The 72,089-nt window shown below is 40.1% G+C and overlaps 2 protein-coding genes and 1 long non-coding RNA gene across 4 annotated transcripts; all 3 read left to right on the forward strand.

The window, feature by feature from the left end:
• Window positions 1–20,784: 20,784 nt before the first annotated feature.
• Window positions 20,785–22,289, forward strand: LOC113168411. The gene is made up of 3 exons (XR_003299411.2): window positions 20,785–20,944; window positions 21,791–21,826; window positions 22,088–22,289. It is a non-coding gene; the product is annotated as an uncharacterized LOC113168411 (long non-coding RNA).
• Window positions 22,290–33,878: 11,589 nt separating this feature from the next.
• On the forward strand, window positions 33,879–39,036 carry LOC113168371 (coxsackievirus and adenovirus receptor homolog). Of its 2 annotated transcripts, none has more exons than XM_026369387.2 (3): window positions 33,879–35,725; window positions 37,666–37,998; window positions 38,387–39,036. In XM_026369387.2, exons 1-3 carry the CDS (start codon window positions 35,524–35,526, stop codon window positions 38,560–38,562), a joined length of 711 nt encoding a protein of 236 aa, XP_026225172.1. In that variant the 5' UTR covers window positions 33,879–35,523; the 3' UTR covers window positions 38,563–39,036. The 2 variants fall into 2 exon arrangements, with proteins under 2 accessions (XP_026225172.1, XP_026225174.1); XM_026369389.1 differs by lacking the exon at window positions 33,879–35,725 and adding an exon at window positions 36,928–37,591.
• A 4,753-nt stretch (window positions 39,037–43,789) lies between these two features.
• LOC113168671 (coxsackievirus and adenovirus receptor-like) lies at window positions 43,790–51,690 on the forward strand. Its single transcript, XM_026369708.2, has 5 exons — window positions 43,790–44,000; window positions 44,575–44,904; window positions 45,186–45,266; window positions 51,227–51,359; window positions 51,597–51,690. Exons 1-5 carry the CDS (start codon window positions 43,928–43,930, stop codon window positions 51,688–51,690), a joined length of 711 nt encoding a protein of 236 aa, XP_026225493.1. The 5' UTR covers window positions 43,790–43,927.
• Window positions 51,691–72,089: the final 20,399 nt, after the last annotated feature.

A 72,089-nucleotide genomic window follows, 5' to 3' on the forward strand; every position in this document is an offset into this window, starting at 1 on the left:
CTCCAACAGAACCAAGAACTGTCTCAAGATCAGGACATGGATACTCACTAGCTTGATCAGTATGAGGATGCTATGTAATGATGCATGCATTGAAAATAGGAGACTAAGTGATGTATTGTTGATGCTTCATAGTGAATCCTTATAATGACAAACAGGGGGAAATGTTAGAGTAAAAATGATTTACTCACTGATTTATAATTTTCTTATTACAATGTTACTTCACTCATAAGGATAATTTCTTGTTTTTTACTTATTGTCATTATGAAGGATACATGTGTGTCTGATATTTAATCCTGTAAGCAACAAGAGCATGTTGTACTGTGCTGAAGCTGCACTTTGCACACAGACGGGAAACAGGAAAGGTCAGGAAAGGTCAGCGGCCTTGAAGTTGAAGAGTTCTTGTTGCTATACTCCTATAAGCAGTGTTTTATCCTTGTATGGAGTTGTTTTTCTTACAAGTGTGTTATCTTTCTATGGGGTTCTTTTTCTTGTAATATGATCACCATTTAACCACACCATACACCCACATCTGTAACTTCAGGGTGTGTCTCATCTTTAATAAAAAGCTTGTACAAAGGGGAGACGGACGGAGTCGGAGGTAGAAATTCCTGGGTGAAGCATTTATGATGCTAAGATCTCTGGCCGGCTCCCCTTGCAAGTAAAAAGGCCGAGCAGTGTCCTTGTTGTGCTTTATTGTCTTTGTCTCTCAGCGTATGAAAAGTGTTGTGGTTATTTTAAATCCGACAGGTGAGAAGGTGACAACAGTTGGTGCAATTATTCGCAAATGGAAGAAACATAAATTAACTGCCAATCTCCCTTGGTCTGGAGCTCCATGCAAGATCTCACCTCGTGGAGTTTCAATGATAATGAGAACGGTGAGGAATCAGCCAAGAACCACTCGGGAGGAACTTGTCAATGATCTCAAGGCAGCTGGGACCATAGTCACCAAAAAAACAGTTGGTAACACACTACGCCGGTCCCCCTGCTCAAGAAAGCCCATCTACAGGCCCGTTTGAAGTTTGCCACTGAACATCTGACTGATTCAGAGGAAGACTGGGTGAAAGTGTTGTGGTCAGATGAGACCAAAATCGAGCTCTTTGGCATCAACTCAACTCGCTGTGTTTGGAGGAGGAGGAAGGCTGCCTATGACTCCAAAAACACCATCCCCACTGTCAAATATGGAGGTGGAAACATTATGCTTTGGGGGTGTTTTTCTGCCAAGGGGACAGGACAATTGCACTGCATCAAAGGGAGGATGGATGGGGCCATGTACCGTCAAATGTTGGGTGAGAACCTCCTTCCCTCAGTCAGGGCATTGAAAAGGGTCGTGGTTGGGTACTCCAGCATGACAATGATCCAAAACACACGGCTAAGGCAACAAATCACTGGCTCAAGAAGAAGCATATTAAGGTCATGGAGTGGCCTAGTCAGTCTCCAGACCTTAATCCCATAGAAAATCTGTGGAGGGAGCTGAAGGTTCGAGTTGCCAAACATTGGAGAGGATCTGCAAAGAGGAGTGGGCCAAAATCCCCCCTGAGATGTGTGCAAACCTTGTGGCCAACTACAAGAAACGGCTGACCTCTGTGATTGCCAACAAAGGTTTTGCCACCAAGTACTAAAGCACGTTTTTCGAAGGGATCAAATACTTATTTCCTTCGTGGAAATGCAAATTAATTTATAACTCTTTTTGAAACGCATTTTTCTGGATTTTTTTTGTCATTGTTGTGTCTCACTGTTCAAATACACCTACCATTGAAATTATAGCCTGATCATTTCTTTGTTAGTGGGCAAACTTACAAAATCAGCTGGGGTTCAAATAATTTTTTCCCTCACTGTATATGTTCATCACTGCATGTCCAACTTACTCTTCTAAGTTTTTACTCTCATAAAGTGTCCAGATACTTTGAACATGACGTTTACTGAGCTTGTGCACAGTTTAGTTTAACTCAGCAGAAACATGTGAGTCACATTTTCAGAAGAGCAGCTAAATTATTTCCAGGCGTCAGCCTCACTTCAGGATTTGGAAATCGTTCTGTTTCTACTGGTTCTTTTACTGCTGAGGTTTAAACATTACAGGTGGACGTACCCACAGTTCAGTCTCATGTTGCATTAAGTTCAGTCACGTCTTCATTCATCGACGTCTCTGCGTCTCTCTCACACGAGGATGCTTGTTGTTGCTACTTGTTGTTGCTCGTTGTCTGAGTAAGTTAGCGACCTGCTTCATGTTGTGAGTTCTCTGTGAACATGATGCTGTTGGTCCCAGATGGATGGTCTGACACTGAGAAAACACTGTTGCTGTGAATCTGACCTAGTCTCTGCTTTTCCTTAACCACAGAGGTTCCACAAACATTTGAATCTCATGTTTACATCAGACAACAATCCTCTTAATGACTGAAACAAACTGATGTTGTTATTTTTCTGTTCTCGTTCTGTGATCATATTGTTCACACTTCATCCAGTACGATCACCACTTCCTCTCAATATAACATGTATGTTTCGCCATTTCAACCAAACTGGACTAATGCACGTTCTGTTTTACTGATATTTAACTTCTGTTTCGATCTGGATTTTAGGATTTTGTTCAGAACCACTGTGGATCAGAATGAAAACTGGAGAAAATGTGACTCTTCGGTGTTGGAGTACCACAGCTGATGATATCACACTGATCGAGTGGAGCAGACCGGACCTGAACAAAGACAACAAACACATTAAAACAGAGATCTTTGTTTGGAGAAAAGGGGAATTGATTATTGCCGAGTGTCATCAATCTTATCGTGGTCGAGTGGAGCTGAAAGATCCAAAGATGAAGAACGGAAACGCATCAGTGATTCTGAAGAACGTCAACATCAATGATACTGGAACATATGAGTCTCGTGTTGGGTATACAGGTCCACCTCAGCTCATCAACACCACCAACCTGACAGTTGTTGAACCAGGTGAGTTAGTGTGTGTGTGTGTGTGTGTGTGTGTGTGTGTGTGTGTGTGTGTATGTGTGTGTGGATCAGAGTTGAAGCTGCTTCCTGGTTGTTGATGTGACAGTGAAACATCACAGATCAGATGTTGGTGTTGATGAGACTTTGTAGAAAACAGCTGGTATGAGTGATGGGATCAAAGTGCAGTAGATAATGTCTGACAGGAGTTTGAAGAGGAAATTGATTCTGTTGTGTTCTTCACTCATCACCTACCTGACACCTGCTTACTCACTGCTGACTCTCATCTACAGGTGATACAGCTGGAAGTACTGGAGACGAGGTTGGAGGAGTACATCTTGGACTGCTGGTGTCTCTCATGCTTGTTATCGTGCTTCTTGTTATTAGTTTTGCTTTTTGGACCTTCAGGAAATGTACATTTCACAACGTTACAAACCATCCTCCTGATAAAACAGTCGTTCAGCAGCAGGTGTGAAACGTCTCTGATCTCTTAAAGCTGTTCTTTGTTATGTTCTGCTCTATGAGACCAGCATTAAACTAAAGCTTCTTCTAACCCATTAACTGCTCACTGTGATAAACAGCAGCTGTTGATGATCATCAGACGTTCATTAGTCTTTAATGAGGTGATGAAACCTGCTTGTTCTTCTCTGTGTGTTAAATCAGAATCTGTCTGTTTTTGATTTGTCTTCAAATGTTTGTTATAAACCTGTAAAACAAAGTTCAAATAAACCTGACTAAAGCAACGTGTTTCCTTATTTTAAATCCGTTGAACATTTGAACTGGATGGAGACTCGTGCTGCCCCTGACTTAGGAAATGACATCAGCTCTCACGAACCTGCTGACCAAGACATGAAGGTCTCTTCTCTGCTTAGAGACAGTGCCGGTCTTTAGGTCTCACAGTTCTTCCCTAGGTGTTGATACCTGCTGTTCTCATCTCTCTCTCTCTCTCTCTCTCTCTCTCTCTCTCTCTCTCTCTCTCTCTCTGTCTCTCTCTCTCTCTCTGTCTCTCTCTCTCTCTCTCTCCATCATGTTCCACGTCTCTCACCAAAATATTGTAAATAAATAAAAGTCAGAAACTCCCATAATTCCCGGAAAGTGTTAGCTGTCAGCCAGAAATAACAAAGACTAAAATGATAGCGATAATTTGCTGTTTGATCACAGCCTCCGTACTCTGAGTCAGTCCCAGATCTCCACTTTGCCCTTAAGGGAGGAACGTCTTTTATTCCCACTGTACTTTGATGACTTGGTGGTAAATCAGTCACGTCACTGCTCAGACGCCTCAGTTCACTGAAAGAGAGCTTTGTCTGGAGTCAAGCCCCAAATCATCAGCGCTGTCAACCCTCCAGTCCATCCACTTGTGCTGTTAAGAGTCACTGGAGTGCTGGAGTCTATCCCAGCTGTCATTGAGCAACATGCAGGCCTGCACAGACCGGGCTGACAAACCACCTAGAGGCCTGTGGGAAATTTAGAGCGACTAATTAACCCCTACCCCTAACATCCACGTCTTTACACTGTGAGGTGACAGTGTGAACCACTTCACCAGCATGCAGCCCTTCACCCATGTTAAAAAATCTAAAGTTTGGTAAAACTGACTGTAAAACAACATCTGAGAGTGGAGCATTGAGTTTCAGTAGAGGTTAATATGCAGTGGACAGACAGACAGACAGATAGTGACAGCAATGATTGTGGGTGGTGCGTATCTAAGAGCACAGACGATGGGTAAAAGCAAACAGTTCCAAAGTGGAGCGATGACTTTAAAATACCACAAAGTCTCAGTTCAGCCCTGAAATGTGTTTGTTGTTAGTTTTGTACTGTAATGTTGTCTGGTTTCAATATTTCCTGTCTCTGCGTCTGCAGGTAATTAGATAAGTGAATGCACATGTGAAGTGAATATTTAAGAGACTTTCAGTCACTTTACCAGAATCTTACCAACAGTTTCCTGGATCGACCCTGATCAAGCTGCTTCATCTACCTGTGATTCTGATTGTCTGCCTGGATCTGACCTTTGACTCATAATGACCACAGAGCTTCCTCATCCCTCAGCTCTGTCAGTCCCTTGGCATTGTTCCTCTCTGTGCCTTCTGATGGTGAGTCTGATCTGGATTGTGGATCTGTTTGATGACTGTTTCAGACATTTTGAGTTCCTTTAAGACAAATTTCAGTTCCCTTTCAGAGAAGTTGTGTTTTGGACGTTTAGTTCAAGAAGAGACGATTGTTGAGTCAAAGCCTATTAATAACCCAACCCGCAGAACTAACCCTCTGTTTCCTGTGTGTGTATTTATCAGTTTGTCGTTCATGTGGTACATCCCAGCCGACCTGGTCACTGCCAAGTCGTTTTCTTTCTAGGCTTAGACTTCGAGATGCCAGATTAAAATGAATCTTTTGTGCAAAATGTGCATCAGATAAATGTGATGTTTGTAATGTGCACGTTGAACATGAAACAACGAGTTGTAATTAATATAATTCAGAGAGAATCACATTACTGGACAAGATATATGAGGATGAGAAGGGTATTAATTCAGTGAGGCTGGGTGCCGTGCAGCATTTCCAAGTTACGACAATACATACAACTAAAAGAGATCATTTCGTTTCTTTCTACATAAAACCCTCATGTTTCTCATACTGGTGCATTAGGAGACTAAATATGTAAGAAGAAGAAAAGGAGAAAAAGAGGAAGCTGAAACACAAAACACTGAATCAGAACTGATGGTAAAACTATTCCACTTCAGTCCCTTTTCTCAGAAATCTGTGTCTGATCTGTCAGTTACTGATATGTTAACAATAGTCTTACTCAGTGCCGCCTAGTTGCTACTGCAGTGACGGGACAAACGGTGACCAAAGAGCTCTGATGTCATGAGAAAAAGAAGGTAATGTGCTGCGAACTGTGTGGCCTCATTTCAATAACTGTAAGAAGTCGGTGCCTCGGCGAGTGGAGTTGGTCTGAGGTGGTAAAAGGGAAGCAGTTCTGTATCCAGGATGAGAGACAACACAAACATCTTTGGTGCTGTTGCCACATAAATGATGCTTGTGAGCGGAGAGAGATGTGTGTGTGTCCTCATCAGGGCTGGATTGGTCCTGAACATGTCAGAGGTCGGTCTTCTGCGTTGAAAGTTGCTGTTGCTGTGGAGAAGAAGCGTGAGGCGCCAATCATGGGTGTGAAAAATCAGCAACAAATTGAAAATGCTTTGTTGTTAAAAGCTGCAAATGATATCTATAGTTTTCCAATTCATCCACGAGTGATTCAGCAACTATCAAATAATATGTTCTGCAAAATAAAAAAAAAAGAAAAGAGGTAAGAGTCCCTGTAGTTTCAGACATGTGTGAAACCTTTTCTTTTTTATTTCTGTCCACATTTTGTGTTTCATTGCTGATTTGCTTTGTCTTGATCATTGATCCACAGAGAGAGAAAACAGCAGTGCCAAGATTGAAAGAGAGGTGTTGGGTCCACCTGTTATCATAGAGGTGAGATACATTTTGCAGACCTGGAACCTTGAAGAAGGTCTTGGAGTACGACCTTAAGTGACCTTAAGCAAAGATAATTGCTCATGTACACGTGTGACAACAAATACAGTATGTTATGGATAATAGACTGTTTTATTTATGTCATAAAGTTAAATCTGAACTGTACGCATACCTGAAAAGGGACAAACGTCTGAACACTATGGTCAATATACAGATTTACACAGTATCCAGTTTACTGCATGTCTACCAACCCCAGTTCTTCTGTGACTCTAAAAGGATAAAGTGCAAACAGTTTACATAGAACCTGTCACTGTACAATCTTTGTTTCAGAGACCTTCTGCAAAACAAAGGTAAGAGAACTGTCATAATGAATGTTCTACTGCAGAACATATGTAGTATGTCTATACAGTAAATATTAAGGTTCATTATATCAAGGGTCTTATTTCATTGTTACTTCATATTTATATGTATTTTCTGTGCCAGTATGTTAAAAGCTGACATTACATTAATTCTCTGGACAGTTGTTGATTAAAGTCAGATAACATAACAGATAACATCACTAAGACCAGTGTTCATGTCTGTCTCATATTAAATCACAACCTTTTTCACCATCCAAGCGTGAGTCATGGCCAAAAATGGTTTATAGAGGATGTTGTTTAAACACATTTGACATGTTTAGGACATAAAGGAAATACTGTTAGAACAGCCGTATTGTGTTTGGGTGTTACTTAACATTTTGTAATTTGTCATTCTAGCCAAACGTTGTGTCTCAGTGTTTTTACTTCCATCGGCATTGCAGGTAGAAACTCGTCTCTCACCAGCCACAGCCAAATTTCAATCCTTGTCTTCAGACTTTGCTGTTGTCTTTCTGTGTGAATGTGGTTGTAAAAGAATATTCAGTGTATAAAATATATAAACCATTTATATATGTATATAAATATATGTATAAATATATATTATGATGTCGGTCCCGGCCTCGGCGGACGTCGGAAGCTGTTTCTTGGAGGTCTCGACTCAACGCTCGATAGTCCAGGAATGGAACTAGTCTGCCTGCAATAACTAACTGGACTCCACATTAACTTAAAGACATTAACTGTTATAGTGGACTGCTGCCTACACAGCATGTAATCACCCATATGAGGATGGGTTCCCTGTTGAGTCTGGTTCCTCTCAAGGTTTCTTCCTGTTGCCTTCTCAGGGAGTTTTTCTTGCCACTGTCGCCCTCGGCTTGCTCATCAGGGACAATCACATTATTATGACTCATACACATTCACTGTTCATGTACTGTTCTTTGGTTGTGTAAAGCTGCTTTGTGACAATGTCAATTGTAGAAAGAACTATACAAATAAAATTGAATTGAATTGAATTGAATTGAATTGAATTGAATTGAATTGAATTGAATTGAATATATATATATACACACACATATATACATATATATATATATAGTTTTTTAAGGCAGCTGTTATTATTCAGATATGCTTGTTGGTTGATGATTGATAATTGAGAGTTAAGGGTTGCCTCATCTAGCATTAACAATGATATCAAGTCAGGATTCTGCCAATGTACCCAAACATTACATGAGTCTAGTTCTTTAGTCTCTACAATTGTAGAACTAACAAAAAGCAACCTTTAACAAATACTGCTACTAAGCTGGTGTTTCTCTTGTATGTGGGTTATAAATTGTTGCTTTGGATGAATCTGCTAATAATGAGGTAATAATGTGTTGCTATGTTACTTCAGAAGGGGCGATGTAGGGTTAAATACTGGGATCTGGATCTTATCCTTGGATTTCTGTGGAAATTGTTAATTGGACCAAAATAACTGAGCAGCCTGTTTTTGCCTGCCATTGTTCATGAAACCTCTCCCTTGTGTGCTCCAGTACAGATGGCAGTGTCATAAGAGGAGATGGCCTTCTCCCAGACATCCTGTCATGGAATTTGTTCAGTATTACTGAGTAATGACTCTTCTGCTGGAGGATCCATCCCTTGCCTTCCAGAGTCCGTGTTCCTCTATTGCTGTGATAATCCACAGCTACTTGTCAGATTGGGTTGCCAGTGTACTGAGGAGCCTGGTGAAATGTCCAGTAGTGTGGCAGAGGGTCTTTTGCGTGATAGTTTCCACTAACCTTTTTTTTACATGCTTAAACCCGTCTGACCCAAACATCTGCAGTGTCTGCCACACACACTTTGAAGGCAAATGAAGGAATGCTTTAAAAAAAACGGCACCAGCGGCGTCAGAGCAGTGTCATCTCAGACATGATCACATTTGGCTCTGATTTTAAAAAGAATTTGTGTGTTCGTTACCAGAACAGAAAGACAGTTCAGTCTAAAAGTTAGCGTTCCCTTACTCTGACATGTTAAAAAGAAAAGAGTTAAACAGGTTACATATGTCTAAATGCTTTAATTCCCTTTAATAAATCTAGGTATTGACAGAACCAGAATATTTGTACTAGTTGTGCATTAAAAATATAACTTTGATTGGAAAAAAAACAATTTTTACTTTAGCCTCTTAAGACCCAAGCTCTAATTTGATGTGCATTTTTTATTTCTCTTTGCTATTTGGGCTTATTGGAAACCTGATAAGTATAAAAACTAAGCATCATCTTTCCACAAACAGTCTCAGTAAGACATCATATGCCTACAACAACAAATTATAACACATTCAGAACATTTAGCATAAAAAACTAGCAATGCCCTTTTCTTTACACACCTATTTGTGAAAGGCTGTGTAACAGTTGCGATCAGTTTGCACGCGCAAGATCCCAAAATGTGATGTACACGCATGTGTACGCCAGGTCCTAAGAGGTTAACATGTTGAAGTAACGGGATGCAAACGTTTGGACTGGGAAAGTCCCTCAACCCCTGCTGGTAACATCCTACACTATATAAACAGTTTTTGATGTAAATGTGTTTTGTTCTTAGTTGCAAATTCTACATCCAGCCCCACTTTTAAATGATGTGTTCACTGAACACTAACAAATAAAACTGTCACAGACATTCAGCATCTTTAAGACCTGTTTAGAGAAGATTTAACTACGACCAAACTGCTGTGTTTGTTTGTGTCTGTTTAGAGACCTTTGAGGGGGTTGGGACAAACAACCTTAAAGGTGGAGGACTTGTTGGCTAATTAACTTTTGAACCACACATATTTCGGATGGTGAAACGTTGGGATTTGACAAATACTGCAGATCATTCAATAAGACTTTTCATCCAGACACGTTTTTTCTGTTCATGTGTTCACATTTGTTTAGTTTTAACTTTAAAACATGTTCAATGTGTTTTATTGTTTAACAAATGAAATTGTTCTAAATGTACTAGATTATTTAAAATGAATTCAATACAGCAGCTCTGTCAGTTTTGAAATTGTTAATAGGCTCATAGATCTGTGTGTAACCCGAGTACAATATATTAAAACATGCTTCTTATGTTTCAGAACAACTCTTAAATTGAAGCTCTCCATCACCCACTGTGACCTCAATAATAAACATATAGTAGAATTATCAATTTCAATTTAAATACTGAAAAACGTAAAGATTTTCTGTACTGCACGATTACTTTAGGATTTAGTGTCCACTCTTAGTTAATGAGGAGATTACTACATACTGAATTCAGAGGATATGGTCATTTACATGACTTCTGTAGAACTGGATAGAATATGATCCCATTTTGTGTCCGCAAAGAGAGATGATGCTAATTTTTAGTTGTGAATGTTGAAAATGTGTATTGTCGTTTAAGTTTGTTGGCGTGTGGTGGTTGAGGTTTGGTGGTGGTCGGGAGTTTTTGTGAACTGCTGCTAACTGTTCATGGTAGCATGCTTAGTTGGAAACCACAGCCTATGTGTAATTTGTCGAACGGTATTTAAAAGATTTATAGAGCACAAGAACAGAGATTCTGTGGTCTGATGACTGAAAATTGACTCTGATCTCCAAACGCTGTGGTGGGGTGAGTACCAGACACTGCTCAACGTGCCGTTAGCGAAGCAGTCCTGACACCAGAGGAAAATATGTGGTTGGACACTTTTTATGGACATGAAACAGAATCATGGTTCAAATTTAAAAAGGAAATATACAGAGGGGGGTGTTGATTTGCACATGCAAGGCTTCCCTCAGCCCTCTGTCAAACCACTTGTCCTCTTTGTCCAATATTTTAACGTCACAGTCCTTTAATGAGTGTCCTTTGTCCTTAAGATGAAGGTACACAGCTGATCCAGGTCCTGAGGTGTTACTCCTCCTGTGTAGCGGCTGTTTGGTTTCTCCAGTGTACAGTTCAGAGCGTTCTTCGCTCCACTGGACCACAGACACTATATTGCTCATCTTGTGTTTTGGAGTCCGGTCTTTGGGATGGACGAGTCTCTGTCTGTTAGTGGGTTTGAAGTAGACAGGTATGTTGTGTTTTCTGAAAATCCTCTTCAGCTTCTCTGAAACCCCAGCCATGTAAGCTATGACCAGGTTTTTGTGTTGGACCTGGGACTCCGACTGTTCCTTTGTTCTTTTTCAAGGAACAGGATCCTGCATTGTTGAAGACCCACTTGGGGTGTCCACATGTCCTGAGAGGTGTCTTCATATGTCTGTCTTCCTTCTTTTGGTTCAAAGTCCTGATGACCCCTTGTTTGTGTTGTAAAGGGGGATGGGAGTCAAACTAAAGGTACTGGTCTGTGTGTGTGGGGGGATCTGTAAATCTCTTTTTCCATGATGGCCGCCGTGTCTCTGTTTGTCAAAGTTACCACCTGTTGCCCTCACTACTCAGTTCAGTAAGTAACTACAGATGAATCAGCGAAAGAGAAACAGGTAGAAGATGAATGGCTAGAAAAATCAAAATCAGAGTAAATCTATTAGGACAGAAGGACCTTTAATATCACCCCCCCCCACAGGGTCATTCATACTTGAACAGCACAGTGATACATATGATGACATGATATTTTCAAAGGAGGCAAGATTTTCCCAAATATTAAGTCAGACTTAGTCACAGCATTTTACCTTCATGTCTCTGGGTAAGCAGTGCACCAGGTGTAGGAGGAAAGAACAACTTCAGTGTGAAAGAAGATAGGAGACGATAAACAGGACAAGGGTTCACAGATAGGACATGGGTAGGAGATGGGGTTCAGACCTGTAGTGGACATTTATGGTATAAACATTCAGCCCATGTGTAGAAGAAAGTCCTTCCTTCAAGTCTACTGAGATTTAACAATATAGAGAGGAAGAGGAACATTTTCTACTACACATGTTAATCTCAGTACGATCTACACACGTAGCTAGAGAATCAAAGGTGAACACTTCATGTTTAACTATAAATAAAAATAGACTTAACATACAATGATTCGTAACGTCTCGATACCAATTACTTTCATTAAAAGTCCAAATCTTTTTACAGATTCAGCTCAAATCTCACTTTAATTATGTTTTACACACTTAACAATTAAAAAATTAATCAACAGAACAAAGTTCTGTTTAATCCTTAAACAACTGCTATTAATGATGATTATCAGTAGCTGTTCAGCTATCATCATCGTCTTCTTAGGTGTAAATTGAAACAGTAAGGGAGATGCCTAAAACATCCAACTGCTGGGGATTTTTTTAGGCTTAGTAACTTAATGTTATGAGTCGTTAACTTTTTTGCTCCAGCGACAGAACCATTCAGTTGTTTTGGTGTGATTAACATGTCCAGAAGAGTTTCTTCGTCCTCAGACATAGGACCAAAAAACTACTCTAGTTCTGTGATCGCGTCGTTTACAGTTCATCTTGTTGAGAATCACTTTCAGCATCAATACAAACAGATTTTCCGGCACATTTCCTTTGTATTATATCAAGTTTTTACTCACAGTTCAGATGACGTGACATTTAATGAACAACACTTCATAACATGAGGAAAACTCAGGATTCAAGGAGCTGCTTGCCAGAAGGCTGGATGTCAGGTGTCAGGTGGTGCTTTGGGAAATTGTTGGATGAACAACAGCATGAATTATTTTATGGTTAAATGGAACAGAAAGATCCAGAGATGAAGGTCGGAGACGGATCAGTGATTCTGAAGAAAGTCAACATCAATGAACATGTGATTGTTATTTTAGAAGGAACAATGAAAACAGACCTCAGCTCATCCCCAAGTTCAACCTGACAGTCGTTGAACCAGGTGAGTTAATGTGTGTGTGGATCAGAGTTGAAGCTGCTTCCTGGTTGTTGATGTGAGAATAAGATGTTTGTTTTAGTCTAGTTTTATGTCTGCGACATTTTAGTGTCGTTTCTTCCCTGTATGTCTAATATTATAATCTAGTCTGTTTGTTGTGTGCAGTTGCCAGGAGAAAGTAATTTTATTTGGTTCACGTGTCCCTGTGCTCTGCAGAGAAATTACAGTTTGGTGGTAAATTCACTCACATCGTGTCTAAGTTATTGTTCACTGAGTCTTTTTTCATTAGTTACATCTTAGTTATCCTCAACCAAGACGTCGTTAACGTTGTGTCAGTCTGTCAGTGTGTCAGTTACATGTTTTTAAAAGTCTTTTATTGTTAATAAATCTGCACCAAAACACTTTTATTTTGCAAAGTGTAGCTGAAACTAAAAAGGTTGTACACTGTTATTAGTCTGCGATTATTATAATTACATTATTTTGTATGTTGCCTTAGTAAATAAACCTTTTTAACATTTTCCTTCAACTTGTTCTTTAAATCATTCAGGTTAATATGGAGGTAGATTAAAACCTTTCCTATATTTTTTCTCTCAGTTCAATAACATCTCTTAAAGCCCCCACAACTATCATGTCAAGGCAGCATAGTAAACTCAGGACCTAAGAAGTATGGAGAAAAACCTTTAAAAGTTCCTTTAATGGAACCAGACTCAGCGTCGGAGTAAACCTGCCTCGACTGGTTGGAGAGAGCCGTGTTCCAGTCAAGCATCCAGTTCTCTTCAAACATCAACAGCTGCATGATGTGAGGTTTTTAAAATAACAAATACCCGTACTTTCTGTAAAGAGGCCTCTGTACATGTTTGTGCATAAGAGTGCAGATTCTTACTGTATTATTTAACTGCACTTCAGATTAGACAGGTTTAGACATTCACAGCATTTCACATTCTTTACCAACATTACCAACTACCGCCTGCAAACTTTCCACCAAACACAAGTCTGGTACTTTTCCAGACTCTAAAAATAGCTCCCTCATCTCACTGAGTGCAAACACAGCAAACCAACAGAGAGACACATTATGTAGCTGTTACTAAATCATGAACATCTTCTCTAATTAATTATTTCATCAATCGAAAGATCACTCACTGTGTTACAATGCACCATTAATAAGGGAGAAGCAGCAGTAAAAACTTGAACGACTGAGGAACTCTGTTGGACGCATCCTCCACAGATCGGACTGAGTTAACAACTGTGTTACACCTTTTTCCTTCATTCCACAACTGGGTGAAATGAAATCCTAAGCTGGCTGACAGCCAGTGAAAGAGGCCTCTGGTCTGAGTCTCTGTTCCTGTTCTTTACAGCAGCTTCAAGAAACTCTGGAGATAAAATGCATCGAATGTATAAAAACCATGTGGCTTGATTCAGCTTTTGGCAACAGCACTAATGCACAATACTGCTCTATATTTATACTTCCTGCTGTGTCTGTTTCCACAGAAGAAGCCGTCTCTTATAGTTTTTCCATTATGATTCCAGCTTATTTACTTCTCTATTCTCACACGCTCTCCTTCACGCTGGGATCCTGCATGTCATGACTTCCAGTTCCAGCTGTGGTCGACAGCCGCAGTAAGGATTTCTCCACATTTTCATCATTTACACTTACAATTAGTTTGACACCTTTATCCAGTGAGGTACAAGACATAATATCTCCACCAAGGAGAACAACTTTAAAGTAAAGTGCTATTGGAACAAACTTCTTCTGTCTGATGAGGTGTCACTGCAAGATTTCTATGTTAAGATTCGAGAGCACACATGTCAGCTGTTTTACATCACGTACCATCGAATTACTTTCTGTCTAAAGCAGGTGTTGTTGATTTTTTATAATTATACAGTCCTGTGGGGCTCTGCGCCCACAGTTCTGATTAACAGCTGCAGCTCGTAACCCACTGGTCTCCAGATGCAGTGTGGGTTAGAAGTGGAGTTCATATCAGTACACAGGCTAATGGTTCTGCCTTCTTCCCCATTGTCATTATAAACATCTGATCCCTGTTTATCCTTTCAGTATTTGTCCTTACTCTTTGCTCTCACTAGATCCATCCCTCCTGAGCGGTGAAGGAAGAGGGGCCCGAGCAGCTGACAGTGTAACTAGTCGGCTCCTGTTCCTGAACACTCATCCGCCTCGGGAACTGCTGACTGTGTGTCTTGGACTTGAACAGAAATATTTTTACTCTTCAAACACTCATTTTGCACAGTCCTCACCCACTTTGACTCACTGGAACCTTGTTCCCTGATTTTTGTCTTACTCACTTATTCACTCAATAATAAAACAGCAGTAATCCCGTATTTGTCCTGTCTTCAGTGTTTGTCTTTCATTTCTTTTGGATCGTGCAATCATAAACCAGTAACAGCTGAGGTCGTTGGAGTCAGATTGCATCCTACAAACATCTCTTTGTTCAAATGAATGTGCTGCTGAGGCACAACAAGGCCAGACATGGAGGCTGAATGTCTCATGTTGAGTCCTCTCTGCCAAAAACAAAACCACAGCACGTCAGTAAAAGAGGCCGCACTAGCAATACGCAGCATGTTTACATGTTGCTGTTAGTATTTAGCTTCAGCACTCGTGGCTGCAGACTCCTGCTCTAATATCGGGTGTTAACTGAGACAAAGGAGAGTTCCTGCTCCTCCTGTCTTCAGATCTGATGTTCTTGATACATCATAGTTCTCTCTGCTCCGTTGTTTGTGTTGTTGTTGTTTTCTCCTGGTTGTTTGTCCAACGTGGACATTTGCATTCTCATCCTCTCTGGGAATATTTGGGTTTTATCTATGAATTCCTGAGGCTCTGACCTCCGTTCGTGAACTGCCTTGAGCTGATTTTTAAATGATGAGTCGTTTATTTTTTCTGGATCAGGAGTTTTCCTCGTCAGTTACTGTGTCGTGTTCAGACTGTTTTCTCAAGTTCAGCTTTTGTTTCTTTTGGCTTTTGTTTCATCAACTTCCTGAACGCTCCCATCTCCACGTCCTGGTGAAAATCATGATGCTTTTTAAAACACGTCTAACAAAAGTCTGCATTAAGCAGCTTATGGCAGAGAAGTTCCTGAAACAGTGGACTGTTGTCATGATTCAGTCTGTGACGTGTGATTTGTGGCTGGTCGGTCTCTGGATTGTGTCTTTTTGTGGACTTCATGTAGACTGTGCGTGACTAGACGACGTTTGTCTTCACTGAACCACAGACTGTGACCGTCAGGGTCCACGATGCAGCCTCCAGCTCCAGTCAATCAAATGTTAGTTTATTGGTGTGATGAGTAAACTTCAGTTGGACGAACAGTTAAGATTTATGCTGATGAACAGACCTGTTATATATCATCACTAACAAGTAATATTTTAGTTTCACGGAATGGTTTGTGTTGTATTATCGTACTTTCATCTCTTTTCCACACTGTCGTTTCCAGCTGGTCTCTTTTCTCCAGCTTGGACCTGGTCCACATTATCGCACAGGAGGAACATATGTTCTTTATCAGACAGACAAAACAAAACATGATCACAATACGATGATGGACAAGAAGTCTAGTCAGAGAACAGAAGAACACGCTATGAAGTAACTCAACTGATGACTGAACCCAAGTCTGAGTGCTGATCTCAGTGTAACAAGAACGAGACAGAACCGTTAACAGAGGCAAGAGGTCGGAGACGTCTCATCAACACCAACATCTGATCTGTGATGTTTCACTCTCACATCAACAACCAGGAAGCAGCTTCAACTCTGATCCACACACACACACACACACACACACACACACACACACACACACACACACACCTGGTTCGCCTCCATATCCAACATAACAGTGATGTGTTCCACTTTCACTGATGTTGACGTTCTTCTTACCTCGTCTTTCATCTTTAGATCTTTCAGCTGCACTCGACCAGCATGACATTGATGCCGATCATCTCACTTTATCTCGTTCCTCTAAACAAAGACGCATTTGTTCTGATGAAGTGTGCTCCACTCTAACATCTTCTGCACGCTTCTTTGTAACATCAACGCCACCCAGCTGTGGTCTACCTCCAGTAGGGATCCTTAGACAAGACCTCCTCACGCTTTCACCCTGCTTGTAAGTTGCTTTGGATTAAGGCAGCTGCTAAATGACTGAAACAACAAACAGGACAGAGCTGTTTCTTACTCGAGTGTGAACCATGAATGAACTAAATGAGACCTGAGGTCAAACTGTGGCACGGTTCAATAAAAGAACACGTTTAGATCTGTTGCTCAGGTAAAGGTTCGAATGCCACGCAATGAAAATACTCTGTGAACCATGATGCTCCAGTTTGTCAGGTACATTTACATGAGGGGAAACAGAGGGAGTTTTCCACCATATGTGTTTCTCTGAATCTAGATAGTTTCAGATAGTGTCATGGCGTGGAAACTACCTTCTGTTCCAGATGTGCGTGGCCACTGTCTAGGACATGAAAAATGGTTTTAATAGGTTGTAGATTGCTAAACTTTGAACACTTGTCTGGACGTGTTGGAAGTCCAGAGTTCACTGAGCTCTTACACTAAACGACCAGGAACCCTCTCACACACGTGTTTGCTGCCTCCATCCTTCATCTGTATGTAAATCTGTGTGGGTGTTCGTCCAGATAACTAAACTGTTACCAGGACGTGCAGCTTTTATCAATTAAACATCTGTCCTTCAATGTTAAACCTGGAGCTGAGTTCAACCAACATCAGGCCAACATCTTTAGCCCACTCCGGGGGTGGGGTTTCACATTTTTGGTAATTATATTTCTATTTGTACAGTTGTTTGGCTTTTATATGCTGAACGTGTGCAGCACATTGTATTTAATGTGTTTGTTTTGTGTCTAACATCACTGTAGATGTTAAACGTCCAGGTCCGTGTGTGATTAGTAACTATGGACCCGTGTCCAACACGTTATCAGCAAAAATATAAGTACTGTGTAGAAGGAACAGCCCCTCTAAAAGTAAAAGTAAAACAGATTCATCCTGATGAAGCAACAGGACGAGTTCAGGGTCTGTTTCTGATTACTGTCTTGATATAAGTGCCCTGCAGGTCCTGGCGAGACACCACTGCCCACACTGTGTGTATAATTTAAATCAGGAGTTGAACATTTTGTTCTCAACATTTCACTTGTTCCAACTATTTTCTCACACTGACCCTAAAATGAAAATATATTTGTAGGAAAAACTAAGCAGGGATCCAGACGCAGTATGAATCCATCGGAAGGAATCTGGAGATCAACTGAGAAATAATAGGAAGTAAATAATAATGATAATAAAAAAAGTTCAGTAATTCATTCTACTGTCATCTGTCCAGTAAAAGCAGAAAGGAACATCAGCTGTTCATGAGTGATTCACTCAAACACATAAAAGACACAAATCCAGGGCTGAGCTGTTTACAAACAGGTCATCGAGTCAGAACCATGATCTGTTCCTTCACTGATTGAATGTGAGGATCAGAGCAGTGACAAGGAGCAGATGGAGGAAGCAGAGCGACCACGTGATTCAAACTGGATGATGTCGGTTGTCACACAGCTGTTTGTGAGGTCACGTGAACTTTATACACACTTCTGTCTCCACGTTGTTTGTGTTCAACAATAAACTGAGCTTCATATTTACAAGAGTGGACATGAAATAACAAACAGTGAAGACACAATGAATGAATCTGAAGAACTTCTGTCAGTGTGGAGCCACCAACACATTTAGAAAAGTCGCTCCTCTTTCTCTCTGAAGACTCTGTGAGGAAGAAAATCCCGCTTCAGAGATCTCAGCTCATACGACACGACATGTTGTCGCTTCCTCCTTGTGCTCGTGTTGTGTTCACTGTAATAAATAATAAATTCCCTGTGGGACTTTGTAGTCATGAAGACTTTCTAGTGAATGTAAAACCAAAACTGGACTGTGGTTTATTTTTATGACGTCATGAACTGGTTCAGACCAGCAGCCGACTGAGAATTTAAAGACACACAATAAATACTGCAGTGTTGCTATTCAACGTTCAGATGTGTGACTCCGGCCTTGATAAAGTTTTTTATTTGATTGGGTTTGGGATTCCCAGAGCTGGATCAGGGTCAAAACAATCTGTTTAACCTCTACTGGCATGGTGTACGTCTGTCATCCATCCCAAACAACTCACTTCTTCATCTTTTAACAAACGTAACATTTTGAAATTCAATTCATTTTGATTCGTACAGTGCCTGAATTTATACAGGTTTAATATTTAGAATTGTATAGTTTGTAACTCAGGACACAATCTGCAGACATGGAACATTTAACTTTAGTAGAAAGCAAAGCCTGTGTTTGTTTTGACTAATTTATCAACAACAATAGAAAGAAAAGTGTCAAGTCCACAGTTCACAAGAAGCAGAAATCACACAGTTAGTTAGAGAACAATCATTTTTACAATCGCTGTATAGTTACGAATAATTTAAAGGACCATTTATCAAGTTAACAAGTTCAACCACATAATTATTCAGTCACATAATAAGTGACGGTCCAAACAAAACCTGCAAATTTACAGACTATAAACAAACTAAACTTTGTCAGATAAGAACAAGATTTCCTGCCGTTGACGTTAGTTTTCTTTTTTTCACGTAACATGTGACATTTCTATGTATTGACAACAGACAACACGTGGTAAAAGTTTTCTTACGTTGAACACAGCGTGAATTCTTTTATGTGTCAATAAATTAGACTTTTGAGAGAAAGCTTTTCCACGCTGATCTGTCTTCTCAAACATATTCAGGCTTCTTTGATTCCTCTGTTCCAGTTCAGTGGAGCTGTTTTTAATCAACAACTATTACTAGTGACGACCGCAACAGCAACGTTAACTTGTTTAGTTCTATATTATAAATTAGTCGCAGCCCCCAGCTGTCAACACACCAGATTTGACGCAGTTCTCTGCACCCGTTTAGCATTTTTAAAATGTCCTGAATAAAATAGTACAATTTAAAATATTTTTTTAACACCACAGAAAATTCCTGTGTTCACTGTGGTTGTTCCTGTAACTTGGGACGTCCTCATTAAATCCACCACGTCTGCACCTCACTATTTGGAATCTAAGTAAATTACATTTAGTGGATCTCACTGGGGGATAAACCTGATTCAGGAATGTGATATTTAACAAATGAAGATCAATTGAATTTCACTGAGTAAGTTTACGTTTAAAAATATTTGTACAGTATATTTGTGGCATGACAGTATTTAAAGATTCACCGTCTCATTTTCAGTACTCTCACACACAGGTTTGTTCTACTGATCTGCGTTTGGTGAGCTGCATTCAGAATCATCTAAATGGAAAAACTCCTCCAGACGATGTCATCAGAGAGAGATTTTAACACAGGGAGAAAGTAAAAGTGTTTCTGTAGCTGCTAGAGTCTAACACTAGAGGACCTCAGTCTCATTTCTTTATGATTTACAGAACCTGATGAGCAGAACTATTAATACTCACACACAGTGAAGAGCTGAAAGTATTAAGTTCCCACAAACAGACACTGAGACTCTAATAAACAAAGACTGGAGCTGTTCAGGGAACATCGTTGATCTGAGGACGTCACAGAGCTGCAGCAGATAGATGACGATGACAGACGACACAGTTATCAGGGTTATGATGTGTGTTTGTTCTGAGATCAGCTTTAAGAAAGTGAATCTCTGTGTTAACACGCATCCATCCAGCTGGATCTCTGAGTGACTTCAGCAGGTTTCAGCTCTGCGATTTATGAAAACATGTAGAATAACTAAGGTGAGACTTTTTAATACTGTTTGTTGAACGGTTCATTAGAAGAATGACTTTACATTTACAAAGTGTTCAGAGTTACTCAGTAAACTACACTTGTAAACACGTCTTCCCCTGTGCTGCGTCTGTTATTAGAAGCTAACAGCTCTGTGGTCGCACAGTTTCCTGTTGTTTCACTGCAGAACTGTTCACATAAAAAGAAATGATGCAGTTTATCTTTCATCTCACACTTTTTAGTTTAATGTCCATGTCTCAGCAACATTTTCCTCTCTGAACATCTGCTGTAAATAAAGAAGTCCACATCTGGATTACAGGTGTGTTGTTTATGTGGCCTCCTGCTGTGAACACGTTTTATAATCTATCTAAAAACAGCTGAAGCTCTGTGATGAGCTGGTTTTACCCCTTCACACGTTGAAGCTGCTTCTGTTTTCAGTTGAGGTTTGATGCTGTGGTTCGTCATCGTGCCACCATGAGCTGTTTTTATATAGTGTGTGAACATGAAACAGAGCTGATTGGCTCCATTACGTCTGTGTAGCTACTAAAGTTTGATCCTATCGACTCAGGTGAAGAGTGTGAACCAGCTCTTTGTTAACTGCACAGCGACACCGTCACTACAGGCTCCTATAAAGAGGAAGAACGAGGCTTCAACAGCAGCTGCTAACGATGGGACAAACAGTTCTTCTGCTCTGTGAGTTCAATCTGATCGTATCACTGTGAAACTCTGAACAGACAGTTTAAATTCTGAATCACTGGATCAGAAGAGAAACAAACTGCAGCTTCCTACAGTAAAGAGGACTCAGTTATTACTCTACAAGTTAAACTGATGTGTCCTGACAAATGAAATCATTATACTGATAACTAAGTTCTTTCCATGCTTGATTAAAAAGATGATTTTAAATTCAAACTCAACTTCATTCATGTTAAAAAATAATTTCCTCACATTTTATTTTGGTGAATTTTCATCTTAATGTTGCAGAAATTGTAAAAACTGTTAATTTATTAGAAGTGTTTTCACATTACCAGGTAATTTTAAAGGTAATTTAAAATCTAATCACTAATTAATAGCTAAACTTTGTATTAGCATGTATCTCAACTTCCTGTTGTTTATTCCTTTATTTTACTTCAACACTACTCATCCAGTCTGACCTGAACGTGTGTTATAAGAAAGAAATGCATCAAATGTAAAGTGATAATATGAAAAGTGATTATGAGCATTGATTGATGTTCATTAAAAAATGATGAGAAATTAAATCACAGAGTTTTAAATATTTAATAAGACAAATGAACAACATGTGGAACTGAACTGTTATTATTATTATTATTATTATTATTATTATTATTATTATTATTATTATTATTATTATCAGTAATAATTAAACAATAAACAAGCTCGTTGATTTAACATCTGAAATATTACTGATAAATGTGTGAAGAACAACTCAGAGTTTGTTTTGTCTTCACTGAGTTTTCATTTTCTCTGTAGTGAACTGTTGTTGTATTTGTCAGTAAAAGCTGAACTGTCGTTTCTCTTTAGTCGTGACCGCTCTGCTGAGCTGCACCACAAACCAAGGTCAGTGAACTGTTTCTGTCACAGTCTGAAACTCACGGACTCTGAGAAACACTGAGAGACGAGTTAGAGCAGAGGACACATCTGAAGTCAGGAGGAATTTTTAGATCAAGATACAAAATGTGCTGTGTTCACAAAGTAGTTTAATGAATTATGAATGATTTTAACATCAGGACATAAGATTAAGAATCAGAAACATGTCAGTGTCTTCACTCTGTGGTAAACTGAAAATGTCATTTAGTAACAAGACTTTACAACGTGCAGCTCGTCTGACTGTGAGTCCCAGAAGATCTCAGGTCTTTAAAGATGAGTCTGTGTCTCTGAGCTGTGAGGAGGACGACAGCTCTGCTGGATGGACACTGAGGAGGAACACAACCACAGACACCAGAGCTGATTGTGGACCTGCATGGGGAGAACAATCTGGTTCTTCTTGTAACATCAATAATGTTTTTCCATTAGACAGTGGAGTTTACTGGTGTGAGTCCAGAGAGGGATCAACCAGTAGCATCATCAACATCACTGTCTCTGGTAAGATCAGACTGTGGAGTTAGTGTTGATGAGTCTGTGTGGAAATGGATGAAATGCTGTAGTTTGTCTCTGTGTTGAGGTGGATCAGTGATCCTGCAGAGTCCTGTCCTCCCTGTGATGGAGGGACATGATGTCACTCTGCACTGTCAAACAAAGAGCCCTCCCTCCAAGCTCCCAGCTGATTTCTATAAAGATGGCTCCCTCATCAGGACTGAGCCTACAGGTCACATGACCATCCACCATGTTACCAAGTCTGATGAAGGCCTCTACAAGTGTCACATCAGCAGTCATGGAGAGTCTCCACCCAGCTGGATCTCTGTCACAGGTCAGGAGGAAAACTCTGAGTTCAACATTTATTACATCCACACATTCACCTGAACAGCTGGATGCTCTCTACAGGGAAACCTACAACTACAACCACACCCTCGTCAGCCGTTGCAGCCCCAACCTCTACACAACCAGCAACTCCTACCTCTTCAACCCAACCACCTGCCTCCACCTCCCTCCAGCTTGTGTTCAGACTGGTCCTCCACCTGGTGGTGTTCTGTCCGTACTTCATCTCCACTCTCCTCATGGTGTCTTTATATCGACACAGACCCACAGGTAACACTCTAAGTCAGTCACTGACCTCACAAACACTAATCAATCAATCAATCAATCAATCAATCAATCAATCAGTCAATCAATCAATCAATCAATCAATCAATCAATCAATCTCAGTGTCTCTTGATAAATTTTCTACTTTTTCTTTTTAACATTTTCTGACTGTAGAAAATCACCTGTCTGTCTCCATGGTGATGACCTCACCCTCCTAGGCTGAGCAGGGATTGGATGATGACTATGATGATGTCACAGAGCATCACTTCTGAACTGATCCATTGTGATCAATGTGTTCTTTTTCTTCAATGAAGCTAAAATATTAATAGTTTTATAAATAGTTTTTTTTAAATATTTATTTACTTTTCTAATTTTATTTTACACTATAGTTGAAGATGATTCAACGTGGTACAAAATAAAAGTCAGAACGGTTTTAAAGACTCAGTAATAACATGAAGTTGTGAACACAGTTCTTTTATTTAAAGTAACAAGGATTCCTTCCAAACACTAATGTTCACTAAACCAGATCACAACAAACATCTGACATTTTGAATGTAATAAAGTGTGAAAAGATCCACTAACACTTGACAGGAAGCAGCACATCAACACACAAGACACAAAGTTAATGACATGAAATGGTAGAATTAGAATGGACAGAGGAGAAAGGAGAGAGGAGAGGAGCTCAGTTTGTCAGTAGAGGTCCCCCAGCAGAATAACCTATATCAGCATAACTAAGAGATGGTTCAGAGTCACCTGATCCATCTCTAACTATAAGCTTTATAAAAAAGGAAAGTTTTAAGTCTAGTCTTAAATGTAGAGAGGGTGTTTGTGAGCGACTTCAACCATCACTGATGTTTCTGAGTTTATTTGAACTTTTGATCATCACACAGTTTTAGAAATGTGGACTTTTTTTGTCACTTTGTAAACTGAACTTTTAAAATTGACCTGACTTTCCACTTGTTCATCTACAGTCTGTGCTCCAACATCCACAGTTAAAAATTAAAAAAACCTTTTCTAACTTTGTCTTTGTTGTTAGGGCACATTTATTTTTCCTCATAAACAGTCAACAAGTCAACTTTAATCACACTGAAAAGGAAAGAAGTCAGTCCAAGTCGTGGTAGTGACCCTGAAAACTGTGCAGCTGTTCTCGGTCTGCAGGGACTGTTGTAATAGAAGATCAGTGATTAGATGGTTCCCTCTGTGGAGAGAGAGGAGAAAAGACAGAGAGTGATCAAAGAAACTGAGCTTCTTCATGTGGGAAACAGGATCAGAAAAATCCAAGTGCTGAAATAAAGTCCAGAACATGATCATGTGCATGTGTAGAAGCAGTGAATGACAAATGTGAACCTCTTGGTTTAAAGGACAACGTGCTGTGAAGTCACAGGACGTCAGATTCTCAGCTGACTCTGTTCACTTTGTGAACAGAGTCAGTCCATGAGAACAGAGTTCATTAGAACTCACAGGACTGAAAAATGAAATGAGACGATGGTTGTTTTCATGAGGACAGAGGAAAATGGAAATGAACATAGAACTAGAACCTGTAGAAAGACTGAAAATAACATGTGCACTTCAAATAAATACTACAACATGTCTGTGGATTTGGGTTTGTGAATGTTTTTATCCTATTTGAATGAAACTTGGCTGAATGCGACCTGGACGCCCCCTCTCCTGTTGTTTGTTGTCACAGTGAACACGAACAGATGTACTGTAAACGACAAAATTAGTGTTTCTTCTGCTAAACTGAAGAAGAAGAGAAAAAAAGTAAAGGTAGGAAAGGAGTTTAGAGCCTTTGTTTGTATCATTAGCATTTTTTAAAGTCATGTTAAAAGGATTAGATTAGATTAGATTAGATTAGATTAGATTAGATTAGATTAGATTAGATTAGATTAGATTAGATTAGACTTCACTGATCACCAGGAATGGGAAATTAAGTGAAACTGACATTAAAATCTAAAATCTAACAGAAAAGAAATGTAGCAGCTAGAATATTGTACAGAAATACAGACATCTGTGTCTCAGTGTGGTGGACGGAGATCTAGAAACATGTGTAACAAGGTAAATAAGTAGAAACACAAGGCCAGAGGTTAATTAACAATCTAACTGATATTAAACATTAGTTTTTCTGGTACAAACCCCTCAAACGTCCTTTCATTCCCCACATTTGTTATAGTTGGAGAGTTTAATAGAAACCTTTCCTCTTCCTTTATATTGATTGATGTGTGACACTGTCTCTCGTCCACCTCTGTCCCTTTTTGACCAAGATTAACTAGGTGCTGGTTATCAAGAACACTCCAACTCAACAAATCATGGTCAGTAAATTAGTTTTTAATCACTCCACAGAGCTAATATATACACAAATTAAAATTTAAAAGAAAAACAATCAAACTAACAAAAACAGAGACTTTTAGCATAGAAGTATTTATACTTCAGTCACTTCACTCAGCTGATTTCTGTTTAACTTGATGTGGATCAATGTTTTTGTCATCACTTATTCTCAGTTTTATATTTTAATATATTACTATTATTTAGATCTGTCTGTTGATCAGTGAGGATTCAATGTTCTAATAGGTGAAAATGTTATAGACACTGAAAGTACACAAAGCTGACAGAGCAGTACATATGTACTTTTATTTAGAGTAAATGGGATTTTTAGGATCTCATCTGGACATGTCGACAAAATCATGTCAGAAAAAGTATGACTTTTTATTTTAAGCAGTTTATTAAAAATTGCCAAGGATGTCGTAGACAAATAAAACTAATCTGGTTATTGAGTGAAGAGAATTTGTTCTGATAGGTCAGTTTTCTCTGAAAAGTCAGTCTCACACTCTCTTCTGCTGTTGATGACTCACAGTTGTCTCTGACTGAACTCATTAACATTCATTCAATATTCAAAAAACTTTATTAATCCCAGAGGGAAATAGTTTTGCCTTGTGTTTTAATGTTAATAAGTCTTTGGCTGAACATGCTCCTCTGTCCAACACACTGTGCAGTGGATGGGAGGGATTATCCAGGATTGAGAGGAGTTTAGACAGCATCCTCCTCTCAGTTACAACATGTAAAGCAGGGGTGTCCAAACTACGCGGGCCAACTGCGGCCCGCGGGTGAGCGCAAAGGAATGGCATCCATGGTGTGCGTCAAGGTAAAAGAGAGCGGAGGTGAGGCTGTTAGGATGCACTGTATAATCCACCAAGAAGCACTGTGTGCCAAGACTGTCCAGCTGGGCGATGTGATGAACACTGTTGTAAAAACTGTCAACATAAGTCGAGCTAGAGGACTGTACCACAGGGAATTTCAAGCTTTCTTATCTGACGTGGATGCTGAATACGGGGATGTACTCTACCACTCTGATGTGCGCTGGCTCAGCCGCAGCTCTTTGCTGCAGCGGTTTTATTCGCTGAGATCAGAAATCGACAAGTTTTTGAAAGAGAAGGGCCGACCTCGTCATGAACTGAGTGTCCCTCTGTGGCTGGCAGACCTGGCATTTTTAGTTGATCTCACTCATCATCTGAATACACTGAACTAGAACCTACAAGGCAAAGAACAGCTGGTGTCACACCTGTATGCGCACATGAAAGCCTTCTGTGTAAAGCTCCGCCTGTTTGAGACACAGCTACGAAGCTTTAATGCTGCACACTTCCCTGCGCTGTCTGAAATCAAGTCTGCTTTTCCAAAGGCAGACCTTTCTGCTAAAAAGGAGAAATATGCTTCTGTAATTACATCTCTCGTTATTTACATCAACCAGCGTTTTCAAGATTTTTCTGTCATTGAAAAACAAATCAAGCTGTTCTCGACCCCCTTCCTGGTGGATGCCGAAGAAGTGGAGGAGAGTCTGCAGTTAGAACTGATTGAAATGCAATGTGATGATTCTCTGAAGAGTCAACATCAGCTTCTCTCCCTCCCTGACTTCTATCAGAGTTTGGATCATGCCAAGTTTCCTCTGATGAGACGCCACGCAAAAAGAATGATGAGCCTGTTCGGCTCAACATACATATGTGAACAAACATTTTCTCTGTTAAATCAGAACAGAAGCAGACTGAGATCCAGAATGACTGATAGCCATCTCTGTGAAGTCCTTCGTGTCTCAACCACCAAACTTTCTCCTGACATCCCAGCCATCCTTCAATCCAAAGGACAGCATCACTGCTCCCACTGAGAGCAATGTTCTTCACATTATAGGTGAGTTAGAAATACACACAGTAATCATGTGTCAATATGTCACCTCTTGTGTGTGGCCCGGGCCTTTGCTTATTTTTCTGTATTTGGCCCTCACCAAAAAAACTTCGGACACCCCTGATGTAGAGGGTCCAGCTCCACCCCCAGAACAGAGCCAGCCCTCCTGAGCAGTTAGTTTAGTCTGTTAGTGTCTGACACCTTCATGTTGCTGCCCCAGCAGACCACAGCATAGAAGATGACACTGGAACCACAGACTCATAAAACATCAACAGGTGCTGCAGACGCTGAAGGACCTGAGTCTCCTCAGGAAGTAGGTTAAGGTTTAAGTTCTTTAAGTTCTTATAGAAAATTAAATAGAAAGCCCAACAATCCCATTTAAACAAGCTTTAGGCAACAGTGGAGAGGAAAAACTCCCTTTAGAGGAAGAAACATCCAGCAGAACCAGGCTCATGGTGGGCGGCCATCTGCCTCATCCAGTTGGGGTGAGTGGAAAGAGAAGAGAGAAAAGAACAGCAGACAACAAAAACAACAACAAGCAGCAGTCTGCACACTCACACACACTAACTCACCTGAGTCTGAAACTGTCAGGGTGATGTTGCCTATCTCTGCATGCTCAGCCACCTCACTTGCAATCTTTAAAAAACTGCTGAATACAGAACTCTTCCGCATCTTCCCTGGCAAAAAAACAAAACAAAAAAACATTTCTACTCTTTCATTCTCACATCTCTTGAAACAGTAACACTTTTTCGATAGCACTTTGCTTTGATGTTGTTTCTCCTTGACTTAGATTTTTTGCCTTGTTCCTCACTTGTAAGTCGCTTTGGATAAAAGCGTCTGCTAAATGACTAAATGTAAATGTAAATGTTGGTGATGAGCTGAGGTTCTATATCCAACACGACAGTAATATATGTTTCACAAACACTGATGTTGACGTTCTTCATTCTCTCTCCACTCGACCATGAAAATATTCATGTAGATCGTCCTCAGAAAATTCCCCATTCTTCCAAACTAAGACCTGTTTCTCCGGGTCGGTTCTGCTCCGCTCTAACAGTTTGATGGCAGCACCACTGGGCAGCAGCTGCTGTCTGTGCTGAAACCACAGCTGCTGCTTTTTATCGTAAACTGATGCTTGTAAAGATGCTCCACTCCCTCAGACTGGATTTGATTGGGAGGGTTTTGAGCTCTGGTTTTACTCTTGTTACTGGTCCCATTCATGTGAAGGAAAACCATCATGACAACATCGAAACAGTCAGCCTCAGATCCCTTTTAGATCGTCTTGAACCATCCATCTGTTGACATTTAGAGACAAACAACTATTCACACTGACATTTACAATGCTGAGTCACCACTGAACCTCGTTGTAGAATCTGTTCCCAGATCATAGGGGCCCCTTTTTTTTAGACGTGGTCTAGGTCTAACCTGGCTTTCCTGTTCTTGAATGTTACCAGTGTTTCCACCTTGTTTCAAACCCTCTGTATTCAGTTTCACGATGGCGTCTTTTGATTGTAGATCTTGACCTTATCCAGAGTTTCTTGACTATGTTGTGATGAAGGATTCTGTGTTTATCTTCTGTGGTCTGTTGAGCAGATATTAAGGATGATATTGGATAATATCATTTACGTATTGGACATTTACTTTTTCATTGTCAGTAGTGAAATTATTTCTCATTTGAATTGAAATAACAAAAAAAATGTAAAAATAGTTGGATCTGGTGGCAGAGGAGGGAGCTGGATAGACTTGGCAGACCCAAACGTATTGTGAGGGTCTGTTGGGAACGTCTGGTGGAACCCTCTGTCAGAGAGGTCTTCAACTCCCACCTCCAGGAGAGCTATAACCAGGTCCCGAGGGAGCCTGGAGACATTGAGTCCGAGTGGACCATGTTTTCCACCTCCATTGTCAATGCGGCTGTTCAGAACCCGGAACACCGGAAGTAAGGGAAGCCGTCAAGCTGAAGAAGGAGTCTTATCAGGCCTGGTTGACCTGTGGGACTCCTGATGCAGCTGATGGGTATCGGCAGGCCAAACGTGCCGCAGCCCGCGCGGTCGCAGAGGCAAAAACTCGGACCTGGGAGAAGTTCGGCGAGGCCATGGAGGAGGACTATCGGTCTGCCTCAAGGAAATTCTGGCAAACCGTCCGGCGCCTCAGAAGGGGAAAGCAGTTTCCTGCCAATACTGTTTACAGTGGAGGTGGGGAGTTGCTGACTTCGACTGGGGACGTTGTAGGACGGTGGAAGGAATACTTTGAGGATCTCCTCAACCCCGTCGACACGCCTTCTGTTGAGGAAGCAGAGTGAAAAACTATTCCAAATACTGGAATAACACATTATTTCAGGTGTATTTATACTGCAGTCACTTTACTCAGCTGATTTCTGTTTAACTTGATGTGGATCAATGTTTATGTAATAACTTTTTCTCTCTTTTATATTTTTATTAATTATTATTATTATTATCGTTATTATTATTATTATTTAGATCTGGCTGTTGTTCAGTTATGATTCAATGTTCTAATATATGAAAATGTTATACACACTGAAAGTACACGACACAAGCTGACAATGCAGTACTTATGTACTTATATTTAGAGCAAATTGTATTTTTAGGACCTCATCTGGACATGTCAACAATATTATGTCAAGAAAAGTCTGACTTTTTATTTTAAGCACTTTATTAAAAATTACCATTACGTAGACAAATCAAACATATCTGATTTTTGTTTCTCTGATTTTTATGTTCATCAGTTCATCTCTCATCTCTGCAGTAAAGTGAGAGCAGTAACAGGAATCAGCCAGCAGATGGCAGAACGTCAACAAATCACCACAGAACACCATCAGTTGTCAGAGTCGGTCTGTTGGGTTGAAGTCAGGTGACCGACTGAGATGTTAAAGAACATTCCTCTGTTCTATTGCAGCTGTTCTTGGTCTGCAGGGACTGTTGTAATAGAAGCAGGGCTGATTAGATGGTTCCCTCGATGGAGGGAGGGGAGAAAAGAGAGAACGGTTAAATAATGTGACGTTCTGTGGGAAACAAAAAGTCCAGCACTGATTTATATTGTCTGATGTGTGACACTGTATTCAGAGTCTGATTTTCAGTGTTTAGGTGAATCTGAGCGAAGATTAAAGTCTTTACACGTCAGAATACGTTTATCAGCAGTAAACACCAGAGAGCCTGTTCCAACCACAGCCATCTTGTTCCTCCACCACATGATGTGGTCGCTCGAACACATTTATTCTCTCTGTAATTCTTAATCAACAGTGTTCACCTTTAAAAATGTAGATTATACTAGTCTGAGATAAGTGAGTTCTGTTGTGCTGACTAAAAACCACACAGCTACTGCACCAAACTCCATAGAGGAAACTGTGGTTTTAACAGCTTCTAGTGTTTGTTCTCATTTCACCAAGTCGTACGATGGTGCACAGTTCTCCTCTGTGTCTGATCTGTAAGTACAAACTGCTCTGTCGACATGTCAGTGATTACAAAAGGTGTGTGCTCTGTGCTTTGCAGAAGAAACGAAGAACAGAAAGGTAGTGAATTTATGAGTGTGTGTGAATCGTGAGTCTAAAGAGAGAGTATGACGTGACTTTACTGATCACTTTAATACAACACAACTGACCACAACATGAGAGGAAACACTGTCAGAAAGGTTTTAACATCTGATACTAGACACAGCGGCATGGTCAGACATTTAGAAGTTATGAATCAGAGTAAAAGTCATTCAGGCCACGAGATGTCGAGCTGTAGAGTAGATTAAGTTCTTTAGAGCAAGTGGTTTAAACCTGAATCACCTACAAACACATTTATACATAGAACAGCAGAGTGAAGTCATTTTAGAGACGGAAACATTTAGTGTGAACTCTGACGTCTATTTTCAACCTCAACTGTTGTTTGTCTGTAGTTGTGACCTCACTGCTGTGCTGCATCACAAACCAAGGTCAGTGAACTAGTTCAGTTCAGATTAGTATGAGCTGTGACTCTGCTCTAGAGTAGTCTGGTCGACTGACGTAATGACTTCAGACTGATCTTATTCTGTCATTAGTGAAATTAAATATTATCTTAATACAAAGAGATTCATGCAAACAACAGAATTTTAACTTTTTGTAGGTGTGAAACTAAAAACTGTGATGTTGCCAAAAATAACGGAAACTATTCAACAAACACAGTTGGTACATTTCTACTTATTCAGACAAACTATGTCCTCAACAGTTCGTCTGACTGTGAGTCCCAGAAGATCAAAGCTGTTTAAAGATGAGTCTGTGTCTCTAAGCTGTGAGGAGGACGACAGCTCTGCTGGATGGACACTGAGGAGGAACACAACCAGAGAAAACAGGACTCAGTGTGGAGATGGTTGGGGAGAACCAACTGGTTCTTCCTGTAGCATCACTTTTGTCATTACACTGGACAGTGGAGTTTACTGGTGTGAGTCCAGAGAGGGATCAACCAGTAGCATCATCAACATCACTGTCTCTGGTAAGATCAGACTGTGGAGTTAGTGTTGATGAGTCTGTGTGGAAATGGATGAAATGCTGTAGTTTGTCTCTGTGTTGAGGTGGATCAGTGATCCTGCAGAGTCCTGTCCTCCCTGTGATGGAGGGTCACTCTGCACTGTCAAACAAAGAGCCCTCCCTCCAAGCTCCCAGCTGATTTCTATAAAGATGGCTCCCTCATCAGGACTGAGCCTACAGGTCACATGACCATCCACCATGTTACCAAGTCTGATGAAGGCCTCTACAAGTGTCACATCAGCAGTCATGGAGAGTCTCCACCCAGCTGGATCTCTGTCACAGGTCAGGAGGAAAACTCTGAGTTCAACATTTATTACATCCACACATTCACCTGAACAGGTGGATTCTCTTTACAGAAAATAAAACCCCACCTCCTGCCTCCACCTCAACACACACACAAACACTAATCAATCAATCAATCAATCAATCAATCAATCAATCAATCAATCAATCAATCAATCAATCTCAGTGTCTCTTGATAAATTTTCTACTTTTTCTTTTTAACATTTTCTGACTGTAGAAAATCACCTGCCTGTTTCCATGGTGATGACCTCACCCCCCCAGGCTGAGCAGGGATTGGATGATGACCATGATGATGTCACCACAGAGCATCACTTCTGAACTGATCCATTGTGATCAATGTGTTCTTCTTCTTCAATGAAGCTAAAATATTCGAGTCGTCAGCAAACAACAAACAGATTTCAAGTCCTTCATTGATCCGAAACAGTCGAGGACCCAGAACAGTTCCTGTGGAACTCCACATGTTCTAGATCTACTGAATGATATTGAACTCAGGATCATATTTAACATGTGATAGTTTTCAAAAATGATAAATTAGGGTTATGTAAATAAGAATAATGTGCATGAAGATAAAAGACCGAAGTAGAACGGTGCTGTAGGTTTATTGTTTTTATTTTTTATTGTGGTCTCTGTTCTTTACTTTTTCCTATTGTGAAACCATCACCAGAAACATACTCGTTAGGACGAATAAGACAAATCATTGATTTTCGATGACACTGTGTAAATGTTGTAGAGCCAAAAAACTTCCTCAGGACGATAGGAAATGTTAAAAGGTTAAGAAATGAGCTAGAGTCACTGTGTAATACAAGAAAACAACAGAAAACAACACAACAGTCAAGATTTTTCTTTTACAGCATTTTGATTTCTTCTCTTTCAAGATGAGCAGATTATTTTCTATTTGACTTTAATCTAATGTTTATCACGTGCTGTTTAACAAACCTGTGATGATGTCAAAGTCAAACTTTAAACCAAAGAAAATGAGTTTGAATAAAGAATCCTGCTTTTTTCCACGTGTTTCTTTATTTTTAACTAATTTATTAAATATTACAATAATGTGAATCTTATTACAAACAGTAGCTGCTGAACAAATGAACTTTGTGGATTAAAAAGCAGCTGAAACACAGAATAACTGGTTCAGGTAATAATGGGTACGTTTTCTTTCCAGTAACATGTCTTTAATACAGTAACTTTTCATTAAATAAAGATGTAAACAGCTTTGTTCAACAGATGATCTTAAGTCTGTCTGTTACTCTCTCTTTGTTTTACTGCTAGTCTTTAACAGTCTGTCACTGATCACACGTGATCGTGTCCCATCACTTGTTGTAACTCCTGGAATTTCCTCAGCCTGTTTTTAACAAAACCACCTCCCTGAGGAAACCGTCTCATCAATTTTACGGCTCATTGCATCAGACTTGGCTGGTTAAGACACAGAAAAGCTGGTCTTCAGTCTGTTTGACCCCACAGCTTGTGGATTTACGCAAGAGCTGAAAAGACAAACATCCCCACTCATTCTATTCACTTTTCTTTTTTCATAAAACCAGTAAAGTTTATCTGCTGTTGGAGGCTCAGAGTGAAATAAATCACTAAGTTAAATAATAAACTAGTCCTCAAACTTTAAAACCCAACCCACATCCTGCTGAGTACGGAGGAAGGCTGGGGTTCAAACTACACCCCTTTTTGTGGCGGCTGGAGGTTGTTGTGACACATCGTCATCACCATCACCAACATGCTGTCGACCCTCAGTGTCACATGATGACGCGTCACACTCTCAATACTAACACTAAAGATGTTAGAAGGAGTTTGATGGATCTTTATGTTTTATCTCAACATATTCAGTTTGAATCCTGACTTCAGATGTGTCCTCTGCTCTAACTCGTCTCTCAGTGTTTCTCAGAGTCCGTGAGTTTCAGACTGTGACAGAAACAGTTCACTGACCTTGGTTTGTGGTGCAGCTCAGCAGAGCGGTCACGACTAAAGAGAAACGACAGTTCAGCTTTTACTGACAAATACAACAACAGTTCACTTCAGAGAAAATAAAACATCAGTGTTTCCAGACTAATTATATCTGTTTAATCTTCATCTTTAACATCAGACCTCGGTGCTTTTTGATATCAGCTGTTTCTTCTTTAGCTGCTGTTTCATGTAAAAACTGAAACGTCTGAACAGATCGTACTTACAGATCAGACGCTGAACACACGTTTGTCCCATCGCACCACTTAGTGAAAAGAGACTCACTATCGTACTGGGTTCAGTAAAAACCACAGTTTCCTCTGTGTATTTTGATGCAGCAGCTTTGTGGTTGTTTCCTCTTCTGAAGTTTTCTACGTGCTTGAAGCAGCAAAGAGCTTCAAACCGAACCTCAAACATGTATTTTTACTAATAATCATTTTCATTATTCTTCCTGCTCCTCGTGGACGTTTCTAACATGAGCTGCTGTGGTTGTGGAGTAATGCTGAGAGGAAAGAGAGAGACATCACAGCTGCTTTAATTTGAACTGTGAAGAAAAAGAAATGAGTGATTAACAGATCCTAGATCTAAATAAGTTGTTAAACAGATGAAGAGATTGTGTTTAATGTGACGACTCTGGATTTAAATACACTTCCTCAACACGTAGTTACCGGAAGACGAGCAAGACCTGCATCCTGTGTGGTGCACGTACAGACCCATGAAACCATTTTAACAATATTAAACCCTCATGTGACAGGAGGAAATCCACCAAGCAGCCTAAACACCATGAACCTGAATCTGGTTTCATTCAAGTCAACTTTATTCATAAAGCACTTTTAAAACAGCAGACTGACCAAAGTGCTTAACAATTTAAAATAAAATAGAATAAAAGAATAGAACATAATAAAAGTGCAATCCAAATGCCATTTCCAACGTAACATTTAAATAAAATTAAAAAATTAAAAGAACTAAAAGGAATAAAATACAATAAAATTGTTAAAGCCAACTTCTCACACTGGGTCAAAAGCCAAAGAGAAGAAATGAGTTTTGAGCATTCAGCACCTGTGGACTGTTCATTTAAATCAAGAGTCACGTTCCTGGACTGAAACACTGTTTTCCATGTTCGTTCCACCTCTGAAGTAACTAACACACATGCACACACACTCAAAGTGGAGTCAGTTCCCCGTCAGGAGGCCCAGTTGTGGCCTCAGCACGGACAGCAGCAGCTGCTCTCACGGCTTCATCAACATCTGGATCAGTTCTGTCAGCGTTGGCTGGTTGGTGGATGTTAGTTCTGACACCTGGAGGTAAGAGTTGTGGTCGTTCCCACCAATAGAAAGCAGCTAGAAGCAGTGGTTTATCCACACTGAATGAAGGCCTCTGCTCTGTGGTCGGGTGGTGGCAGGATGTAGCAGAGGTGGAGGAGACCACAGAGCAGCACGTTCATCTGAGAGGGAGTCAGACAGGTGTTGGTGCTGAGAGCTGTTTTCAATTTATACCAGTTCAAACAAATCCAGCAGAAGAAAACGTCGACTTTTATCAGGTTCAGCTTTTATTTTCAACTCATCATCGTCAGTGAGAAACTCCATGTTGAGGGTTCTTCCTCACGAAGCGCCGCGAACAGGACGATGGAGCTTTTTTTATTAGTACTAGTCTGATGGGAATGTTGAAGAACTTCCAGCGACCCACCCCCACACAAACAGCCACACATCAGCGAGTGACGCTGTCAGACGACCATCAGTTCAGCTGCAGTCTCAGCACCGACAGCAGCAGCTTCTCCGCTCGCATGGCTCCATCCACATGTGGAGTAGTTGGGGTGTTTCTCACGTGTTTGAGGGTCTGTGTTCTGACGTCTGGAGGTAAGAAGAACCAACAAAGATTATTAGGAACACACAGTGTTTAAATACTACACTTACAGTACGGTACTTACTTCTAAGTAGTGAACTTTTTACTGGAGTTTTAGTTTTTCAGGTTTCAGCAGAAATCTCACAAGGAGCTTTTAAATCAAACTAAACAGAATTAAACACAAGAAAAGCTGAAATCATTATGTGAATAAAATGAACTGATTAAAAATTCAAACTGTTTAAAGTAGTTTAGAAAAATCTAAAGTTTGATGGTTCCAACTTCTTTGTGAATAGTTTCATCCTTTAATTCTTTTGAGAATTTGTTTCCTGACTGTTTTAAACACTGAACATTTAAACCAATAATCACTTTTTAATAATTAAAAATCAAAATTGTAAAAAACAACAGTAAAATGCTGATTAGACATTAATGCAGCAGTAATGTGGTGGTTTATATCTCAGTAGAACCGTCACAGGAGGAATTTAGTTATTTTAATTTACATGATACTACACAATCAATCACTGTGTTTCTACGTACTTTTACTCAGGTTTACTTTAAATTCAGGATTAGTAGCAAAATATTCAACAGTAGTTTTAGTACTTTTACCTCCAAACAGTTCAGATATTAAAATAATTGTTGCCAGCTGAAAAATAATTATCCCTGCAGTAATTATTTAAAGTTAGACTCTTTCCTATTTAATTAGTTCAATCCAGGTGGTGACTTTTTTTTGGATGGGAAGTGGAGACGTAATTGTAGTTTTTGAATCTGAAATAATAACAAACTGCAAAGTGAAAGTACAACAACACGATGTGTGTGTGTGTGACACAGTGAAAAACTAATGTTGGGACGATCATCACACTGTAACAGTCCTGATGATCAGATAATTGTTGTACTATGAAATAGAATATATAATATATAGTGAAACTACGTGAACCGTTTGGAATTATGTGGAGTTTTGCATTAAGTCCAAGGTTCACATACTTTTTCCACCCTGCACTGTGAATGTTGACATGTTATCTTCAACAACAACATGAAAACATATAATGTTTGTGTACTATTATTTTCAGCAGACTGTGTTTTTATATTGTTGTGACTTAGATGAAGATCAGAGCACAATTTATGACCAATTCATGCAAAACTCCATGTAATCCAAAGGGTTCACATACTTTTTCTTGCAACTGTATAAACTGTACATATATATGTACAGTTTGAAATTTGTATTTGTGATGTGACGTAAGCAGCAACACAACAAAACCAAATGAACCAAACAGACGAATCACTGAGGATATAAGAGAATAAAAAGCTTCGTGACGACTGTTTTGTGTCTGGTGTTCATGAAAACAACAGAGTAAGTTGAGTGAGGACAGAAGGAGACTGCCCGACTCAGGAGGTTCCACATTGGCTCCATATATTTATTCTTATAAGGACAGTTTACATCTACTGTTTCAGAATCTAGAGTCTTTAGAGAGAAGTTTAAAGTTAGAGAAGAGGATGTTGAAAAGAAGGGAAATAAAGGAAGCAGCTTATAGGCAGCAACAAAGATCATGACGACACTGGGCTGGATCCCAACTCTCTTAATTAATATGAATTAATGTTTCCCGTGTCACTCAAGTTAAAGTCTGTTAGACTTCACTTCCTCACACATCGACCCTCGACTGAGGAGCGATCGGTTGTTGTACCACGTTCTCTCCTTCTGGAAACCGGGTTCCACACTGTACATGATGCAGTGAGGGGTCACCACCAACGCTGAGCAGCTCCAGGCCTCAGTGGACGACAGCACAGCAGTCGCAGCTCATATCTTACCTTTAAACCTTCGACACACCTTCTACCTTGTTGTCCAGAGTCAACACCAGCTCATCACATGATCACAGAACAGTTCTGTTGTGAGTCTGAAGACACTTTACTGATTTACAGAGTTGTACTTTAACTCCTGAATCTTTTCTTTCTGCTGCTTCAGTGCAGATAAACATCTCAGCTAAACCTGGAGACACAGTCGATCTGTCATGTCGAACTTCCAGCAGCACAAACATCACAGCTGTAGAGTGGAAGAGACCCGACCTGAGGCCACAGTACGTCTTCGTGTATCGGAGCGGGAGGTTCAACCCAGACGACCAGCATCAGTCCTTTAGGAACCGGGTGGAGCTGAAGGACGAACAGATGGAGGACGGAGACGTGTCCATACATCTGAAGAATGTGAGAGTTGATGACACAGGAACGTACGAGTGTCGTGTCCAGAGAAGAGGAAACGTCATAAAGACAGAGAACGTCATCAACCTGACAGTCGAACCAGGTGAGTTAGTGTGTGTGTGTGTGTGTGTGTGTGTGTGGATCAGAGTTGAACCAGGTGAGTTAGTGTGTGTGTGTGTGTGTGTGTGTGTGTGTGGATCAGAGTTGAACCAGGTGAGTTAGTGTGTGTGTGTGTGTGTGTGTGGATCAGAGTTGAACCAGGTGAGTTAGTGTGTGTGTGTGTGTGTGTGTGTGTGTGTGTGTGTGTGTGTGGATCAGAGTTGAACCAGGTGAGTTACTAGTCAAGTAAACACATCGTGCAGTTTTTAAATGAAAGTTTTTATTATTAAGAGTAAAAATAAATCAAAATCCACATGAAACTACAGAAGACATCAGTGAGGGGTCAAACTCTTTTCACACCACTGTAACTCACTGCTGCTTCTCATCTGCAGGAGACACAGCTGAAATCACTGAGGATGGAGAGAACAAGACTGAACCAGGACAAACCGAGGAGGGACACGTTGGACTGACAGTCGGTCTGTCAGCTGCTGTTCTTCTTCTTCTAGTTGGTTCTGGCTTTGTGATCTTCAGGATTTGTAGAAGACGAACAGTCGGAAATTCAACCTGAACTGTGGCTGAGTCCTGTTTCTGTTTCTCACTGAATTCAACATGAACAAACAATAAAGATGAGATTCAAATGAAACATGTTACAAAAACCAACAGATATAAATCACATGTATAAAACATAACCACCGACTAACGTGAGACAGATTATTGATGAACTCGTCTGTGTCCTGTTAGAGTTTGTTGGACTGTTGAGTTCTAACCTCGGTGTGAATGATGATGATCTGCGGTCGGCTCCTTCCTACACTGAGGTGGATCAGTCGTCCACTGTCTGATTCACTGGATGAGACGTGTTGTCCAACATCATCCTCCACCTCCCTGTCAGTCCGTCGTCTCTCCTGAGGGAACCCTCTCCCCTCCTGTCGGATCCTGATCGTCTCGACTGTGTGTCTGATCACTTCCTGTCTGTCTCAGGACTTTTTGTTGGACTAACCTGTGAACTTTAGCATTAAATCCACGTTCTCCTGCCTCCATCGTGTTTTTGGCTCCACGTCTCTTTGTGTGTGATCATTTCTGCAGTCGCATCAGATCAGAAACAGGAAGGAGGAGGAGAAATAAAGAGGGATTTCAGCTTCGCAGATAGAAATCACAGATGTTACTCAAGTTCCCTGTGGGTCTGAGCACTGTTTAGTATTTTAAGTTTCTTTTTAGAAACAGAAACGAAAAATCAAACTGACAGAAACTTTTGATTTTTAAATTAAATTAATATAATTAAATATGAGAACGCACTCGTTTTCATTTGTTGTGTTTGTGATTTTAATAATAAAATCAGCTGTCGTCACAAACAAACAAACTGTAAAACCAGAAGTCGTGAAGTGTGATGATGAACTCTGTATCACTGAGGAATCAGACCCTGTTCCCTGGAGGAGCCCAGACCTTACATCTGGAGTCCACTGTGAGGACCTGGAGGTCAGTATGATGTCCACGGTGAGGACCTGGAGTCCACTACGAGGTCCACGGTGAGGACCTGGAGTCCACTGTGAGGTCCACGGTGAGGACCTGGAGTCCACTACGAGGTCCACGGTGAGGACCTGAAGTCCACTGCGAGGTCCACGGTGAGGACCTGAAGTCCACGGTGAGGACCTGGAGTCCACCCAGCATCAGGTTCCACACGTTTTACATCATCCAAGCTCCAGCAGAAGGAAACAAACCATCTCAGGATGAACAACAGATGAACCACAGTATCACACTTAGACAGACGGTGTAGTTCACCTCATGATAGATGGATCATTTTAGGTTTGAGGACATTAACTTGTTTTAATACAGCTTTATTTTAATCCAACAGTTTGTTTTTAATCCACAAAACTGAAAACAAAAAGCACGAAAGGTTCTTTCTGCATCAGAACGAGACTTTAAAAACCTCCAGGGAACAAAGAGGAAGAGACTGAGGTCTGGATTAAATAGAAATGTGCATGTTATAAAGTGAACAGCACCAGAAGAACTGCTGACATGTGTCCATCATAACAAGTTATTATAAGTCCGTTAGAACCCGTTAACAGTTCATTTCCACTGTTTGTTAAAGATGATGACATCACTGCTGACGGCGTCTCAAAGTCTTCCAGCTGTTACAGCAGCGATCAGAGAGCTCAGCGACCTCCCAGTTATCCAGAGGATGATGCTCACTGATCCAAAGCTTTCATCATTTCATCATTTCATCATTAACATGATACTGTTCATTCAGCTGAGCTGAATTTATCCCTCATCTGAATTCTAACTATTGAATATAAAACTTTCCCACTTTGGATTCTTGTAGGTTTAAAAGTTTAACTCTTTATGTGAATATACTCCTTTAAACAAGCTCTGAAACACAGACTGTGAACTCTGTTTCAGCTGTTGACAACAGTCTGTCACTTTGTGAACTTACATTTGTCGACATCATCGAGGAGCCAGTGTTCACACGACGCTGCAGAAGTTAGAGACGTTGCTGCACGGTGCCAAATGTAGGAAGGACAACAATGGTGTGATAGAGACGACTGGTCCAACAGCTGCATGTTCTGTGCTGAGCAGTGATGTGTTTATATCCTGTTAGTGTGAAGTGAACGGTTCATAGAGGTTTTACTTTTCTCAGAGTCATTTTATGAGACAGAGCAGAGTTTTAAAGTTTCAAATATGAAACGTCAGCGTGTAAAGTTTGATACAGGTGTCAGTGCAGATCCCTGATGCCGTCTGTAACGGTCTGCAGCTTCGAGTGCCGCTGACGGGGGCTCTGGAGAACCCCTTCTTTAACACCCAGGTTCTGTGAAGTGGTTTGTTTCAGCTTCTCCTGCTGAAACAAGAGCAGCTGTTAGAATCCACATTAAAACATGGTTATCAGGGTTGTAATCAGGTTTATTTGTTAACCTTCATTCTTGGAGCAGCTGCCAGGTGAGGTTGGACACACAGTGTCCCACAAGGTTATCGTCCAGATCCGTCTCCTGCTGGTCTAGAACTGGTCCAGTGGGTGGTGGATCTCAGTCCAAAGCCTTTCAGCTGTGTGGTTCTGAGTTATCCGTCCCATGAATCACTTCCACGCTGAGTCTTTGTAGATGTACTTTACATCAGAACACGACCACAGTTTGACTGTGTAATAAACGGGAGTCGTCTGAATCCTGTGGAACTTCTTTATTTTCAGGTTTCTTCCAAACACAAAGGAACCAGAACCAGTTTCATGTCATTTTAAATGTGTTGGTTAACAAAAAGGTACAAAACTAATATTAAGAGAAATTATGTTTGACACTTCATTAGCACAGAAATAAAGTCTTAAAGTCTGTAGTTGTTTAAACCTGAAAACCTCTTTATTGATGGACAAGTTGTTTTTAATCAGCTTTTTAAAATGAGTCGTAGCTGAAACCATCAGTAGCTACAACACGAGTGACCTGAACATCACAGGTTTTTATTCTGGTCAAAGTGAAGCTTCCGGTATCACATGATGTGGGATTAAGGCTCTGAACTCCCCTGGAAAAGAAACGTATGGGAATGAATCACACATCTGTTTTTCATATCTCACCTTCTTTTTTAAACGGACCCTTTACAACAACAGGAAGCTTCATATAATCTTTATATAAATACAGTTTTATTACATTTTTTGAGAACTGAGTGCTGAGAACAGGAAACTGCAGCTGGTTCCTGACGTGACACTGATTGTATTTACATGTATGTAGATAATCAGTAAACGTGGGTTCAGGTTCTGTGGGGGCGAATTTAAACCAACTGAAGATTCATTTAACATGTGCAGCTCATCAAACACAGATTTCTCCTCCAACCCCCTGAACAAATCAGACCTTACAGAGACGCTGCCTCCAGACTCCTGAGGTCGAGCGTGTCTTAGTGTGTTTATTCTTTTTCTTGCTGTAACTGTGAGAAGAAGCCACAAAGAAAACAGCAGCACGAAGTGAAACATGAGCAGGAAAAAGGCAGTTTGAGCTTCAGTCGGACTTTCTGCTGCTCTACTCATCAAAAACCAAACAGAAACCTGGTGAACTCCTGTTTAAGACAGAGAAATGGGAGATTTCTAGGATTAGTCTACCAGTGGAAACAAATAAAAAGTGTTACCACAAGTTAAAGTGATGCACGTCAACGGTTTATTAAGGAAACAGTCAGAGAATAAAAACTGGGACTGAAGCAGCAGCAAAGTGTTGAACTCAGAGCGTTTAGTTTGATGTTTGTATCATTTTTATTTAATCTAATAAATGTAGAAGAGTAAAAAGAAAATTAGGAATATTTATTATAATTATATATTATTATGTTAAATTAGAATTAGAATAATTAATTATTAAGTACAAGCACCTTGATAATGGACTTAAATTAACAACATCTAATTAAATTAACTAACATCAGACTTTGAAGAATTAAATCAAATTTTAAAACTAAACATTATTTGTTGAAGCAGCTGATTTTTGTACCAATGACAGAAAACGTACGAACTGCTCTGAATGAAGCGTTAACCTCTGTGCTGCCACCTGCTGGCTGCTTCCTGTCTTTTTAATGTCTTCACCAATGATGTGAACTCTCCTTGATGATGAAGAACTCACAGAAACACTTCAAGTTTCTGTCAGTGTCAGTGTTTCACACTCTTTTGTCACCAATCAAACACATTTTGACACCACACACACCTAAAATGATGCAGCTTAGAATTAAATAATAATAAATTAATGATAATAATAAAATACAAATTAACCTCTAATTTAATAATTGATAGATTTTTGTAAACTTTGGTCTGAAGGTCTGTCACAGCTACAGTATTGTATATAGTTTTAATGTCAACTCACCTTTTCCTGTTATCTTTCACTGTACTCTGGTTCGTTCTCCATTTGATTATTAGTGTTATTGTGTCGTATCAGGTCTATTTTCTGTTAATAGAACATTTCCTGTCCAGCTAGTCCTCATCCCACAGTCTTCATCCTGACACCTGATTGATTCACTTGTAAAGTGGACGTTCCTTCTCCAAAGTTGAGCTTCATTATATTTAATCACTCGACCTCACGTGGATCAGTAGAGTCACGATTACAGAGGAGAAGAAAGAGAAAAGAGAGGAAACTAGAGAGAAGAGACCTCGGGCAGCTGTGGAGGAGTCGACAGCTCAGTAAACCCACGTCCTCTCACTTCGTAGGACAGCACAGTGTGTCTCTGTTCTCTGCTGCAGTGAACAACAAACTGCTTGTTCAGCTGGAGACGAGCAGCTGATCTGGTTATTGAACTGAAAACAAAGAAACACAGCACAGTCCGACAGTAGGATGGAAACTAGAAGTGCTGAGCTCCTCCAGTGTTGGACTCCAACAGCTGCTGCCTTCAAGGAAATCCAGGAACTCTGAGTGATGAGGTCGTTTCACATTCCTCCTGTCAGTCGTCAGTCACAGTGACTTCCTCATTTTCATGAAGCAGCGGAAACATGTTGGACGCAGTTCCCCTGGTCCACTGCGTCCTTCAGTGTGGATCTAAGAGATCCACCAGAGACAGGTCCTTCTCAAACCACTTCCCCACCTTAAACCTGAACACGACCTTCCTGTCTCTGGTGTCCTGGATGTTATTTAGCATCTTGTACATCAAACAACATCAAGTGACAGCGACATGGAAGAATCTGTCCAGCCAACAAAACTGATCGTCCAGCTGCAGTTTCCGGGAACTGGTGGTGTCAGATGGAGGTGGAGGACTTCCCCCCGAGCTGCTGAGATGACTTCATCTTCCAACCCTGATTTCCATCTCGGTGCTGTTTCTAATATCAGTTCTGAAACAGTTCTTTGAGTTGTGCCACATTCCAAACACAGCCCCCGCACACGCTCACACACTCGTGTGTTTGCCAACAAACTCCACCCTGGACGGATGGAGCTGGATCAGTGGATCATCTCTGTAGCTGTGGTTTCCTCAGTGACAGCAGCAGCTGCTCTGCTCTCATGGCTCCATCAACATCTTCAGCGTTTCTGTTGGTGTTCACAGGTTTAGGGATGTTTCTCCTGACGCCTGAAGGTAAGAGCTGAGGTTGTTGTCACCAAGACGGACGAGTGGCTCATGAACAACAGCTGAATTCAGACCAACTGCATCTGATCAGATACTGTAGAACTTTAAGTGTAGTTATAATAAATGTTGTCGATTTTACTGCAGTACTTTAAGTGGAGACTTTATTAAACCTTAAACCTTATGAAGTTGATCAGAGGAGAGTTGTTGATTCCACTAAATCCTTCAGTGAATATTTAGTAGACTTCAGTAGACAAACAGTCGACTGACACTCGTGACACTCGTGACAATGACTAACAAAAGTTTCCCAGCAGCAGATGATGACATGATGAAATAATCAGTGGGGAAACAGGACGAGGAGAATTTGTTCAGGTTCTGTACTGGAGATCAAATCTGAGCATTTACAGTAACGACGTGTTTGGACCTGACTGTATTTTAGAGGGAACGTTTGATTTCTTTACTCCAACACGACTGTGTGACAGTTCAGTGGAGTTCCTGCTGATAATAAACACACGTTGACTGAATCACTAAAGCTGAGAGGGTTCATCACACTGTGCAGTCAAAGCTTTTTATCTCCAACCTTCAGCTCAGATAAACATCACAGCTGAACCTGAAGACAGTGTCTCTCTGACATGTCGAGCTCCAGACGTCGCTGCCATCACAGCTGTAGAGTGGAGCAGAGCCGACCTGGAGCCACAGTACGTCTTTGTGTATCGGAGCGGCCGGTTCGATGGAGACAACCAGCATCCGTCTTTTCAGAACCGGGTGGAGCTGAAGGACGAACAGATGGAGGACGGAGACGTGTCTGTGACTCTGAAGAACCTGAGAGTTGATGACACAGGAACGTACGAGTGTCGGGTAAACCAGAGAAGAAGAAACGTCACACAGGGCATCATCCACCTGAGAGTCGAACCAGGTGAGTTAGTGTGTGTGTGTGTGTGTGTGTGTGTGTGTGTGTGTGTGTGTGTGTGTGGATCAGAGTTGAAGCTGCTTCCTGGTTGTTGATGTGAGAGTGAAACATCACAGATCAGATGTTGGTGTTGATGAGACTTTGTAGAAAACAGCTGGTATGAGTGATGGGATCAAAGTGCAGTAGATAATGTCTGACAGGAGTTTGAAGAGGAAATGGATTCTGTTGTGTTCTTCACTCATCACCTACCTGACACCTGCTGACTCACTGCTGCTTCTCATCTGCAGGAGACAACAAGGGTGGAGGAGACAAGGATGGAGGAGACGAGGGTGGAGGAGACGAGCAGGGACACGTTGGACTGACAGTTGGTCTGTCAGCTGCTGTGCTTCTTCTTCTTCTTCTTCTTCTTCTTCTTCTTCTTGGTTCTGGCTTTGGGATCTTCAGGAGTTGTAGAAGACGCACAGTCGGAAATTCATCTGAAAACGACACGAACTCCAGCAGGTGGAAAACGTCTCCGGGTCCTGCTGCTGCTTCCTCACTGAATTTAACTCAGACAAACAATAAAGACAAAGAACCACATGTTTTAAAGAAACTAGCAGAGACTAAGAACTGATGGAAGAAATAAAACCCACATTAGCTGAGGATGTTCAAACAGCTGGATCAGTCTCAGTGAAGCAAGTTCAGTTCATTCATTAACAGCTAAAGTAAAAGTTTTAGAAGACGCGTCTTAAATTAGAATGATCACAGATTCATTGAATCTCTTTAATGTTTCTCTAGATTTTAGTGGTTTGATCGACTGCTGAGTAGTTTTTGAATTTCTCCTTGAGGATCAAGACAATCTGTTCTTATACAACGATGAAGCTTCTTCATTAGATGTTAAACAGAACTGACTCTGTGTGATCGATGTGAAGTGTTTTTACCCTCTAAACAGTAACACTGCAGTGTAGTGCAGTACAAGTACAACATCACAGATGATGTAAGTACTGAACAGGAAGTACCTCCACTCTGTACTTCAGCACAGCTCTACCTTACTTTAAACCACGGCTGATTGAATCGTTTATTTACTAACGACAGTGAACATCTCACTTCCTGAACCATCTGCTCTGATGTCGTGCAGGTCGTGTGGTGCATTGTGGGATTGTTTGGGGACGATGAAGCCGGAGAAGAAGTCAAACTGTAAAATTAAATCTATTAAAGTTTAATATCTGTGTCACTGGTGGGAAATAAAAAGTCCTGAAGACGTTTCTAATGATGTTAGAGCTCCGTATCAAACAGGGTGGAGCTGCCACCTGCTGGCTGCTTCCTGTCTGTTCAGTTTATTCATGTCTGTCTCAGAAACTGGACATTATATTAGTGTCCTAATGATCTGTATCTAAAACTCCCACAGTTTAACAAAACATCCAGTAGCAGTGTTGATGTCAGTGTGAAGTCTATTTCATTAAATGTTAGAAAACTGTTCAAATTCCATAAAAACACAAATTAAAACCAATAAAACAGCTGGAACACATGTGATGAAGCTCAGGACTCATCCTGCTGAAAACCAAGGATTTAACTGAGACTCACTTAGAAACAACGTCTCCGTCAAACCTCAACCTGCAGCTCAAACACCTGATTCCACCTGAGAAGATACGATGGGTAAGAAGGTTCCTCACATTAAACATCGTATGTTGATGCAGATAATTGTTCAAATGTGCAACAGGATGTTTTTGAACATCAGCTCAGAGTCCCATGATATGAGACCATTCTAGATCAGACATGAAGAATCACTGCACAATAAAGAGGTGACAATAAAAACTAAATAAGAAAAACAAAGAAACAGAATAAAATTAAGAAGAACTGTTTTTAAAAGTGAGATCTGGAGTCTCCGAGTCTGTGTCTTTCAGTTTTAGGTCGGGAACAAACAACAACTCCCCTCAGATCCTATCAGACAATCTCTTCAGTGACGAGGTCCGGTTTTTACGACGCTCCGCGGTCCTTGAACGCGCCACGGCTTCAATAAATACCGGTGACGTCAGACGCCAATTATCTCGTCGTGGCGCAGGAGACTGAAGACGGGTCTAAGTGGTCCAGAACTGATCCAGAACTGGTCTAGAACTGGTCTAGGACTGGTCTAGAACTGGTCCAGAACTGGTCCAGGACTGGTCCAGGACTCGTCTAGAACTGGTCCAGGACTGGTCCAGGACTCGGAACAGGTGAGCTGCGGTTTGTTCAGATGACGTCAGGTGTGTGGTCGTTGTTCAGGTAACATGTGGAGCTTCAGCTCATTAATCCACAGCTCGGACTTTAGGGACTTTAGGTTTAATGTTTTGGGTCCAAACGGACCTCTGAGGGGCACGTGGAGCTTTAACCTTTAACCTTTAACCTTGAAATGAGACGTTTGAAGCAGCAGATAGAAACCCGGTTCCTCCTGAACTGATGGACTGAAGTCACGTGGATCTGTGATCTGTGCTCAGGATCATCAAACATCAGCTGGTTTAAACTTACATGGTCCAAGAAATGTCTCTGGTTCTGGTTCGGTTCTGGTTCTGGTTCGGTTCTGGTTCTGGTTCTGGTTCGGTTCTGGTTCTGGTTCGGTAAAAGGCCTCATGACTGATGCGTTCAGGGGCTGCAGGGATTTAAAGACGTGATGAGTGAACACTGTTAGAACAGTACATTGAAGAAGTCTCAACACTAACACCGTCCAGGTTTCTATGAGTCTCTCAGTGATGTTGATCTGTATTTAATGTTTCAGGATCAGGACTAAACAAATCCTCAGTTGAACCCACGCTTCGTTTTCTTCGAGGCCTGACTTGTCGGGCTGACTCTCACTTTCTTTATTCTGAGGTGAGTTCAAAGACCTTTCTTAGTGTCCATGTTGATTTTTATCTCTTTACATCAGTAAACTTACACATTTTATGTCAGTTTAAGTTGATTCTCTGGTGAAGGGAGGAGGTTAAATCTCATTAGATGACCTGTGATCAGACTCTTGTATTAGTTTGTTCATGGCCGCACGTCGACTTTGTATTAAACAGTTTTTCTCCTCACACCTGAACATCACACGGATTAAAATACATTCATACTAAAGCTCATTTAAATGTCAGGAAGTGTTGAGGAGTCATGTTTATGATGAAGTTGGTGGTTTGAGATTTTACTTGGTCTAATATTTATTTTTCTCTTTTTCTATTTCCAGGTTGATCTACGAACTGTGAGTCTAAACTTTTTTATATTTTTGGCCGCCGTGCCTCTGTTTCTCTTTCTCTCCATCAGCTGGATTTGTCTTTTGCTGGATTTGGCCGCTGGGTTTGATCTGGTGCCGCTGTTTTCCTCGGTCTACCTAACCTGGGCAGACACCTGCTCAGCCGTCTGTGCGCGCGTCCGCTACGGCCACTTAGTTCATTTAATCCAAAATGAAAATCTTCGTCTATTTTCAACATTTTATTTCGCATTAAAAATAAAATAAACAAATATTTTCCAGTTCGTGTTTAGTTCTGAATAATCCTCCAGGTAAAATATTAATTTTTTTCCATAGCAGCAGTAGAAACCAGACAAACTGAGAATGACTGATGTCTTGTTGGTTTGTTGACCTCTTGTGTTAGTTGGTTTCATGTTTGTGGTTCAGGTTTAAGTCATGTATCTGTTGAGTTGTTGTTATGATGTTTGACTGTCACAGCTTGTTTGTGTTGACTTGTTTTCTTCCCTTGTTTCCATCCAGTTGTCTTGAGAGCTGTTAACTTGCTGTAGCTTCCTGCTTCATTCAGTTTATAATTTAACTTCTTACCTCAGTTGTTGTAGGTTGTCAGTGTAGGTTAGGGTTAAAGGTTAGGTATTGATATGTCAGTGTAGGGTGGGGTTAAAGGTTAGGTGTTGATATGTCAGTGTAGGTTAGGGTTAAAGGTTAGGTATTGATATGTCAGTGTAGGTTAGGGTTAAAGGTTAGGTATTGATATGTCAGTGTAGGTTAGGGTTAAAGGTTAGGTATTGATATGTCAGTGTAGGTTAGGGTTAAAGGTTGGGTATTAATATGTCAGTGTAGGTTAGGGTTAAAGGTTGGGTATTAATATGTCAGTGTAGGTTAGGGTTAAAGGTTAGGTATTGATATGTCAGTGCAGGGTGGGGTTAAAGGTTAGGTATTAATATGTCAGTGTAGGTTAGGGTTAAAGGTTAGGTATTGATATGTCAGTGTAGGTTAGGGTTAAAGGTTAGGTGTTATGTCAGTGTAGGTTAGGGTTAAAGGTTGGGTATTGATATGTCAGTGTAGGTTAGGGTTAAAGGTTAGGTATTGATATGTCAGTGTAGGGTGGGGTTAAAGGTTAGGTATTGATATGTCAGTGTAGGTTAGGGTTAAAGGTTAGGTATTGATATGTCAGTGCAGGGTGGGGTTAAAGGTTAGGTATTAATATGTCAGTGTAGGTTAGGGTTAAAGGTTAGGTATTGATATGTCAGTGTAGGTTAGGGTTAAAGGTTAGGTATTGATATGTCAGTGTAGGTTAGGGTTAAAGGTTAGGTATTGATATGTCAGTGTAGGTTAGGGTTAAAGGTTAGGTATTGATATGTCAGTGTAGGTTAGGGTTAAAGGTTAGGTATTGATATGTCAGTGTAGGGTGGGGTTAAAGGTTAGGTATTGATATGTCAGTGTAGGTTAGGGTTAAAGGTTAGGTATTGATATGTCAGTGTAGGTTAGGGTTAAAGGTTAGGTATTGATATGTCAGTGTAGGTTAGGGTTAAAGGTTAGGTATTGATATTTCAGTGTAGGTTAGGGTTAAAGGTTAGGTATTGATATGTCAGTGTAGGTTAGGCTTAAAGGTTAGGTATTGATATGTCAGTGTAGGTTAGGGTTAAAGGTTAGGTATTGATATGTCAGTGTAGGTTAGGGTTAAAGGTTGGGTATTAATATGTCAGTGTAGGTTAGGTAAAATGTATTTGATTTTTAATTTTGCCATATATGTGGCCAAGGTGCACTGGCATACAGGGGCCTGCACACAATCGCCAGTTCCCCTACCCATCTCCCTGAAGAGAAGGTAAGTAAAAAATGATATATATATATATATATATATATATATATATATGTATATATTCATAAAATATCCGTTGTAAAACTTGGTGTTCAATAAAATCCTGTTTAAAATTAAAAAGAGGTAAGTATTTGTGTTTTCATTTTTTGTTAATGACACTTTATATTGCAGGCACTTTTCAAGGAGTATGTGTATATGTTATAGTTTAATTGTTGTTTAAATAAAAAAGAGGAAAGAAGTTGGAAGACAGCGTGTATCCAGTCAAAACCAGAAGAAGTTCCAAATTGGGACATGATAAAAGAAGTTAATAAATTTTATAAAGTATACAATAAATAATTCCAATAAATACTATTAAAAAGTGCTTGTTATAAGTGCTAATTATAAAACAATCCCCAAACCATGCAATATTAAAATGCAAATTTAAAACATGCAACATCATAACATCAATAATAAATAAATAAATAATTAAAATTGTTAATAATTCCATATCATAAAACACCATGCTAATTCATATATATTTACAATAAAAATACAATCATGTACCAATGCTATGTAGACCGGATATTCCTTTTATAGTGTTACAATATGCACGGGCGGTTCCACAGAGCGTCCTTAGTCATTTCCAGATATTATGTGAGTCCTGGTAGGGAGTGGGAATCGAACCACTGGACCTGGGATTCCAAGGTGGCTGCTTATCTTATTGTGCTAAACCTCAGCCCATGCATAAACCAGCTATTGTTTGTGATTAAAAAATAAGAGGGTGAACGAATAAGAAATATAAAAAAGTCTGGACAATGGGTCTATTCTAAAATCCAAATCTATGAAGGGTAGAATCTAATCTGTTCTCTTAAAAGGATTATTATATTTTACAACAGACTTATGTGAATTTCCAGAGGGTCGAAGCATCGAACCACTCATCTCAGGGTCCACAGGTAAGTGTTTATCTCAAGGAGCTATAAACCCGAGCATGTTAATTCACCTGTGCAATGATGTCCATATAAAAGAGAAAGCTAAGAACAATCCTCCATAAAATCTAGTGCATAAACAGAGGGTTTAGGAGAAGGGAGGGTAGAGGTTAGGATGGGGAGAGGGAGAGGTTAAGGTTAGGAAGGAGGGGTGGGGGTTAGGTTTAGGAGAGGGAGGGGGAAAGGTTAAGGTTAGGGTAAGGAGAGGGAGAGGTTAAGGTTAGGAAGGAGGGGTGGGGGTTGGGTTTAGGAGAGGGAGGGGGGGAGGTTAGGGTTAGGTGAGGGTCTTTTTCTTTTTTCTTCTTTTGCAAGAGAAGGATTTTTGTGTGTGTTGATATTAGGAGACCTTCTGAATGGTGTGTGCATTGTGAGTTCGGGTGATAGCTGCTGCTCCTGGACTGGCACCTGTGGAGAAATGTGAGTTACAGGAGGAGAAAAAGAGACAGAAAATGGAGGAGGTTGTGGTGGAGAGCAGGACCCAGTTTCTTCAGCTTCTGAATATAAGGTATGTGTATTGGGAACTTGCTGAAATTTATCCATCTTGTTCCTTTTGAACTGTTCTCTCTGTGGCAGTGGTAAAGGCTTAATCTGATCTGACAATGTTACAAGTGATGGTCTGGGACCTAAAGAAAGAGTGTGTAAATTCCTATTGGATTTTGGCAATGGAGGAAACTGTGTCCTGCTCTCCAAGTTTGGTGAATTTGAAGTTGTTTGCTTTTCCCTTTCTGTCTTCCTATTGCAGGATAAGGCAGGAGATGAGCGTAGCAGAGGAGGGGCCAGAACTGGACTTGAGGGTTAGGGTTAACCCTAACCCTAACCCTAACCCTAACCCTTGAAAACTGATTAATATCTAATACAGAGTTGGTAAATGTCTTCAGTGATGGGTCAAATTTATGAAGTGTTGATAGGGTGTTCATTGATATGAAGTGTTGATAGGGTGGCTGTGGAACCGGGGGTAAAGCTGGTCGACCACTGACCGCAGGGTCAGCGGATCGACCCTGTACACCTGGTCCACAGCTCACACTCAGTATTTGGGGAAGAGATGAAATGTGTAGAGATTTCCCCAATGAGAAGAACAATTTGATAAGTTAACGATGGTTATACTAATTTTAAGCTCTGCTTTAAACTGGTATAACTCAACTCTGTCTGCTAAATCAGTGACAGGCAAGTTTGTCAGGAGGGCTGCAGGTCGCAGAGGTAAAGCTGGTCGACCACTGACCGCAGGGTCGGTGGATTGATCCGTTTACTCTCAGGCCGCAGCCCATTAGAAGTTACTAAATATAAATATAATGTGGACATAGATTAGTACAGGACTAGACACAGGTTTGTCATCATGTGGTTCAGTGATCTAACTCCAGTCTCACAGGTTTGATTGTAATATGAGGTACTTAGAGGTTTTTAAACATCTGAAACATGTAAAGGAATCTAATCAATGAGAAACAGAATTTAATAAGAAGAAATGGTTCAAAAATAAACAATATAAACATATTTACTGTAGTTAATGTAACAACTACAGTAAATCATGTGTTTGACTTACAAACACTCACATGTTTCAATAATAGAGTTCTACTAATGAATTAAATTAGTATAACCCCACTCTCTGACCACGTCCACACTAAGTCAGATCAATTTCATCTTTCTGCTGTTCACACAAGCAGCTTGTTAACATTTAGATGACTCGATGTGGACAAACTCTCTCCTCTGTCCCCCTCAGTCTCCCCCCTCCCTCCATCTTTTTCAACAGGTAAAGACTCGGCAGCTGAATCCTGAGGAGTCGATATTTCTCACTTTGAATTGTAAGGTGAGCCTAAAAGAAGCATTTACTAAAATATGTACAACACACACTGTTGTAATCTAAAGTTTTATTAAGTGATATTTGTGACAGTCTGTAAAATCTTCTAAATTGAACTGGGAACATCATCTGTTGTCCAACTTCCAACAGGGTCAGCTGATCCTTTATCCTCCAGCCCACATGTTGAGGTGTTTAATTAAGACCCAGAACTCGAGTATCTGCTAAATGTAAATATGAAGTGGAACAGTAGGAGACATGTTTCAGTGATTCCTGGAGCCTGAATTCAGCTAAATGTAAAGTAATAATTCTACAGGTTGGATTTATAATATGAACCATTTTAAATGATCAGCTGAAATATGTAATGAAATCTCCTCAATGAGAAACAGTTGGATATGAACAAGTTCCAAAATATTTGACTGTAGTTGTTTTATTATTGTAACAACCAGAGAAAAATCATGTTTGATTTACAAACATGAGTTTAATGTGAAGGGTTAAACTAATTTATTACTTCCTCTGATTTAAATGAGTATAACCCCACTCTCTGACCACGTCCACTCTGAGACACTAAATTCATGAATGAACCTTTTTGCAGTTTGTGCAGATGAAAGACTTTTTGAATTTAGATGGTTTAAAGTGGATTTGTTCTGTGTCACTGTGTCTCTGTCTGTCTCTGTGTCTCTGTCTGTCTCTGTGTCTTTGTCTGTCTCTGTCTTTGTCTCTGTCTGTCTCTGTGTCTCTGTCTCTGTGTCTTTAGTGTTTAACAGTGTTTTGGGCTGTCAGTAGATTAGAGCTGTCAGAGTTTGTCCATGAATTTCAAGTGTTCACTTTAATAAGTACACTTGTTAAAATATTAAATGTCCACCAGTGGATATTTTCTCAGTAACAAAGATTTTATTTTGATATAAATTAGTCTGTCAAAGCTTTTTCAAATTTCAGATTAGCTTGTTTGCATTATTAGACCTGTTGGTTAGTGTTGGTGTGACTCTGGATCCAGGAGGTAGAGCCTAAGTGGAGACTTACTTACTGCAGCGTCAGCGTGTTGAAGTGATTCCTGAAGACAGAAAACAGACTCGACAGGTCAACAACTGTAACATGATTAAAATCAGATTAACAGCAGAATCAGACTCATTAATATTTACAACACAATGAACAGCTGCATGCTAACATTTTGGTGAGGTGGGATTTGGTATTTGTTGAATCATTGGATTAAATTTACTAATGTGTTGGAAACACAAGGACTCACAACAGAGGTCACTGTTTTTGTCCATGTCTACATTAAACCAGATAAATGTAAAATCACCTCTTTCTCTTCATTTTGAATCTTCAGTCCAGTTTAAGTTTAATGCAGACAGAAGTAACTGGTATAAAACATGAACATGGAATCTTAGAAATGGGTTTTGGGCTTAATGAAGACATGGTTTAGAACTTGCACTATGTTGGTGTCACACACAGTCCTACCCCCCCACTCTCACTATATGTTAGTCACACAAACACTACAGTGGTGTCACAGTTCATTAATGAATGTCCACCTCAGACGCTGTGGGTTGTGGTTGGTGTTACTACTTTCACCTTCTTTCTTACCTTCTGTTTCTTTTTCTGACTCTAAGCTTGGAACAACTTTGTAAATCTACAAACATCAGTATCTTTTCTACTGTTTTTGTAGCTTTCTCTCTTCTGGTCCTGTTTTCCTGTCATTTTCTTTTTCCTGCCTTTATCTCCTACTTAATAATTCAGTTCTTTTGTTGTTTTTACTAACATGGCAACAGTGTCATGTATCCTAATGTCTCAGATTGGTTTGGAACAAAAGCTCTTGTTCCAGTACGTCTTCAAACACTGAGTGTCTTTTTATTTATTTTGGCTCTTTATTTATTTTATTTATATATTTGATCATTTTTTTCATTTGTGTGCCTCTGTCTGGGTTTTCATGGTTTTCCTTTAACACCCCCACTCCATCACAACCTCTGGATTTCAGTTCCTGCTCAGTGGTTTCACATTGTGGACAGAAAAATAATTAAATGTACTAGTGTGCTTATATTTCATAAGTGTTTTATCTGGTGGTGGTATATGGGGCACGTCATTCTTTTCTAATTATTGGGGAATGCAGTGAATTGTTTGTCCAAGATTGGTTTTAAGACTTCCTAATACTTTGGTCTTAACTCGCCTGATACTGTGAACGTTTTCTTCTGTGTACATGTCTGGTACATATGTTTAGTACCCTGAGTTCTTTGCATGTGTCCTGTTATGATCTGAATGTGTTTGATATCTTATACTTGAGCTGATCTGAGGTTTTATTCATGTTTTTATTAGAACTAGAAAACACTAAGATGGTTTGTATTAAATATCGCTACGCTGGAGATTTTATGGATGGATTGTATGTGTTTTGTTTTTCTTTATTAAACTGGTATTCAGCCCATAAATGTATATTATAAATATCTAAAATCTATATTTACAGCTGGGATGTGCTGGAATTTGTTTATACAATTACATTTACCAGAAATGGTAGCTGGTAAATCAGTTGCCAGGTTATGACTGGATGATGCTTGGTTCAGATTTACTGCTGAAGATCATCACTGTACAAGTCTTTAGTTGTATTTCAGTGTTATGACCTGGAGTTGTAATGCTGGCTGCCTCTCTGCAAATCTTCATTCATTCTATGGAAAACCTCGAGTACGATGTTTCATGATTTGTATTTTTTAAATACAGTTTAATTTCCGAGCATCTTGGGAGGCCTCCCAGCAGGGTAATTTATTGTACCCCTGCAAAGCGTTGCGTCACAACATACGGTCGCGTCAACCGCTAAGAATCGCTGCAGCGTCCTGTAACACGGGTAAAGTTAGGACAGTTACCGAAATGTTGTCCTCAAATGTTAATTGACAAGAGTGCGTTTGCGTTCTTGGGATGAAGCAAGTTTAGCAGAGAGATGACTGGGATTACTGTAAAGAAGCTATTGAACACCCAATTTGGCTTTGATGAATTTACCATCTAGTGGTTATGATGACAGCAGTGATATTACTGAACTACATCCACTGTACCTCTAACACCATATTAAATTATTCACAAGTGATTTTAAATGTTTGTGTACTTGAAATGGCAACATATCATGGGCTGACTGCCAGAAAATGTGTAATGTGATAATTATGGTGAGTTTATCCACAAATGTGATAAATTATCTGAATGTTTTGATTGAAAAATGATCTTTTTATGTTGACCCATCATTTGTAATGTGAAATGGAAGTCGAGCTCTCTCCTTGTCGATGGGCTGACAGCAACATCTGCAGCATTTGTTTAGTCTAATGTTTTATTCTGTTTATCCTGAGAACGTTCAATAACTGATAATCATTTATCACAAATGAGAGCCAGCACATCTCCACACTACAGAGAAAAAGGTTTACTGAGTCGACTCATAACATAAGAAGGTAAGGCTTTTCTCCTTCCCCTTCTTCTCTTTGTGAAGATGTCTGTGCTCCAAGAAGTTTTAATTTGGACTGTTGCTGGTTCTTAAAGCTACTTGTGGAGAGCTGACTTTCAAGTTTTTCAAAAGAGGTAAATGTATAAGTAAGAGGTTATGGTTAAGGTTGGTTGTTTGTTCTAAATTGTATTTTTTATTTTTTGTCCATGCTTTACATTCAATATGTTAAAGTTCCACGTTGTAATATCAGTTTTGTAGATACAGGACAATATCTGACATTTGAACATTCAGCTCTTATTTTTCTGCACACTTTGTGGACGGGGATAATCTTGACTGAAATCTCGCTTCATAAGGGTCGGGGTTTTGTTCAGTAGGTCATACATCACAGTTCCATATATTCTCATGTAGCAGTTTTCAGATTTGACTGAGTTGAGTTCCTATGACCCACTTCACACATCCATCTTTAGCAGAAACGGTAAAGATGAACGTGCTTTACAAAATGCCCTTTTATTTTCTGTGAAGGGTACAATTCATGCGTTTCTTTTCCATTGGGGTAACTCTGCCACAGCTTCTTCCTGGATTAACTTGCATCCTAAAGTGTCCGTTGTCTTGAAGCCTTTCTTCTGCACACAGTGGTTTGTAAAGTACCTTGTTAAGTGCAGGATTTGTAAAGTGAAGCAGGGCAACTAGCTCTGCTTGTTCAGTGAATTAGCTTCTGTCGTGACATCATCTACAGCATGGATCTGGATCTCAAAATGCTCTTTTCTGTGAAGAGCACAAAGGTTTTTCTTTCAGGTAACTTCCCAACAGCCTCTTTCTAGAGGTTTTCTTGTAAACAGAGTTGTACGTCTAACTCTGTGGCACCGTTCTCTTGAAATGGACTTCTGGATTCTGCGAAGGCCACAGTGTAAGTTATTTGGTCCCTTTTAGCCTCTTTCTGGGTGAACATCCATCCCAAGTGTTTTCTTTCTACAGAAAACAACCAAACATCTGCACTCTGGTGAGTTGAGTCATACATAACCTCAGTGGTAAGTTAAATGGAGTCCATCTATACTGGAAAGGGAAATGTTCTTTTCTGGAACGGCACAAGGTGGAACTCCCTAAGGACCCCTTCATGGAGGGGTTTTCTCTTTGGGAAGGTTTTACAGTTCAACAGGATGCATCTGGATTTTCTGTTGCGTGCTTGAATTTATCAAGTGGGTGAAGTGGCTCTGCTACATTCTGTAGCAGCAAGTAGGTTTCTTTCCACAGGATTTATTCACAGGTGTTCATCACCCATTCAGGGGACATGTTTGTACCAACAACCATCTTAGAGGTGAGTTCTTGATGTTGAGTGTGAGTATCTGCACATCAGTGATTGTCAGAGGCACAATGTTAAGTTGCTCATTTCATTTTCATGATGCAATATCTCATGACTGCTTTGAGTTTTGTAAAATGTGGCACAAACTTCTGTTTAAATGTATAAATTGATTAGAATGAGTTTGAACAAACGACATTCTTGACTGATCCCCTTGGGGAAATGGGAACATGCATGTGAACTTTGTCATGAAGCTTCAAAACATGATTACAGGTGAAGATGCTGCTCATCACTCTGTATTCAAGTGCACAAGTGTGCTCCAGTAGCAAATTATGTGAATTCAAATTGCTGGTTTTGTGGATGTGATATCTGTTTCTGAACTTGCAGCTATGACATTAACTTGTGGTTCCTGAATTGTTTAAATTGCCTTGTTGTTCCTGTTTTACTTTTCTCTTAATGATTTTTTTTTCTTCTTTTTTTTAAATCAGAGTCCAGTTTTGCTGTTATTCATTGTCCCACTTAAAACACAAATAGTTTGACTGTCATTGAATTAATTTAGAGCACACATGCTGGCTCACCTCTCTGCCAACCTTCATACCCAAGATCTCTGTTCAAATAGGTCTGATGTAATAGCTTTGTGACTTTTTTATAGATTAATTTTTTCTTTCTCTGTATGTTGGGTCCCCAGCAAGAGAATTAATCCCAGTCCTTAAAATCATTACATCACGTTGGTGCAACAGCAAGTGCTGAGACAAGTTTAGGCCGTTTGACATGTCGATTAGACTGTACTTGTGTTCCTGGGAGAAAGTTTGGCAAAGGGACGATTCAGAGCTTAAATGACAAACTATTAAACACATACTGGGATTATATTTACCTAATTTACATGCTGTTTATGACAATGATGAAAATCTGTGCTGTAATTATTGAATTACTGTTTTTCAAAAGGATATTTCATGTACTTGATGATGGTAACACATTGTGGGCTGACCTCCAGATAACAAAGTTACACTTTCATTTTATTTATTTTTATATTTCCTGTTAGAAAACATGTTAATGTCACTAATACATGTAAATGTCTCTGTGACCAGTGTGGATCATCCTGATTTCTGTTTTGTTTCTTTTGTATCCTTGTCTGTAATTAGTTTTTTCATGAATATTATTTTGTATTATGATCAGTGTTTTGTTTCAACTTTAACTCAACAGATCTGATTAATTCTGTCAGTCTCGGCCTCATCTCTGACCAGTCTTGGACAAACAATGGGGGGTTATGTAGTGCTACAAATGATTGTAGTACCACACTCAGGAATGGTTGAGAAATGTGAAGAAGGAAAAACGCTTTTCTTGAAGATTTGCAGTGATCACAAGCGATATGTGAAAGTGCAGTTCACGTAGAACCAGACGTGCTGGGACCAGGAGGAGCTGCTTCCTGGATGGCTGTGAAGAGGAAATCAAAGCTGCACCAAACGTTCCATGATGAAGTTGGAGCTGTGAAGGTGACCAGACTGTACCAATCTAAGATGGAGCTGCTGGGAAACCAATTTCTCAGGTCTGTTAAGTATTTAAATATGAACCACTTCTTAATCTCTTTGTACATGTTGTTCATCAAATTGTTGTTTTCAGATGTCCAACCTTAAAAGTTCCAAAAGACTAATAACGACACCCTGAGCTGACCAAGAACAACACACACCCCTGACCTCAACATGTCACCTTGGAATGATTAAGTTTGTAAAGCATTGAGCCGCCTACAGGACCTAGAAACCACTGTCTGCTTATTCAGAGCAGGTAAAGATCAAGTGATATCGCTTTAATTGGAGAACATCTGGGAAGATGACAACATTATGGTTTGGATGTTCACATTACTTGTTTCATCAGATTTTTCTTTCTTTTCTTTTCAGAACAGTACAGTTACCTGAATGATCACTACTTCAGCCAGCACAACACATCCAGCCACTGAGATGACTCCTATAAACCTCCTGGGACTTTCAGTCAGTGTGGTTCCAATAAAATGAAGCAAACACAAACCGGCAACAGTACAGATATGGCCAAAAGAGACCTGCAGTTCAAAAGAGAAAATGTAGAACTGTGTGGACAAGCCGTGGTTGTATATTTGTATGTGATGTGGACATATGTTCACTCTGCCCTTCTTTCTCTGGACCAAGTTTTAAAGACACAGTATTATTGCTCTGACGTAAGAAACATTTCACCCGAGTTAATCGGGCCCCGTCTCATCCAGCTCTGATGATTCTTATTCAACAATGAAAAAAAGAATCTGCTGCCTTCAAAACAAACATGTCTTTCTGACTTTAACCATTGTTAAATTACTGCAGCTAACCTCTTTTTTGTACAATACAAAGGCTGCCAGAGCCTTCAGTAGGTTTCCAGCAACGCTTTTACTCTTGATGCCTTATCTCAGCTGTTTTTATTATACAGGTCAAATCACAGCTCATAACAATGATTTAGATTAACAGTCATTAATTAATGTAATGTAATTAACTCTAACACCCTCAATGTTGTGATTTTTAACTTTTGCTTTGTTTTACATGTTTATCTGTAAAATGTCACTTTTAAACTGTAATTCTTGTGAAATCAAAGTTCACTTTTGCTGCTGTCAATCATCACAAAAAAATTGGAGAACGTACGATTCTGGCTCGTCTCTCTGTCAATCTTCATTCCCAGGAGAAACTTAACTAGGAACTCGCTGTGTTCAAGTAGGTCTGGCGTAATAGTTTACTGTTTTACATCCTAATTTTTTTCTTTACGCTCGTTGGGAGGCCTCCCAGCAGGGGAATTTGTCTCCCCTGTCGTCGTCGTATCGGTACGGTACAGACACAGATTTTCGTACTGGTTTTCGCTCCTGGGTGTAAACTTGACAAAGAGACGACTCATAACGATCAAGTGATTGAAATACCCAGTTTGGGAATGCTGCCTAATTTACTAGTGGTTCTGACAACAACAGCAACTATGAACCTGATCTGCTGTGTACTAAGTTATTATATAGAATTATTTACACCAATTTTAATGTTCATGTACTTGGTGTTTAAAAAAATAATAATAATAAAATAAAAAATGAGATTGTAACACCTTGTGTACGGACTGCCACATGGCACTCTTGGTAAGGAAACATTTTTACCTGTAGATTTGTTTTTTTTTTTCTTCCTGCAGTTTATCTTTGTTTCAACTTAAAAAAAAAAAATCTTTCCCAAAGAAATCACATTAAAGCTAAAATATAATTATAGTAGCCTTGTATCGTCTGTATTCTTATGGAACCTTTAATTGTACCAAAAATGTTAATTGTCCATTTTCATCATGTACACAATATTTCATACAATTTGAATGTGTCGACTAGTTGCAGCAGCTGTTTTGAGTTAAACTTAGTACTTTAAAATATCTGTAAAAGATGATTACAAGCTGCTTGTGTAAAGATTTAAAATGTTCTATCTACTAACTGAACAAAAGACAATACTTTGAAGTTACAATCAGATGAACTAGAAGAGCTGTTCATGGACAGGACTGAGACGGATGAGTTATTAGTACTGATTGTCACAGTTCATTTCATAAGGTGTAATATGCAGGACTTTAACAGACTTGTGTGTTTTAATTAGTTATAAACATGTTTTGATCTATTGAGTGAATAAAAGCTTTTTATTTCACAAACCTGTAACTAGAGTTTCTCACTTGTATTTTCAACAGTACATTATATTTATTAAATCTGTATTGTACAATTGTATCACTACTACCTGTAGCATTACTGATGTGTATAGATATCATCATTGAAACTGCTGAGAATGATACTAACAATAAATCTGTGTAAGACCTGTTCCTGTGTTGTCCTCATTGATGGATTAAAAACCCACAATGGGTTTTAAATGTGGTTAACTGGGGTCAACTGATGACTTGTCAAACATTAGACAAACTATATCTGTCCCTGTTTGTCTCATGCAAACATGTTTATGACGCAGCCAGACCAGCATGTTTATCACCTGGTCTCCCATGTCAGTGATTAATGTCCCACATGGAGCCACAACACCTCGTGTCCCCCTTTGTTAAAACTGATCAAAACATTTAATTACACATCCAAATAGCTTTTTTGGTGATGGGATTAAAGTGCAGTTGGAAACACAACTACGCTGAAACAAGTGATTCTGGGCACAAAGTAGGAAGTGGTTGCCAGGATTTAGGTTTTAGTGTCATTAAGTGGCAGTTGGTCTGATAGTTCCCAAACGACAACTACTAAGCTCCAACTTACCTCAGTTCAGGTCTACATCCCCTCCCGTCCACTGCGTTCGACCAGTGAACGTCGTCTGGTGGTACCAGCACCACACAGTCGACACCAAGGAAAACTGTTCAGCTCAGTGATCCCACGATGGTGGAATGAGCTGCAGAACTCTGCACGCTCAGCCACCTGACAACATGCAGCTCTGTCTTTGTTATAAAACACTTTATTGGTAGAGCAGAAAACATTGAATTACTGTTGTTACACAGGTCTGTTGAAGACGACGTGTGAGATTCAGTGAATGTTGTATAATAAAGATCCAGCAGGCAGCAGCAAATCTTTTAGTTTGTCTAAGAAATGCTTTAGATTCACTTTTGGTTTAATGATCAGTGTCAGAAAATGAGAACAGCTGTGTAGAGAAACATGTGATCACTGCAGAGCAAACAGCGACTGTCATGTTCAGTAGAACAGGTGAATATCAAGAGTAGAACAGTTAAAATGTCCTGAGTTAGTGAAATACCTGTTGAGTTTAACAGCAAACAGCTGAAACTGATGAACAACCCCCTCTGATACTTAAACAGAACTGACCAGATCAAAATCCCAGAAGTTTAAAACCTTGATGCTATTCTCTCATTTAAAGGTGATCCTTTCATTTCTAGATGTAGGATTTGAACATGGACACAGGGTCCATTATTCTTGATTCTTTTCCTGTGGCATTGCTCCGTTTCACCTTTTCTGTTGTTCAGTCAGTAGAAGTATCATCACGGTGGACAGAAGATTATAAGAACAGAAGAATCCGCTTACATTAGTAAAAGTCAGTTTCTAGATACAATCCTTGAATCTCTGTTTTACTTTGAGTCACTCAGGGGTTCATATTCATTTTTTCTATAAACACTAACTTTTCTTTTTGTTGTGCCAGCAGAGAAACCACACAGCAGACAGGCAGAGGAAATGGTGATGGTGGTTTTACTGTAACATCTGTTCAATTCAAAGTGCTCAGTGGCTCAAAGAAACCAACATGTCTTCAGTGGTTCACCGTCGTGTAGGTTCAGTGGATCAGTGTGAACAAGCTCATACCTGAACAACAACACTGTTGTGACGTCAGATAGCGTGCAGCATCTTTACTTTGGTTTCAGACACATTTCAGTGGTTAAGCCGTCTGGAGGGTTGAGAGGTGTCTGATACTCAGTTTCACTTCCAATAATTTAAACCACCCACTGTCACCTGTTGTTCAGATCATACATTGTTTTGAAAATGAGTTTAATAACAATAATTAAGATAAGGAGAACACTTATCCCACAGTCCCACCTCAGGCTCTGTCTGGCTCTGAAACTCACTCTGAAACCTGTAAAACTGTAGCAGCAGAGCACAAAGCACGGACAGAGCTCAATAGTTAGATGTATGGATGAACACAGAAGTCTCTCTTCTCTCTCCTCTCCTGTCAGGGTCTGAGACCTAACTGATGAATTGTGCTTTGGATTCCAAATATGTTGGTTGTTCCAAAGACGTCTTCATGATGTTGTTCTGGCAACTCATCCACAATCTAAAACCTCAGATTATCATGTTTATTAGGTTTAAACCAGGGGTCTCAAACTCAAATTACCTGGGGGCCGCGGGAAGCATAGTCTGGGTGAGGCTGGGCCGCATCAGGTTTTCCACAAGAAAAGAAGCTTTGTTTCTTTAACCTTTAACCTTCTTCTGAACATTGCTATGTGACTACAGACTACATTAGGCTGCATTGAGTTCCTCACTTTTCTTTTAACCGGCCGCGAACGCATCACTTTGACTTATAATGTCCCGCTGGGCGGAAACTTAAAAAAACTTATTTTTGAAGTGTTGTGAACGCAGCACTGGGACGAATGTCCATGGCAACGCCGCTGTCACTCATCGAGAAATGTTTCTCTGATTGGATTAAGCCCGGTCGATGTCCCGCCCCCAAGAACCATATACCCCACCGTGATTGGTTGGTTCGTTCAGCTCCGCACTAACATTTAACTTTCATATGAAGGCGAGGGCCACAAAATATCGTCCCGCGGGCCGCGAGTTTGAGACCCCTGATCTAAACTGTTGGACCAGGAACTCCTTCCAACTCCAACTATTAATGTACTGCTCTGACCAGAGGGAACCAGTGTACACTGGGTCCATTATTCTTGATTCTTGAGTGATCTCACTGCTGTGCTGCACAACAGCTGGAGGTTGGTAAACTTCATCCAGTGCTGGCACAGTATCATGAGTGGGTCTGCAGGTTGGCACTTCAATAAAGCCAATGACACCATTCGTGCCACTGCTTCCTTCAACCTGGGTCATGACACGCTTCATGTTATCTCCGTTCACCAGCTCCACTTTACTAATTTCCCAGTAAATACTAAAATGGTAATGTTGGTATTTAAAATGACTGGCAGCAGCTCTTGAGGTACCACAGACTATAGAGTTCTGTCAGAGCAATGCAGTGCTCCAACAGGTCACTAGATGGTGCAGATATTAAGGGAGATGGTGCTGGTGACCACATGTGCAAAGACAAACAGACTAAGACAGTTCTAGTACGACACCTCTCTGATTGAAATTACAGCTGGTGCATGAGATGAAGCTGAAGTTCACTAACCTGACTGGATGAACTTAAAGAAGTCAGTTACCACTGAACAGCAGCTTTGATAAACACGACCTGGATGATAATTCACAGCAGACTTCTTAAACCTCATCTCTCTTTATTTCAGATCATGTTCTGTGGTGAATTCAGTGTTTAGCTACTGTAGTAGTGAAGTGATTAGACTGTAGAAATGTTTAGAGAAGTGATGAATATGAAAATATTTCCTAAAGAACTTTATCACTGACTTTTGTTTCTCATGCTTTTTTGTTCCAAACAAAGTAAATCAGTTTTTAAAATTAGTAAATGTGTTACATGTGTTTCTAATCTGATTTTAATAGTTATTTATTGTTGATTTTAGAAAAATTCACCACGGCATCTGAACCTACGACCTCCTCCTCTCCTCTGTCTGTGTTGGTCTCTGTTTAATCTGTCTCTGGTCCGGTTCTACTGGTGTTACTGGTTCTACTGGTGTTACTGGTTCTACTGGTGTTACTGGTGTTACTGGTTCTACTGGTTCTACTGGTGTTACTGGTGTTACTGGTGTTACTGGTTCTACTGGTGAGACGATGTGTTTAAAGGAAGAGACAAAGATTTCTGAATTCAACCTTTAGGTTTTCATTTACAGAACAGTTTAACATAAACATTTTCTACAGTTTATTATAAAACATTTAAGTTTTTACTAGTTTTTATTTTACATGTACAAAGTTTCACTTTTCAACTGCTGCCACCTGCTGGTACAGACAGTTATTTCCTTGTTTCTCAGACTGAGGTGATTCAGCAGTTTCTCAGTCTCCTCTAGTTCTTTGAAGTCACTTTGGTAATTCACAGTCTTTAGATTTAAGATCCTCAAACTGAGAAGAGAGAACATCTTTGTAGATAAGGACATTACAGAAGTGATGGATAATAATAATGAGGATTATAAAAGTTGTTGTTTAACAGCAAAGATGAAGATTTGATGTTATTTACTGTGAAGTACAAATGTTATCCTGTGATTTTACACTGAACTGCATTAAAATTCCCATTTCATACATTCTGATGTTACATGTTGATGGATTCAGACTGTGAGACAGACCTTGAGACATCTTGAACATGAAGTGTCGTGCTGTGAAGACTGTTTTGTTCTTTGTGGTGAAGCTGATTAAGACATGAAGAGCTCTGTGGTCATGATGTTTCCTGTTTCTCATAGCTGAATGTGGTTCTTCACGTTTGTGTGAAATAAAAAGAAAATAAATAGATATTATATCTAAAAAAGTGTAAAACAGTTTTTCTAATGTGATAAATTTTGTAGAATTTTATTTATTTTTTTGACGACTGTCACTGTCTGCACAGTCAGTAACTGACATATTTACATAAACCACATAACCAGTGGTTCCTGTAAGTGATGCTGTCTGGTTTTACTTCTTGTTCTTATTTTTTCCTGACACTGTTAAATGTTTCAGCAGCAGTGACAGATGTTCTTCTGTCTGTATATCCTACATTAGAAACATGGAGATTATGAGTCTTTAGTTTTTTCCTTTGCTAAAGGAACCATCCTCCTCATCATGAAGTCTAAGGTAAGAGTTAATGTTCTTACTGATGCTCTTTAGATGTTCCATTAAAGTGGGAGCTGTATGTTTCTGTCAGTAGAGAGTTTAAGAGTTTGCAGGTGAAGTTAAATCAGTGTTTCCAATTTCCACATCAAATTTAATTCACTTTAATGGTGAAGGTGGTGGAAAAGTTCCAGCCAGGCCTGAAGCAGACCTGTCTGGAGTCACTGATCCATCTCTAACTATAAGATTTATAAAAAAGGAAAGTTTAAAGTCTAGTCTTAAATGTAGAGAGGGTGTCTGACTCCAGAACCTGAACTGGGAGCTGGTTCACAGGAGAGGAGCTTGATAGTTAAATCACCTGTGTGCTCCAAGATAGTTTTTTAAAATTTCATATCCACACAGAAGAAAAAGGAACAAAGTGCAATATTGAATTGCAGCAAGACTCAGGCTTCATTCAGAGTTCAGAACTTATTGATCAAAAACAACAACAAATTAATGAAATACTTAGAATTCTTCAACATCTGTTAATAAAGATACAACAAACATTTATATTTGTATCATCGTAGTTTATGGAGCAGGAAGAGTGAGTAAACGAGGACCTGCGCAGAAATACTAGTGCGCAGAAATACTAGTGCGCAGAAACACTAGTGCGCATGTGGAGACGTTTAACACGGAAGAAGAATCGGAAGCAGGAAAACTTTTTTAGATTTATATGAGGAGAGAAATTTATTTAAAATAACTGTAGAATTAACAGTAACAGTATCAGAAAAGGTGAAGATGATGTCTTCACAGTGGATTTTATTCTTTTTTCTGATCACATGTTTGCTTCACCACGCTGCTGAAGGTAGGCTGTGTGAGAGGAAGTCGGGTTCACGGTTCAATAAAAGCTGAGGGGAACAAACAGAAACCACATCCAGGTTTCAACAAGGGATTTAGTAAGATATGAGTGTCACAACACTGTGATGAAAACTAACTGTAACCAACAAACTTGCTCAATAACTGAACTGACCCTTTGTCTCTGTTCAGTGCAGCTTAACTTCCTCATTACTACAGTTGATGTTAAAATACAAATAAAACACATTTTTACAGTATAAAGTATAAAGTATATGTTGAAGAGGGAGATCAGAACTGTTAGTAGATGTTCAGTTGTTCCCTGAACTCTAATGTTCAGAGTTAAGCTGCAGTACTGTCAGAGTGTGGACCACAGTCAGTTACCTCCATTAATAATAACCCAGTTTCATACAACAGCTTGTTATTTGAAATGATGATTCAAACCAACATCCATGTGTTTTATGATCCAACACGCTGCTTGTTTAACACGTCAGTGAAGTCCGTGATCAGTGTAGTTTGGTGATCCTCAGATAAGAGGCTGTAGTTCAGAGGACTGGATCCCTATCATGATGAGAATAATGTGCTGAAGCTTTTTGTTCATGACCTCCTGTCCCTTCACTGCTTCCACATTCACATTTATACAATTCAACAGGTTAGAACAGGGTGTTGAGATCAAACATAGAGAAGTGTTGGTTTGACTAATCTTTAACCTCTCTCCTCTTTTTCTCCTTCAGACCAGATAAACCTCACAGCTGAACCTGGAGACACAGTCACTCTGCCATGTGGAGTTCACAGTAACATCAGTATTATAGTTGTGGAGTGGAGCAGAACTGATCTGGAGACAGAATATGTCTTTTTACAGAGGGGCAGTAGGTCTGAATCAATCAAACAACATGAATCATTTAAGAACCGAGTGGAGCTGAAGGACAGAGAGAAGAAGGATGGAGACGTGTCTTTGATTCTGAGGAATGTGACATTCAATGACACTGGAACGTATGAGTGTCGTGTCGTCCAGAGAAGAACAAACCACAGGAAGAGATCCATTTTAGAAAGTGACCCCATCAACACCATCAACCTGACAGTTGAACCAGGTGAGTTAGTGTGTGTGTGTGTGTGTGTGTGTGGATCAGAGTTGAAGCTGCTTCCTGGTTGTTGATGTGAGAGTGAAACATCACAGATCAGATGTTGGTGTTGATGAGACTTTGTAGAAAACAGCTGGTATGAGTGATGGGATCAAAGTGCAGTAGATAATGTCTGACAGGAGTTTGAAGAGGAAATGGATTCCGTTGTGTTCTTCACTCATCACCTACCTGACACCTGCTGACTCACTGCTGACTCTCATCTGCAGGTGATGCAGCTGGACGCAAGGATGGAGGAGACAAGGATGGAGGAGACAAGGATGGAGGTGACAAGAGAGAACACACTGGACTAATAGTTGCTGTGTCACTTACTCTTGTTGCTCTTGTTGTTGCTAGTTAAGTTGTTTTTTTGTTGTATAGAAAAGGTCACAGAGGACAGGATTCATACTAACTAACTAACTAACTAACTAACTAACTAACTAACTAACTTACCAAGTAGCTTCTTCTTCTACCAACCCACTAAATTCCATATCTGCAGTAACTATTGTAAACTGTTGTTTGTTGTGTGCAGCTTCTTTTATTTACTGGTGCTTTTAATTTGCTGTACTCTACATAAATATGTCAAACTTCATTTGTCAATAAAGTTTGACTTCATCTTTGATTTCTGACTCTGTCTTTATCAGTAATGTTGATGAGGAGCAGGGTTTATGTTTGGAACTTCTCTGACCTGTTGAACATGTTGATGCAGGTTTGATCAGAGCTGGAATCAACAGCATCAAACTAGTTCAAAGAACCTGGACTTGAACAGTGTCTGAAGGATTCAACTTAACAAATCTACAACCTCTGTGATCCAGGACCAACCAGGAATCAAACCATCTGTCCTGGACTTCTCCACCCACAGACACCCCTTTGGGAGTTTTCTAGTATTTTGTGGTGTCACTTCACGGCCAATTCCTACTGAATCACTTTCAGAGGATCAGACTGAGCAGACTGGAAACAGCCAGCAGATGGCAGCATATTATCTCGGCAGTAACATGTAACAGTAGCATGTTACTGAATCTGAGTCACTGAACCCAAGGTCCATACGAGGCAGGAAGCAGAGACTCACAGAAACTGTCCACTGCTCCTTCACCAACTGCAGCCCCACAAACCTTATGCAGGTTTTACAATAGCAACAACAGAAAGTGTGAAAGTGTAAAATGTTGTGTTGCTGGTTTCATTCTGGCTCCTGACGTCATCACACTGTGAAGACTTGAACGTTCTTCTTCCAGAGACCTATTTTCAAGATCTGCTGTGACTCTGTGACTGAGCAGTGGATCAGTCCACAGCCGTACACACTAACAGACTGCCGTAGATGACCTGCACCATATCCAAGAGGAACTGTGGACCATTGGTTCCTACAGAACTGCTTCAGATCAGCCATATTCTGAGGAGGTTTGGTGTGAATGTCTCTCTTCATGTGACTCCACAGCATCTCTAGTGGGTTGAAGTCTGGACTCTGTCTGAGAAGCCATTCTGTAGTAGATTTACTTCAGTGTTTATGGTCAATGTCTTTATGTTTGTTGGATGCTGTAAGTACATTTATTATCTTATTATCTAATTATCAGTAAGTAAAACTGTGCTGGAGCCAATTCCAGCTGCCATTGGGTGATTGGTGGGGTACACCCTGGACAGGTCAGCAGTCTATCACAGGAGCTACTGGAGGCATGTGTGTGCTAATACAAACTAAATAAGCTCTATTCTGCCATCTGCTGGAGAGGAAACACACTGACTCTGTCCCTTCCTGTATACAGCCTCTGTGTTGTATTTCCAGTCCGGTCTGTTGTCCAGGTGAAGTCCCAGGTATTTGTACCTCTCCACCACCTCCACCTTCTCACCAGAATGGGCCTTGTCAAACCCAGAATGGGTGAGACCAGAGTGTTCAGCATCATGACAACACGCAGCAAAGAGAAGTCTACAGAATAACATGTGAAACACAGGAAGAAGTCATTCTGCAGTAGATTTACTCTGATGATTAGGATCATTGTCCTGATTCGCATGTCAATTCCAATTCAAATCACTCCACATCACCCCCCTCCATAAACAGCCCATGTGTGCCCCCCTGCCTCCACCCCCCTCTCCTTAACAGCAGATCAGATGAGGAGAGAACTGAGGCGGCTAAAGATCAGAAAGCCGCAGGTCCTGACAGCATCAGCCTGCTCAGAAACTGTGCTGACAGCTCTGTGAGGTCACGTACGTCTTTAACCTGAGCCTGAGTCTGGAGATGGTCCCTGAGCTGTGGAGGACCTCTTGTGTGGTGCCAGTTCCTAAGACAATGCACGCTAGAGAGCCAAACCACTACAGACCCAGAAGCCTTGACCTTCCACCTCATGAGGACTATGGAGAGGCTCATCCTCCGCCACCTTTGCTCTGTGATCAGCACTACGATGGACCCACTGCTGTTTGCCTACAGGCCAAACATCGGGGTGAAGGACACTATCATCTACCTGCTTCAAAATAGTTCCTTACGTGTACTATTACAAACCTCTCTTACTTTCAGTGTCAGTTCTTAGGTCTGTGCAGTGTTGCCACTAAGCTTAGTTTCAGTCGTAATAATTTGTATATATTCCAACTGTTCCTGCTTGTTTCTTGGACTTCTTACTGTTGGTTTCCAGTATGAACTGGGCACTCACACCAGCGCAGCACTGAATCTGGTTGGGCCTCCCCCTCTATTTAAATCAGGCAGTCCTAGTTGAACCAGGCTGCTCTTTAACTACTCTTCTTGCAGGACTGTTTTGAAGTTATTTTCTTTGTCCCTTGTTTGTAATGTTGGTTCTTTGGTGGATTTGTAGTATCTGGTTTTTAACTCCCTACACTCTATCCACTATCCACACTGAATATAATATTTTAATGAATATTAACTCTTTCTTCTGTCAAAGGGTGGCAGAGGTCTGGTGTGTTGTACAGAGTCTGGATGGACTCTTTAGTCAGAGTGAGACCCAGTATTTTGTAGATAGTGTCCAGACTGGTTCACATTTCAAACATCATTAAAGTATTTCTGTTTGTGTGTACATACTGATACTTGGATTATTTCATTTTTAATTGAAGTACTGTGCCTGTTGATGTATCTGTAAACCGTTTTGTATTCAGTGCGTTTTAGAGTTGTATGTTGACCCCTGACCTTCCTGCTCAGAGTAACAACAGATTAAGAATCAGTCTGAGTAAAGTTCAAGGAAATTAATGAATTTCACAGCTAAATGCTCACAGAGCTACTTTTATCACAGTCTGCAACAACTTTCCTCTAAACTATAACAGAGAAAACACAGGAAACACCTCATTTTAACACCTCGGACTGACTGAATACTTCACAGCATGTTGATTTCAGACCACCAAGTGTATGATGGGACAAACATCTGTTCAGTATCTACTCTGTAAGTACAACATGTTCTGATTCAATAATTACATGTTCAGCATATGTAGCATGTTGGAAAATGAAGATTAGATACTAGAGTGGAAAGTGAACAGCTTCAAGTCTAGAGAAAGTGAAACGTAGCTGCTGTGACTGACAGATGTGTCGACAATACAGGAAGAGAAACGCATGAAACTGATCTGAGCTAGAAAAGCAAACAGCTTCACTCAGTCACTAAATTCTAGATAATGTTTAGTCCCACTGATGAAAATGTAATTAAGGACAACTCAGGGATTTTAGACATGGGGGAAATATTAGTACCCAGAGGATTCAGGCCCAGTCCCTCCTTACTGGGATGTGACTGTTGGAAATTAGGCTTCCTTTAAATGAATCATGTATCATTATATAAAAATCAATTTAGAATGAACATATCACTGTTTAACAGTTCTACTGTATTGAATGTAACTCTGTGACTGCTCTCAAACCTGAACTCAATGAGCCTCTTGTTTCTCTTTAGCTGTAATGTCACTGCTGTGCTGCAGAATAAACCAAGGTCAGTAAACTTGTGTCATAGTATGAAACTCACTGGTTGTGTCTGAGAAAGACTGGGAGACATGTTAGTGAGGAGGATGTGAAGACTGATTGTTCACACAGTTCAGTGTTTAGGATCTTAGTAAATTACTTTATTGGAAAAGAATCAATAAATGATTGTTGAACTGAGTTTGACAAGATCTGTGCTGTTGACTAAAACCAATTAACTGAGAAGATCTGTAGTAGAACCCTGTAAAATATAGAACACGTTGACATGAGACAAAGGAAACGTGCTTCAGTTTTCCTGAAATGATGTTGTATTTTCTAAATCTTTTATCCCTTCAGCTCGTCTGACTGTGAGTCCCAACAGATCTCAGCTGTTTAAAGGAGAATCTGTGTCTCTGAGCTGTGAGGAGGACGACAGCTCTGCTGGATGGACACTGAGGAGGAACACAACCAGAGACAATAGAGCTGAGTGTGGAGCTGACTGGGGAGAACAACCAGCTGGTTCTTCCTGTAAGATCAACTACATCTTCACATGGGACAGTGGAGTTTACTGGTGTGAGTCCAGAGAGGGAT

This window comes from Anabas testudineus, chromosome 18 (assembly GCF_900324465.2).
Source record: "Anabas testudineus chromosome 18, fAnaTes1.2, whole genome shotgun sequence".
NCBI classification, from domain to species: Eukaryota; Metazoa; Chordata; class Actinopteri; order Anabantiformes; family Anabantidae; genus Anabas; species Anabas testudineus.

Excerpts from the sequence above, each read along its gene's own strand:
- LOC113168671 (XM_026369708.2), top strand. The coding sequence starts at position 43,928 with ATGGCTCCATCAACATCTTCAGCGTTTCTGTTGGTGTTCACAGGTTTA. Across the intron at positions 44,905-45,185 it reads CCACCTGAGAGTCGAACCAG|GAGACAACAAGGGTGGAGGA; the intron begins GTGAGTTAGTGT and ends TCTCATCTGCAG. Across the intron at positions 45,267-51,226 it reads ACACGTTGGACTGACAGTTG|TTCGGGTGATAGCTGCTGCT; the intron begins GTCTGTCAGCTG and ends GTGCATTGTGAG.
- LOC113168371 (XM_026369387.2), top strand. The coding sequence starts at position 35,524 with ATGGGAATGTTGAAGAACTTCCAGCGACCCACCCCCACACAAACAGCC. Across the intron at positions 35,726-37,665 it reads CTGTGTTCTGACGTCTGGAG|TGCAGATAAACATCTCAGCT; the intron begins GTAAGAAGAACC and ends CTGCTGCTTCAG. Across the intron at positions 37,999-38,386 it reads CAACCTGACAGTCGAACCAG|GAGACACAGCTGAAATCACT; the intron begins GTGAGTTAGTGT and ends TCTCATCTGCAG.